This window comes from Ruditapes philippinarum, unplaced genomic scaffold (genome assembly GCF_026571515.1).
Source record: "Ruditapes philippinarum isolate M1 unplaced genomic scaffold, ASM2657151v2 ctg1346_1_1_1_1, whole genome shotgun sequence".
NCBI classification, from domain to species: Eukaryota; Metazoa; Mollusca; class Bivalvia; order Venerida; family Veneridae; genus Ruditapes; species Ruditapes philippinarum.
Genome location: NW_026861213.1, coordinates 58,633 through 130,220, shown reverse-complemented (window position 1 = coordinate 130,220; position 71,588 = coordinate 58,633). Strand labels below are relative to the sequence as shown.

The following is a 71,588-nucleotide window of genomic DNA, read 5'->3' as shown; positions in this document are numbered from 1 at the left end:
AACATATTTTGGTTGTCTTGACACCAAAATGAAATCTGGAGTCGATATAAAACCCAATTTATTAATAAAATGTCGCCATTTCTGTTTTTATGAAATTTATTTAATGTAGCTTTAAAGTTACATTAAATAAATATGTAAAAATATGTTGCCGTTGGCCTAAAAACAAGCATTATACAGGTTCATAAACCTTTTTAACAGTTATGTTGTAAATCTCATCAAATATTGTTCATAAATTAGGATTTTAAACGGAAAACCCCACGGTAACACTAAAGTTCGTATACGAATTTTAACATGCAAATGAAGACAATAATCAGCTCGTGTATGCGCTACGTCACATTGTGTTTTTCTAGTTGCTATCCGGAACACAGTAAATATGAGATTTTCTTGTGCACACACACTTTAACCGTTTAAGCTTCACGGTGCAGTAGGCCTGTGAATCAGAAAAAAAGTAATCATCTTATAAAAAGGATTAAATTTGTATGAAAACATCCGTTACAATGCGGAAATATACCGTTAGATTAGAACTGCTGCACATAGTCATGTTTGTTGATTTAATATTGATGTACGGATGAACCGAGTCATTTTTGAATATATTATGTGGAGCCATCTTTATATAAGGTCAAAATAACAATATATGATGTCAATCTGCCCTTATATGATGTCAGTCTGTCATTATATGATGTGAAGTTATGAATATATTATGTGGAATAATTCTTATATAGAGTCAACATTATATGATGTCAACGCATCCTTATATGATGTCATTCTATCATTATACGATGTGCATTTTTCAGTATATTATGTAAAACCATTCTTATATAGAGTGAACGTAACAATATATGATGTCAACACGTCCTTATATGATGTCAATCTTTCATTATACGATGTGCATTTTTCAATATATTATGTGAAACCACCTTATATAGAGTCACCTTAACAATATATGATGTGAATATGTCCTTATATGATGTCAGTCTTTCATTATATGATGTGCAATTACGAATATATTATGTGGAACCATTCTTATATAGAGTCAAAACAACATTATATTATGTAGAACCGTCTTTATATAGAGTCAACTTAACTATATATGATGTCAACACGTCCTTATATGATGTCAGTCTTTCATTATATGATGTGCAATTGCGAATATATTATGTGGAACCATTCTTATATAGAGTCAAAACAACACTTTAGTATGTAGACTTGTCTTTATAACTATAGAGTCAGCTTTAACACTATATGATATAATTTACTATGAGTTTTCCCGCTGTTGCCACGAACGGTGCATAGTGAGATATTACCCGGTAAATTTAACCCCATCAGTATAATGACAGAAGCACACCATATAATGATGTTTGCACTTCATATAAAGCATCGGTCGTATAACAATAGATGCACGTCGTATAATGAAAGATTGACATAATATATTGATAAGTTGACTGTATATAATGATTCTACCACATCATATATTCATAAATGCACATCGTATAATGATTGGTAGACATCATATAAAGATACATTGACATCATATATTGTTCAGTTGAATTCATATAAGGATGCATCTACATAATATATTCAAGAGTGCACAATGTACAAAGAAAGAGTGACACAACAACGTTCATTTTTACAATCATAAGACAGTCAAGGCTTTCCATAAGAAAGCCCTTAACCAGATATTGCACTTCTAGCTTCTCCATATAGTTTGCTTCGTAGATAATTGAACGTTTGAGTATCGTAAATGTTTTTGTTACTGTGAACTGATGTATTAAATGTATCCAAAAACTCACGCCACTTCAACTTATCGCCATTGAATGAACACATATGTCTAACTTTGGTAATTTTTGCAACATATACATCTATTTTTTCAATTAAAGGAATAGGAATGGCTGACATAAAAGCGCTTTTATTTTATTGAAAATATATAAAATAGTAGCTTTAGGATAAAAATGGTATTAAAGTCAATCGTTTATGAGAGAAACGAACGTTTATTTATTGTTTTAGCATAAGGGCGCAGCCATGTTAACGATTTAGTTCTCGCGAGACCGAGAATGTGATGTCACACAGACACTTCCCTATGAAAAATAACAACAACAAATCGGCTCGGCTAGATTTTTCCCATTTATTTCACTGTGAAATAATCATTGACGAAAAATTGTGTTAACTGATAGCTCGGAAAGTGTGTATCTAATGTGTAGCTATGTTTAAGTCAAGATTTGTGACAGGATCGCCTGTGTTTCGAAAGTAAATATCCCGCTGTGCCAGGCTTAATTGTGTGAACAAATCGACTCTGCTGGATTTTTTCCCATTTATTTCACTGTGATATAATCATTGCGAAAAATTCTTGGACAGTGTGTATCGATTGTGTAGCTATAATTTAAGTCAAGATATGTGACAGGATTACCTGTGTTTCGAAAGTTAAAAATGCCGCAGTGCCAGGCTTTTAATTGTTTAAACAAAAGTGGATGTGGGAAAATGTTTTTCCCTATTCCGGCAGATCCTCTTAAATCATACGATCATAGGAAATTGTGCAAGAAATGGATTGAAAACCTTCACAACAAGAAATTAAATCTGCAAACATTCAAAGCTCATCGTCAAAAGGTTGTGTGCGAGGACCACTTTACAGATGATTGTTTTGAGGGTGCATATACAAGTAAAGTGGCACAATCTCTGAATTTTAAATGTAAGAGAAAGAGACCGTTCCGACCATTGTTAATGTAAACAATTACAAGTACAAAAGAACCATAACTCTGTTAAGCCTCTTTTTTTAATATTTCCCCTTTTAAATCAACATGAAACTTTGTAGGTAGATATATCTCAATAAGTAGATATGCAGTTCACAAGAATCATAACTCTGCCTTGCCTAATTTTGGGGTTACTGCCCTTTGTGTTTTTGTTTTACTTTTTGAACCTTGTCTGCGGACATTACGCTAAAATTATAAGAGATATCCACACGAAACTGTTGGTGGATAGATCTCATTGAGTAAAAGTGCAGTACAAAAAAAACATAACTCTGTTTTGCCCAATTTGTGAATTATCTCCCCTTTTAAAAAAAATCTTGTCCGGGAAATAACTCTAAAACTACAGAGATATCAACATGAAACTTTGTAGGTAGATAGATCTCAATGGGTAGATGTGCAGTGCACAAGAACTTGAACTCCCCCTTGCCAAATTTTGTTGTTATTGCCCTTTGTTCATTTTTACATTTTGAACTTTGTCCGGGACATAACTCGAAAACCATATGAGGTATCAACAAGAAACTTTGTACGTTGATAGATCACATTGATTAGAAGTGCAGTGCAAATAACAATTACTCTGCCTTGCCTAATTTTGGAATTATTGCACTTTGAACCTTTTCCAGGGACATAACGCTAAATCTACAAGAGGTGTACTTTCCTGTGTCCAAAACCTATTCACCCGGCTCAAACCGGGCTCTTGTTTTATTGGTTGTCTCCCGGGTTCCGGCGCCGCTCAATGTCATGAATTTCCTTTTAATTTTATTTCATAATCCAAGACATTTGAAGAAAGAACACATTTCCTTCTTGAATATTAATTTATTTTATAACACAACAAGTTTTAATTCATTTAACCTATTTTATTTAATAATCAAAAATATAATCCAATTATTTGACTTAAACAATTTCATTAAATGATCACAAATATAATACAATTATTTGATTTAACACCCTTTATTAACACATCAGCGTTGTTTGTGCCGTGTGGAGGCTGTAAAAAGTCGTCCGTACATTCAATTAGGGATGTTATATTTCCGATCCTTAAAGATCGTTCAGCACGACATTATTGTTGTGCTTGTGGTATTTTAGTTCTATCTATTCGGCATCTTTCTTGTTGGGTGGTTCCAGGATTCCTCACTTGAATACTGTTGAATCATCCTTAGGATATGAGGCCTGCTTTTTAAATTTGTCTTTTGACGTTATATCTGTGATATGCAGGCTTCATAACCTCAGATCCCCTTTCAAAATTCCATTTTATTTAGTTCCGCCCATTGTTTTCTCGTTTAGGGCACACGCATTTTTTATACCCCCGCACAACAAAGTTTTAAGGGGGGTATACTGGAATCAGCTTGTCCGTCCGTCCGTCCGTCCGGCTGTCCGGCCGTCCGTCGGTTTTTTCTTGTCCGCCCAATAACTTAAGATTCCTTTGACCCTTAGTCTTCATGTTTGGCATGGAGGTTAGTCATGATTAGTAGATGACCCCTATTGATTTTGAGGTCACTAGGTCAAAGGTCAAGGTCACAGGGGCCTTGACTTCAAAAAGTTTGTCCGCCCAATAACTTAAGATTCCTTTGACCTACAGTCTTCATATTTGGCATGGAGGTAAGTCATGATTAGTAGATGACCCCTTTTGATTTTGAGGTCACCAGGTCAAAGGTCAAGGTCACAGGGGCCTTGACTTCAAAAAGCTTGTCCGCCCAATAACTTAAGATTCCTTTGACCTTTAGTCTTCATATTTGGCATGGAGGTTAGTCATGATTAGAAGATGACCCCTATTGATTTTGAGGTCACGAGGTCAAAGGTCAAGGTCACAGGGGCCTTGACTTCAAAAAGCTTGTCTGCCCAATAACTTAAGATTCCTTTGACCCTTAACCTTCATATTTGGCATGGAGGCAAGTCATGATTAGAAGATGACCCCTATTGATTTTGAGGTCACTAGGTGAAAGGTCAAGGTCACAGGGGCCTTGAGTTCAAAAAGCTTGTCCGCCCAATAACTTAAGATTCCTTTGACCTACAGTCTTCATATTTGGCATGGAGGTAAGTCATGATTAGTAGATAACCCCTAGTGATTTTGAGGTCACCAGGTCAAAGGTCAAGGTCACAGGGGCCTTGACTTCAAAAAGCTTGTCCGCCCAATAACTTAAGATTCCTTTGACCCACAGTCTTCATATTTGGCATTGAGGTTAGTCATCATTAGTAAATGACCCCTGTTCATTTTGAGGTCACCAGGTCAAAGGTCAAGGTCACAGGGGCCTTGACTTCAAAAAGCTTTTCCGCCCAATAACTTAAGATTCCTTTGACCCACAGTCTTCATATTTGGCATTGAGGTTAGTCATGATAAGTAGATGACCCCTATTGATTTTAAGGTCATCAGGTCAAAGGTCAAGGTCACAGGGGTCTTGACTTCAAAAAGCTTGTCCGCCCAATAACTTAAGATTCCTTTGACCCACAGTCTTCATATTTGGCATGGAGGTTAGTCATGATTAGTAGATGACCCCTATTGATTTTGAGGTCACCAGGTCAAAGGTCAAGGTCACATGGGCCTTGACTTCAAAAAGCTTGTCCGCCCAATAACTTAAGATTCCTTTGACCCACAGTCTTCATATTTGGCATGGAGGTTAGTCATGATAAGTAGATGACCCCTATTGATTTTGAGGTCGCCAGGTCAAAAGTCAAGGTCACAGGGACTTTGACTTCAAAAAGTTTGTCTGCCCAATAACTTTAGATTCCTTTGACCCACAGTCTTCATATTTGGCATGGATGTTGATCGTGACTATAAGGTGACCCCTATTGATTTTGAGGTCACTGGGTCAAAGGTCAAGGTCACAGGGACCTTGACAAAAAAAAGCTTTTCTTCTCAATTGCTAAAGAATGTCCTGTCCGCAATGTATTGAGTTTGACAATTTCACATTTGAAGCATGTAGAATACATAACTTAGCAATGCACTGGCTTAGTTACCTCAGATTTGGCAGGGAGGTTGTCCTTGAGCTCTAAATGGCCACTGTTGATTCTGACAAAGTGGTATGCGGGGGTATTCACGCCATGATAGTGGCAGTTTTAGTTTACTTGGGGACCATATGCCGCTTTTCATGGAATGGCACTAACGTGTCACATTGAAGGTTCCATGATAACCACCATATGAACACATCTGCGGATGTTTCAAAATTCTAAATTTTACCAGTTCATGTTAAATGTTGAATTCTGCTAAAGCCGGTGCTAGGGGCGTGGACGGTAGTTTGCACTTGAGAGTACCGTCCATGAACAGGCTCAATCAAACCGAGCCTGCAACATTTTCAATTTTGCCGCGTTGGGGTTTCTTTAGGGATTCTTATTTCACTCCATTCTTTTACTTATTTTATTTCACCCACACTTTACTTATAAAATGTCCCTATATATATATATAGCAAAGCTTTCCCGCCTTTACAATTAAGCATGGCAAGAAAAGCATGTAAAACATGAAAACATAAATATCTCGTGCACAATAATTCACCGTCGGGGAACTAAAACAATAGATTTACTAAATGCACGTGAAAAACATTGAAGTGGCTGATAAAACACGTGCAAAATGCTACTACATCTTCACCATCGGATAACTTAACAATAGAACTTTAAAGGCACGGTGATATATGATGTAACTTACTAAGAAAATCTTTCTTAATAAAAAAAAGTAGTATATTTAGATACATGTATATCGCAATATCTGCGACAGGTTTTACGCCATACCAACAACAGTTCCAGTGAATGAAGCTTAATGTATGTTCATGAGGTATAAGACAGTATAAAACTACGACGTGAAACAATGAAAAACTGTACACTTCAATTCCAAATTAAATTTCAATAATAAATTGAATTTATCTGGTTGATTTGTTTAGAAATATAATTATGTTACTTTGTCGACGATATAACAGTGAATGATTCAGTGAGGAATGGGAAAGCATCATAACATATAAACATTTTAAATATATAACCAGGTGGTATAGTTTTACGTCACTACAACAGTTTTAGTGAATAACGTTTTCAAAATGAAGCTTAATGTATATTAATGTGGAATTAGACAGAATAATATGATGACGTGAAACAAGCGAAAACGTACGCTTCCATTCCAAATTAGATTCCAACAATTAATTTATCTGGTATTTTTTTTTTTAAAGTATGAACATGTACATGTGTTATTGTGTCAATGATATCACAATGAATGATTTTCCGGCAGATGCTGTCACAAACAACAACATTATTTTTTTTTATTGATTCATTGTAATATATGATTATTTGTTGTTTGTTGGATTGTTTGTCTGGGTATTAAAGGCACATATACACATAACTGGCCATACCGCCCCGAACACCATTATTGTTAACATAAGAATATTAAATAGATTGAGATAGAGTTAAAGGCTTTTTAGGGTGGGTATCACGTTACCTTACGATCGACCTGAGGCCATTTTTCACCTTTAACACACTTTCTGAAATAAAAATAAGTGTTTGGGGACTAAATACAGCTTTTGTAACTATTTGAGGCCTCAAAAGGGGAGGAATAGGCGTTAAACGACGGCCATGAAGTGTACAGTTTCAAATCCTTTAACTAACTAATTTACATTATCTTTAAAATATGATGTATGTTAGCCATACTGTCTGTTGATCTTTCCATTTTCTATCATTGTCAAGTATAAGCTACACTAACATTGTCCAAAGAGCATAACTCGTAATGTATTTTGCAACAGTGAATAATATCTCATAAATGTTTATGCTTTACCGCCTCCGTGGTCGAGGGGTTAGAGTCGATGACTTCTAATCCAGTTACCTCTCTGGCGTGGGTTCGATCCCCGGGAGATGCTTTGGTAGTTTAGCGCGGAGGAAGGTTGTCTAGTACTGGTGTAACTCTCCAGGAACGATGGTTAGGAAACTACCCGCCTATATGACTGAAATACTGTTGGAAAAAGGCGTAAAATGAAACAAACAAACAAACAGTTTACGCTTAACGCGGTGCTATGGAGTCATAGTTGTGTAAAGGTAACAATAGATCATTAATTAATAAGGTCGATGTGTGAGACTTTTTTTTTAAATAAGAGAAATATTGAATCTGTTAGTAACGCACAAAACGACAAAATGGAAAATGGTGCAGGCTCGGTTTGATTGAGCTTGTTGGAAAGTGCAAGTTACTGTCAACGCCCCTATACACCGGTTTAAGCAGTATTTAACATTTTAGATATTTGAGAAGTATTACTGTGCGTCCGGTCCATGGCATCACAGCATGCCAACAACAACTATAAATCAACTGAATAACGTTAGGCCTCATAGTCGATTGTGTTTGTTTGGTTGGTTTTACGGCACACCAACAACAGTTCTATTGAATAACGTTTTCAAAATGAAGCTTAATGTATGTTCATGAGGTATAAATCTATGACGTGAAACAATGAAAAACTGTACACCTCAATTCCAAATTAAATTCCAATAATTAATTTATCTGGTCTATTTGTTTCGAAAAAGTTTATTATTGTGTTATTTTGTCGACGATGTAACGATGAATGATTCAGTAAGGAATGGGAAAGCATCATAACCTAATGTAAACATTTTGTTTAGCAATTTAATATACACTTTTTAATCATGGCATACAAATTAACATATAATTCAAAAAAGCGTTCGACACACATGTTAGAGATTCCTTATGGGTAAAGCTTTTAAAACTAGGTGTCAGCTGTAAAATGATTAATATTGTTAAGTCTATATATGCAAATGTTAAATCTTGTGTGCAAGTGCCTGCTTTGAATTTTCCAGATTTTTTTTAACGTGTCTATAGGTTTAAAACAAGGGGAACCACTCTCGCCATTATTATTTATTCTTTTCGTTAATGACATTAATGAAAATATTGATTTTAACCTATTAACTGAAAATGACTTTAATCGGTTGAATATGTATATGCTTCTTTTTGCTGGTGATATTGCTTTATTCACAACTAACCCTGAATCTTTGCAAGCTCAGTTAGATATTGTTAATAACTTTTCTATTAAATGGAGCCTTAAAATAAATGTAAATAAAACAAAAGTATGTATTTTTGAGAAAAGAAAACAAGTAAATAATTTTGTTTGGAAAATAAATGATGAACAAATTGAGGTATTATATAATCTTTATCAATTGGACTTGTGAATAGTATGTTTTGAATAACAATCCAAATTAATTTAATAAACAATAAAATCCGTATCCAGTCATATTAGTTTGGCATCCAAAATAACATAAACAAAATGTTTTACTTTATTACTTATTGTTGATTTTGGCCTGTCCTGATGTAATGAAAAACTTCACTTATGATAAAATATATAGCCAGGTGGAATGGTTTTACGGCACTACAACACAGTTCTAGTGAATAACGTTTTCAAAATGAAGCTTAATGTATGTTCATCTGGAATTAGACAGAATAAAATGATGACGTGAAACAAGCGAAAACGTACGCTTCCATTTCAAATTAGATTCCAACAATTAATTTAACTGGTAACTTTCTTTTAAACAGTATGAAAATGTATGTGTTATTTTGTCAGTGATATCACAGTGAATGATTTTCTGGCAGATGCTGTCACAAACAACAGCATTACATTTATTAATTGATTCATTTAATATATGATTGTTTTTTGTTTGTTTGATTGTTTGTTTCTGCTTTAAAGGCACATATTCTGCAGTACACATAACTGGCCATACTGCGCCGAACACTATTATTGTTAACATGAGAATATTAAATGGATTGAGAGAGCAAAAGGCTTTTCAGCGTTGGTTACATTATATCTAAATGAATGATTCAGTGAGGAATGGGAAAGCATCATAAAATAATGTAAACATTTTGTATAGCAATTTAATATACACTTTATTAATCATGGCATACAAATTAACATATAATTCATTTTTGTCCATACCTTTATCAATTGGACTTGTAAATATGTTTTGAAAAACAATAAATCAAATTAAATTTAATAAACAATAAAATCCATACCCATTCATATTAGTTTAGCATCCAAGATAACATAAACAACGTGTTTCACTTTATAACTTATTTTCCGTCAAACGTAGTTGATTTGGGCCTGTCATGATGTAATGAAATACTTCACTTAAAATGAAATATATAGCCAGGTGGAATGGTTTTACGGCACACTAACACAGTTCTAGTGAATAACGTTTTCAAAATGAAGCTTAATGTATGTTCATGTGGATTTATACAGAGTAAAAGGCTTCAGCGTTGGTTACATGATATCACAATGAATTATTCAGTGAGGAATGGGAAAGCATCATAGCATAATTTAAACATTTTGTATAGCAATTAAATATACACAATAAATCAAAACAAGAGCGGTTGAACCGGGTGATGCTCACCGAATAGGTTTTGGACACAGCAAGGTCCTCTTGTAGTGTCAGAGTTATGTTACAGAGAAAGTTCAAAGTGTAAAAACAACCCAAATGTTGTGCAAGACACATTGTCTCAATATGGTGATCCTTTCTGTGAAATACTTGTCAAATCCGACTTAAAATAACGAAGTTATGGGATGGACACGATTTTGCTGAAAGGTCATGCTGTGACCTTGACCTTCAAGGTAGCGAACCAAATTTGCTGCGACACGTCGATTAAATATGGTGATCATCTTTGTGAAATAGTTGTTAAATCAAACTTAAAGTAACGAAGTTATGGGCTGGACACGATTTTGCTGCAAGGTCATGCTGTGACCTTGACCTTCAAGGTAGTGAACCAAATATTGCGCGCGACACATCGTCTCAATATGGTGATCATTCCTGTGAAATAGTTTTAAAATCCAACTTCAAATAACGAAGCTGTGGGCCGGACACGATTTTGCTGCGAGGTCATGCTGTGATCTTGACCTTCCAGCTAGCGATCCAAATGTTGCCCGCGACACGTCGTCTCAATATGGTGATGATTTCTGTGAAACAGTTTTAAAATCCGACTTCAAATAAAGAAGTTATAGGCCGGACACGATTTTGCTGCAAGGTCATGCTGTGAACTTGACCTTCAAGGTAGCGACCAAAATGTTACGCGCGACACGTCGACTCAATATGGTGATCATTTCTGTGAAATAGTTTTAAAATCCGACTTGAAATAACGAAGTTATGGGCCGGACACAATTTTGCCGCAAGGTCATGCTGTGACCTTGACATTCAAGGTATCGACCCAAATGTTGCACGTGACACGTCGATTCAATATGGTGATGATTTCTGTGAAATAGTTTTGTAATCCGACTTCAAATAACGAAGTTATGGGCCGAACACGATTTTGCTGCAAGGCCATGCTTTGACCTTGACCTTCAAGGTAGCGACCCAAATGTTGCGCGCGACACGTCGTCTCAATATGGTGATCATTTCTGTGAAATAATTTTAAAATCCAACTTCAATTAACGGAAGTTGTTGGCCGGACACGATTTTGCTGCAAGGTCATGCTGTGAACTTGACCTTCAAGGTAGCGACCAAAATGTTACGCGCGACACGTCGACTCAATATGGTGATGATTTCTGTGAAAATGTTTTGTAATCCGACTTCAAATAACGAAGTTATGGGCCGAACACGATTTTGCTGCAAGGCCATGATGTGAACTTGACCTTTAAGGTAGAGACCTAAATGTTGCGCGCGACACATCATCTCAATATGGTGACCAGTTCTGTGAAATAGTTTTAAAATCCGACTTCAAATAACGAAGTTATGAGCCGGACACGAATTCGGGACGGACGGACAACCCGACGACTATATGCTCCCCCGAAATTTTTCGGGGAGCATAATAAATTAAAAAAACAACAATAAAATCCGGATATCAATGTTGACGTTAGTGTCGAAGACATCAGTTAATGGTATTGTAATTAATTTGTAGAAGTAGCAATGCCAATGACCTGAATGGTCCTTTCTGTGCAGCGTAAATAATATATGGTACAAGATATAAAAAGAGTGACATGTTTAATAAAAATTGATTTAACGGATCGGGTATATTTGTTCCATGGATAATTTGCTGAAAACCATTGCCGTTTCTAAAATCATTTTCATTTAAATCTATGATTATCACTTATTATATCATTATTTCTTTTCACGGGAAGAAAATAAATAACATTTATGTGTCTACAAACAAACAAACATTTATCAGCATCAAAGGGAAATAACACTTATAATGTATTGTTTGAATGCGTAACACATTAATTACCCTTAGACGATATCTTAGTTGATTTATGGTTACATGTACATGTTTTTATTAATTCCACTTATAAATTCATATTTGTATCATTAAATGCATTAGATTATATTTCATGAAATTCTTTATTCTCTATATTTTGACTATTTTCTATAAATGCAGAAAGGCTGGCGGTGCTAGACAGGTTTTTGTAGTATTTACGCTCTTCATACATTCATATATGTATAATAGCATGATGCAAACATTCCGGATTGAAAGAGTTGTGATCAAAAACGCATCAGCGGTATTTCTCATTTCTTTATTGATCCCCATTTCTACAGCTAAATGTTGAATTGATAGGGGATGTGGATGGGGTACCTTCATGCCGTTCAGACTCTGCAACATTTTGGAATTTTATAACTAATTCATAACAACATTTTCTATTCCCGTCATTTTTTTATTTGGGTAATTGATAATATTTGAAGATCTTTAAGTGTTTTAGGTGAAAGAATAATTTTAATGCAATAAATCGTGTTTTGAACTATCACTTAAGAACGTAACTATCGGTGTTGATGAAAAAGAATTTACTGTTATAGGTATAAAGTAATAAGTTTGCTATTCAATAAAGCAAGCAGTTCTTTATGTCCACGAAACACTTATTATTCTAAAGACAGTTTAAAGTATATACGCATTTATCTTTACTTTTAAATTATTTCTTAAAAAATGACAAACTTTCCTTCCATCTTCCGAACTAAAACGCAATCTAGCAGTTTGTATTCATGACATCAAACTTTATTTCATACATTTAATAATTTTGATTTTCATTTTGACCTCCTGGGCAGTTTTTCTTGTCACATGCAGGACATAATGTTATGCCGTCGCTTCCGATGGTAAATTGCTTCTCAACGCAATTGGCCGGTATAGGGGGTTGAGTTGGACATTTTATCTTCGGGCATACTATCTTCGGATCTCCTGAAATAATAATAGTTTATATAAATTTGCTACCATTCTAATAGTTTTAAATGAAAGAAATACACTAAGGCCACATCAAATTGATTGCTTGTTTTAAGGATGTTTTTGGACGAAATAGCAGAGTGAGCGAGAAGATAAACACATTTCGAACATTTATAGTTCTTAGGAGCGAATGGAGAATTTCTCTTTGGTTAGTTCTTAGGTGCGAGCGGGGGAAAAAAGAATAAATGTTGTTGTTTTTTGTATAACAAAAAATGTTTACGTACAATTTAGGTCTTTGTTATGTAAAAATATGGGAGTTGCCATAAAATTTACAAATGTATGAAAACATAATACATTTAAGTATCATATTTATGTTGTGATCTCACCTGTTTTGTTCCTTGCTTACCACGCTGGGTGTCTAATCGGTGGTAGTGTTTGGGACTGCGCTCAGTGAACATTGATCACCTTTATTGATCTTTATTGTTTTATTTATACAAACATGTCTAAGAGACACAATAAAGATCATGATTTACTAGAAAACTAATCTCTCTTTTCAATACCCTGATGAATGTTGAAAAGATTAGCTCCTTCTAATTGTCAATCAATTCTATTGTAAGTATTTCAAAATCCTTTTATTCGGCTTATTAGGATGCAAATTTTGCGTCGATGTTAATCGATTTAGAAAAATATGAGAAAAATAATAATACCAGTTTCAAGGTAACGAAATATGAAACATCAAAGATTCTGTTCGAGTTTTTTTGAGTGAATGACGATTTTCAGTGGTGGGAGGCTGATACATTCACTGGTCTGGGATATGTTTTCAAGTGCGCTCAGAAGAGAAAATTCAAAATATTGTTTTTAAATTAAATTAAACATCATATTAAATTTTGTTATATGTTATATTTATACTTTATATTTTTAATCAAAGGATACTGCGCAATCTTTAAATGCTATCTCGATACTGTCGTCATCATCAAGTTTAAAATTGTCATCTACGTTGAAAATGTTGATTTCCGCTAGAGACTTGATAAATGTATGCTTGGCCATAAAAATGTTTAATAAAAAAAGGCCTGCAAGACTTTTTAATTTAAAGGTAACGAAATAATTACCACAAGCATTCGAGTCACACATGCGACATTTTGTAATTCCGTCCAGTCCAATTACAAAACTAGGCTTTCGGCATTCTTTTGTAATATTTAGATCTGGACAGCTTGCTAGTGGACAACCACCCGGATCTGAAATTACGGAGAGAAATAAATTAGAGTTTATGTCCTTGTTTTCAAGAGTTAGTTAGTGTTAATTAAAATATGAAACAAACGCAACTAATAAGCCTGTAATAAAACGATAGGGATTAAATGAAATGCACATGAAGAAGTGACGTTGTACTACTTTGTCTACAATTTGAGTTATTCATAAGAAGCAAGTTTGATTCTTACTTCGTTTAGGACCATTTTATTTCATAAAGCACCACTACTGATAAGTTCGACGAAGTAGACTCGAACATCAAATTGTTAACCTAATACACAAATCAATTAGAAATATCTCCAAGAGCTGTCTAAAAATTGAGACAGATTTGTGCTACCATATCATCAGCTCGTGCATGTACGTCAAAGGGAATGAATTGTCATTTTAAACTTTCTCTATCGAGTTAGTATTAGTATATATGCTGATGATTTATTTTTATATTTCACTGATTTCAAGATCATTTATTTCATTACTTTTTGAGGATTAATTGATTTCCATTTAAGCCAATTGAGGAGGCATGAGACATATTGCACCTTTGGCTGTCTATATTTCTACATGCATTTTGTAACATGATGCATAAATGTAATGGTATTTCCTAGCTTTAACTTTGGAATATTCCATTCACAATTAAAGATGTCTTAAAGGGACACCACTGAGGTATTTTACATGACGGAAGGTTTAATATTTTCCCGGGATTTAATGTAGGTCTGGAACCAATAAATTGTGTACAAATATTTATATAATACCCTTACCCTGTTTTTCCCGGAATAATCATTTTTATTGTGCAAAATGGCCCAAAAATGAATAATGTCACACAGTGAATCGCACTAACAATCGATAGTCAGTTTATTCAGACAATACTTCTTTTTTATGTTGTGCAGAATTTTATCAAATTAAGTGCTTTACTTAATTTATGTAAGGAATTCATTTTTATGTTGTAAGCCATTTGGACTGAGTGGCCTGAGCGGAGATCCTTTATTATCAAAATATGACAAGTTTATAAAGCATAGTCATTCTACAGGGATGTTCAGGTTGGCCTGCCGTTTTACCTTTTGCACAAAGGGGCTACTCACTTTCGATTACATTAAGAATAAATGTTAATGGTTATGTTTTCTTTAGTCTTAAACTTATAATAAAAGTAGCATTAACATGTTGTCGACGATACCAAAACACCTTTCTTTTCCTTGCTATAAAATCATGTGGCATCTTCTTCCATAATATATGTTGCATCATATTTTTTTAAGAAATAAATGAATATTACAAAGAAAATTTTATATAATAAGTATACAAAAATGTCACTTTAAGAAAACTTCAGTTATTAATTGTAGTGTAACATTTAATTTTGATGCCTTTAATCTTTAACATAAAAAAGTATATATCATAAAGATATATTCCTTACATTTTTCAACTACACCTTTCAGTTATGAGATTAAAATTAATCATATAAATTGTAAAAACTTAAACTGCTTGAATGAAACGTGATAAAACTTTCCCACTGGAAGTCTGTACTGCGTGTCGGTAATTCATTTTTGTATTTTGATAACGAAATCCAACGACTGCTGGACAAATCCTAAAGTTAATTGTTATGCGGGGTTATATACTTACCACAAAAGCTAGCATCGCATGTTCGACACCTGGTTTTGCCATCTGATCCGATTGTGAATTGATTCTTCCTGCAGTCAGGTGGTATATATGGTTTATTTTGGCATTGTGCCTCTGGACAACCATCCATGCCATATAAATCTACTAAAATAAATGATATACAATAACAATATTCTTGCAACCCTAACTTCTGTACTCAATATTTACATCTATATCACTATAAACATTTCTTGTTTTAAAAGAAAATAGTTCAAACAAATGTCGAATTGTTATTTTGTTTGCATTTTGACCTGTACACTAAACGAAATAAAAATATTTATCCTTCGTAAACAATAACATTTGAATTATCTATTAGGTTCATATATAACAAAAAAAGCTAAAGCAACGAAAGTTTATATTTTCAGGTCTCCACGAATTTTACAAATATCTGGAAAGAAGTGATTCCTAGGAAGCATCAAAACAGCAAAATTAAATGAAAATTGCAGACCGTTTTGATCGAGTATGTACATGAGGAATAATGATGAAGTGAACAATGTCGTTAAAATCTTCTTTAAGTTGTAAGAATTTAAAGAACATACCTTGTCCAAAGCAAAGCGCAAAACTTAAAACGAACACTGGTAAAATCCACAACAAACTGGCCATTTTAAGTTTTGATATACTTCTTTCTAGATTCTTTGTATTAACTGAGTTAAGGTGATATTTTCAAGCAGATATAATTTTCATGTTTTATATTCAAAGATGACACGTTATTATTTACACAAAGTGTCAAAAATAAACAGATATGCATGGCTCTCCGAGACATATTGTCAAATTGTCGTGACAATGTTTAGTGACATAAAGTTAAAAAACATTTCTATTGCATGCCGCGTTTGTCGAACATCACTTATTCATAAAACCTTTTCCAATTTTGCTTCAGGGTAATATGAACGTAAACAGTCGACTTTATCGACACTTTAAGTATTTAACATTAGTATTTCTTTTACCGGTGCTAATGGCCTGAAATGTAATGCACGTTTTATTGTCTCTTATGAAAAGATTTATTCAAACATTCTCTTTCTTTGCTTTAAAGGGAGTTTCCTTACATAGAATTGTAAACGTGAACCTAATTTGTTTTAAAAAATGGAAGTTTGCCTTGATTCGAGACATTTGCCATTTATCTAGTTACCGAAAACAAAAGACAGTGTCTTTATATTAACATGTTGTGTCACTTTTGCTCCAAAACAAAATTAATATTTACACACAAAATGCAATTAATATTCACATAAACATAATAAACAAAGAATAATTTAGATTGGTGAAATATTATCATAATAAAGTAAGTTTTGTAAGTTTTAGTTCCTTAAATTTTAAGTATGCGCTAACTTGAAATACGTTGGTATATCAAAGGATGCCCCTTTTTCAGTGACTGCCATGTTTCAGTGATCTTTTGGACCAAATACTGTCATTTAATAAAGCTGTTTATATTAATATAATACCTAAAGAGGAAGAAGAAGAAGCTTTGAAGAAAATTATCAGAACATATCTCGTGTGTAAAAGTTTACCATTTCCCCTGAAAAGCCCTCTTTTATGCATTTTCCACAATATATTTTTTGTACAAACGGAATATAATCTTAAGTAATGTAATGTTTTACTATACATGTATAATGTTGAAGAATACCAATTAATAATAGAAAATATAAGATTTAAATAGATCTTGTGTATTTCATACAATTTCCTGTTGTGTAGCAATCTTAACTAACGTGTTCTGTGTGTTGTTTTTACATTTTGCTTTACTTTAGTTTTCTCGATTTTTTATATGCAGACCATATCATCATGCCTTGCAAATTGCTGGCTAATGTCTCTGTATTACAAATTGTATGTATGAGATCACTGTTATGGAGTCCATTTAACATCTATCAATGCAATAAATGATGCTTTTGGATATACATTAAATATATTTTTGCTCTCCGACGTACTGAGAAAAATATTTTTGCTGATATCCTAAGTATATCTAGATCTCTTTCAAATTTTTAATCATTGTAGTATATACATTCTTAGCGTCACAGAAACTGGTACTTTTTTACGATATGAAATATTCCAATCTGTTTGAATGCAAGTCTTATTAAACTAAAAGGTTAAAAAACGAAATGTACATATTCCTTAAATTATCTGGAGTGAGTTACGAACAGCACTTTATACCTTTACTTGCATGTTGCATACATCTTTCTTAAAACAAATCAACTTTTCATTGAAATAAAAATATTTACATTTCACCAGGTAATTTAAAACTTTTTGAAATATTAACCTTTAGTCATCACAGCATTATTTTAGGGACAAGATGATAACCGAGTCCCCGACGTTCAATAAGATATCTGGATAGCTTCATTACATGGAGGAATCATAATTCGCTTGTGGGAGTGTAACCCACAGCGGTGAGGAGCAAGTGGTTTGAGGTCAACGACCTTAACCACTTGACCACGGACGCTTCTGTTCCTGATTCAAGATTCTAACATAAATACACATATGTTTCAGTAATTATTTGCCTTTTTCAATAAAAAGTTTTTAAAAAATCATTCATCCTGAATTAAATTGGCGAAGGACATGTACATGCTATATGCAAGTTAAATCTTTGTCCACGAGGACAGCAATCACATGATATATGACAAGACATTATAGAACATGCATTTTTATAATAATAATAATAATAATGATGATGATGATAATCATAAAAATATGAGATACATTTATACGAATAATTGTTTATTCACTCATTTTGCGCAAAAAGATGGCCACGATATAAAGTTAAATAAAATACATTTGTACATTAAACAATAGGTTCGATGTTATACTGGGTACCTTGTGTAGAAACGTAATAATAAATGTTCCCGATTTGAAATTTCAACGAATCATTCTAGTTTAGTTTGAGTAAAAGTTATTCAAAGTCATCTTACAAGGAAAAAAACAAATTGTTATTTATATTGCCGGCGTAAAACATGATAATTTAAGAATTCATTGAAATCACAACAAATACCTTTGGTCCTTATAAAGTGAAGGGGTTTTGTCGTTCTTACAAAAGTCAAGACCAACAAACTAGATATAGGAGAGCACGGCCATATTAATGGTAAGACCTTGTTTGCATAAAGAAATTGAACATCGACACATCTTGCCACGACAGATGCAGAAAAGCACAATGGATAATAGTTAAAGGGATAAACAAAAGTCATATCTAAGGAAATATACTTAAGGACAATGAAAATGCACGCCCACTCTATGCATTTTATTACATGAAAACAAAACACTAACGACTCCATTAGATATATATCATAACTTTAATACAAAACGGAAACTTAACATTTGAAAATCATTCCAAATGTTTGAAATTAAATGTACACAAGTAAAGTGAAGAACCTTAGGCGAAAATCCCAAAATCACACTTTTTCATCACGGTAATGCAAACTTAACAAAGGCAAAACCAAAATGAAAATCCAAAACAAAGTCACTCATAAATGTCTATTCGTAATGTCACCGTTGGGATCTTTAAAAACGACAATGTCCTCTGTCAGCGTCTCTTACTGATGTACATCATCGCCTCATAGACCTTACGGTGCGGATAGTCGCCTGTGGAATCTGACACCATTCGGCCTGTAGTGTAGTGCGAAAACGTTGGTGAAGCCGAGAAATTGTAGACCGATGGACACCAAAACGGTTGGCGCTTTGTTTGTAAGACAGACCAGACTGAATCTGTCCTAGAACCATTGCATACAGATTGCTAGCAAGTCTTCAGTAGTGTTTGAAATTTAGCATCTTTTATAGAGGAAAAGTGTATATATGCAATTTCCATGTGAGCTTTTACGATATCTTAAACAGACCATTGACATAGTTTAATATTCATTTTCATAAATATTTTAATTGCTCATTTGTGTTTAACATTTCTAGAAAGGTTTGAAAAACAAGTTAATAATTAACAGTTTAAAAATAAATAATTTCATTTCATAAATTAACCATATATTGGTTCAATCTGTTTTTCTGTTGTGATCTTATCACAATTAGCCAAAAGTGTTACTTTTGATTTTTCGGGTACTGTTTTTATTATGCAATAACTTCATTAAAATACAACAATTTTTCATAATTTTGGTATCTAATGACCGGAATGCGTTCGGTTTTATGAAACTATGAAAAAATATTCAAAAGAAATAACTTTTCCTTGTTAAAATGCAATTATCCCGACCGTGCGTTTTCATTGTCCTTAGGTATATTTTTATAAAATTCATAAACAACAAAACTCTACTGTTTACCTAACATTATGGTCATTGTTTGAATGAGTTGTAATATAAAATGTCTCTCTTGTTTTTATACGCATACAAAAGAATAAAATAATTTAACAATATATTATGTTGCTATTTAAAGTAGAATATACTATGCTCATCCTTGCGTAAAATATTTTATTCATAGAAATTTATTAAAATCTATTAAATTCTTACTCAATATATCTAATTTGATAGAAATAATGAATAGACAATGTATATGAAGTCGCGTTTCCTACTTCAGGTCATTTAAAGTTAGTCTTTTCCTAAAACAACTGCCAGTTTAATTGACACTATATATTCATATTGTGACCACGTATAGTTTGTAGAATTTTTAACATAATATATTTAATTTGTGTGAATTCAAAGCATGTTTATTTAATATTTACAAAATGAATTTGTAGCAATTATCAATATATTCTAATATAAAATTTGAGCATAGTATAATTGTAAGCATTAATTGACCTGAATGAACCATGCATGTATTTTTGAAGTATTCGTTTTCAAACTTATTACAAACTTTAGGAAGAAAATTCATAACTGTACACACTTTAACTCTTATTCATATCAACATAATATACATGCGAGGTTTAACACGCGCTTAAAATGGCTGAAAAGGAATGGTCAGCAGTGTACTGCATACCTTTAGAAGAACCGAATAAAATGCTGCCTGGGCGAATGTCTGTTAAGATCTGCGCAGTTGTTGAAATCATAGAGAAAGCGTCACGAAAATTCCATTACGTCTTTACTAGTGGTACTTGTTTCATACAGTGACAGAACGGGTACGCTTCAGTCGATGTCGTAATGTGCCAGGATTCCGGCACCATGTGTCTTATTTATATTCAAACAGTGTTGCTCGTAATTGTTTATCATAATGCCTTGGACCTTATTTAATTATATCCCGATTGAATGATATATAATTCAATAAGAAAATGACCAACGATAAAACATCAAATTTGAGAATAAATATAGTATATAAGACATTAAAGGCATCATACCCGTTCCCAAATCTAACCAAAATAAAACAGCCCACGTGTAGCCTACCATAAAAATGGCGGCTATTACCAGAAATATGCCCGCCCACACAGCACTATCCAGATCATCTCAAAAGAAAAATACAAAACTTCTTCGAAACTAACTTGTTTCTTAGTTTATAAAAGTGTACAAATGGATATATTGAAAAATTCAGATGTTTCTGAAAGTGCGATGCAAAAGCTCTTTACCGATGTGTTTTGTCCAAATGCGAAACAGTTTCCCTTAGGTTGAAATAACGTGTTTTTATTTAAGCCTGTGTCAACAATATTAAATCTCGGTAAACTACAGACAGTTGCACAGTCAATTTTTTGTATACAGAGATAAAAAAACATTGTCTTTCCATTTAAAGACAATGTAAATTAAAATGTTTTGCAACAAAGCCAGAAATTTATAATTGGTCATGAAGTGTAAAGCTGATGTTTGGTTTATACAGAATTTATTTTAGTTCGATTGTGGAAGAAGCTATAAGCTTATAGACACACTTTCGAATCCGTTCCTGGAACCAACCAGTACTGAGCTATGAGTGTAAAGTGTCTTGCTCGAGGAAATAACGACTTGCCCCTGACGGGGTTTGAACCCATGCAGCTCGCGATCATTAGATTACTAGTTCGACGCGTTAACCACTCGGCCATGCCGCAAATATTTTATAAAGGTGATGTTTGCGAATGTTGTGTTTTTATTTACGACTCGCAAAATGAATCGTGTCAATCAGCAGTAAATCATGCGTCTTACTCAAAATCATATAAGACTCGGCAGCTTTGCAGCAAATAAATAAAGGTGTAAAAAACACATAGAAATGATTTACACAGCAAATAAAAATGCATTTACATGTAACACTAATCTTCAAGTCGAAAATAAAGAACAAATAAGTACGGATGCAGAAACTGTGGGAAATAACTCTGGTTATGTACTATTTTATATGTGTAACACAGTAATTTTCATTCGATGACAATTAAGTTGATTTATTAAGAAACAACTCAGTTGCGGGTTGGTATTGACTCAACATGGATTTATCTTATAAGATTGATAAGCGTGTATTTAACATTTTGATGATTTCATTTGCATTTTATAAAGATTCGATTTTTAATATATTGCATATTTCCTAGAAAAACGGTGAAAGATCGGTTACTAGTATTATTATAACCCCTATAAACGAAGTTGGGTTATATAGGAGTGAGCGTGTCGGTCGGTCGGTTACTCTGTTCGTCCGTCGGGCGTTCCGCTTCATGGTTGTCGGGGGATATCATCAAACTTGGTTTATCTCAAGTTAATGTGGAGATCTTGTTTGGTATCGCTTAAGGACTAAGGCTCCCACGTTTACAATATTTTGTAAACGTTTACACGATTGCTATGAACCGAAACGATACCGTTTAAACGGTGGTACTCTCATGTACTATACTACCCTATGTATTCAAGTCGCCAAATGATGACTTACTTTCTATTTTAATACATGTACAAATAATTAATGTTAGGGCTCATCACGTTTGTGTCGGCACATATTTTGTGCACTGTATCCCCATTACGCTCTTTTGAAAGATTAAAGGAAAATCAATTTTACAAACAATCTACTATGTAACGAGCAATTATTGCACAGTAATGATGTGGTGGTGGTTGTAAACACCAATTTTCCGTTTTTAAATTTGGAATAAACCAATCAGAATTGATAAAATCCATGATAACGGGCAATGATTAAGATATTTTGTAAGACAATATGGTCATTTCGTTTAAAAGGAAAACATTATCGGAAACGTTTACGAATGAAAATCGAAACGAATCCGTTTTAAAGTGTAACCGTGGGGACCTTATTAAGGACATCCTAGGGTTAAGGTTAAGGTTACTTGAACTATTAATAGAAAAATGGCTTCTGGGCAATAACTTACGTTACGGGTGAGATGTAATGAAAAGTTGCGATAAATTTTCATATTAAGCAAGCCTGTGTAGTGACCTTTCTCGACATTGCTTTTGGGCCTCCTAGGGTAAAGGTCAAGGTCAATTAAGGTCACTGTAAGATGACAAGATGATAACCGGGGCAATTCAGTTATTCTTAGACAAATTAAATAATACGCATTTATTCTTACAATCAAGTTATCTAAGAATGGCATACTGTACATCTATGACATATTTTACTTCTGTTTACCAAACTAAATATGTATATGACCGTCTTTATTCATGTCATCGAACAAACGTGCACACATTTAATAATTTTCATTTTCTTTGTGACTTTGTGAGCAGTCTTTCTTATCACATGCTGGACATAATGTTATGCCGTCGCCACCGATTGTAAATTGCTTCACAACGCAATGTGTAGGTATAGGCGGTTTAGAAGGACATTTAATCTTCGGACATACTATTTTCGGGTCTCCTGGAATGATATTAATATTTTATATAGACATAGTACTATTATCATTTCATTGTATATCTGGTAAATGTATGTTCACAAAAAAGGAAATAAACTTAATCAAATTAATTTACTTCTAACTTTATATAATATTTGTTATACTTTAAATTCTTAGTAAAATTAAATCAATTAGTTATCTTTTATATGTTTTTCAGATAAAGTCATCAAGTTTCAGAAGGTTTGAATTTCACTCGGGATTTTCATATAAGGTATGCCTTAGGTAGTCCATACGAAAGGTCCGATAAAAATCGGACCTGCAGCTTTTCCAAGTTTAAACATATAGTGAAAATACTACCACAAGCATTCACGTCACACATTCGACATTTTGTTATCCCGTCACCTCCAATCTCAAAGGTAGGCTGTCGGCATTCCTTGAGAATATTTTGCTGCCCTGAACAGTTTTTTGTTGGACAACTATTCGGATCTGAAGTTTATGAAGCGCGAAAAAAAGACATATATGAGAGTGTGTGTCTAGTAACGATTTACAAGTGTTAATAAAAACAACACTATACATACATATATACACTTTTGTATGAACATATTTGGCCTCACTCACATAACAAGTAAATTGCAATAGTATTGTCACAAATATTCTGGGCATTATTTTTTGAAGTATATTGTTTTTTCATGAAGGAATAAACAAAAATGTCTGTTATATATACATGTAACTTGGTTATAAAGTAAATTGTTATTAGCTATAGAATATATTTTACCAGTATCATCATGTTTTTATATGTCTCTTATAAATCTATCGAGATTGGTCCAACATGTTTTTAATATGATTGAACATTGTGATGTATTGTATATATGACATGTTTGGAATGAGACAATAAACTATTAAACTATACATATACACGAAATTACTTCTATTGTTAATGATAAAGATCAACGTAAATGCAAATAAAGATGTATTGTAGTTAAAATCCTGCCTTTAAATCAACGGATCATTAGTCTGAGTCATTCTTGGATCATTACCATGTTTCTTATTAAAATGTTCGATAATGCGGACTCAAAGGTTCAAATGAGCCTCTTACTTTCTACACAATCCAGACAGCATTGAGCGACATCTTGTGTGATATAAGAGTACATTGAAAAATCTAGTGTGTTAGTATGCAATCCGGTATAAACATTATCAAAACTAAAAAGGAATAAATTAAAATGTTGTGTTGCTATTTTAGCTTCTCTCCGAAATAATATTGGTTTGAATGCTACTAGTTTGATGTTGACTAGTAGTTTTTTAAAAAGCAAAAACTATTTAACGACCTGTTTTTCCAGTGCCAAGAAGAACCTGTTGAAAATTGCTCACTTTTTCTTTACTATTCATTATGACATTTATTTGTATATTCATAACGTAAACAATAAAATACACAAACAACAAAATTAACGAAAGTGTAGCCTTAAGAATAAAACATAAATAAAACAGAGAATTTAAATGAGCTTTGACATAAAAATAACAGCATATTATATTTTCTACATTTCTATAACTGACACTTTAAATTGCTTTTAATTTAATATACAATTCATCATATAAACTGTCAAATTAATGTAACATTCTTACCACAAAAGCTAGCATCGCATGTTCGACACCTGGTTTTGCCATCTGATCCGATAATAAATTGATTCTTCCTGCAGTCTGGTGGTATAAATGGTTTGTTTTGGCATTGTGCTTCTTGACAACCATCGGTGCCATATACGTCTAAACAATTGCAATAATTAGTGCAATTAAACATTAGATGTAATTAGATATGCATATATTTTGCATTTTCTTTACATGTGATTGTAGAATGCATTTTACATTATAAATGTCCCTTTTAATGAAATTATTTCGAAGAAATAACAAGATTATCACTAATGTAATATCGTTTTGTTATTAATATATTAAAAGCAATTCAGAGCAAGGTAACGCAGCAAAAAGTCCAAGGACTTACAAATTACTTGATGATAATAAAATCGGCTGTATAGTACCATCATCTTTTAATTTCCAAGATTTTAAATCATACACCTTGGACAAAACAAATGAGCAAAACGAACACTGATGAAATCCACAAGAGGCTACCTATAAATAATTTTGATATCGTCCTACGTTTGTATGAAATAAGTTTATGTGTTATTTTTAAGCAGGGACAGCTTAAATGTTTTATATATTTAACGATGTCACTCTATTATATATACAAAGCAGGAAAACAAATAAATACGGTTCTGCGACACATTCTGCCATGTGTTCGTGACATTGGTAAATACATAAAGCTTTAACATTTCCATTTTATGCTACGATGTTAACATCATCTAACCTTTAAACGACATTTTTTCCAAATTTTGCTTCAACATTTCTTAAACAGAAATAGAATAAATTCAATATTTTTATGAACCTTAATATATTTGAATCTATTGAAAAATGAATCCTGCTGTCATCGGTGCTATGGACGCGAGAGATAACGAGCGTTTGTTATCATTTTTCATGTACACATTCATTGATAATCAGTGTGCATTTCCCACGTTTTTTCCTTTAACTGTTTCTTTCTCTAGAATTTTTAGAGTAAACATAATTTAATATTTTACCATAAAATATACCAGGTTGTCTGTCGCTTACCGTGTAACCATGAACCAAAATAAAACTGTCATAATATATTATCCTGTTATGTAACTCTTGCTCCATAACAGATTAATCTAAACACATAACGTAATTATATTCACAAAAATATGATAGACAATAATTCATTTAGATTTATGACATACAATCATAATAAATCATAGTAACGACGGCATCTTCTGCTGTTTCAAGTTTGCAGCTGTGCTGAAAGGCTTGCGTTCATTCCTTGTTGATCTTGTTTATCATATTGTACAATGGACATATTGGTTTAAAAAATTAATTTTATACAGTATTGTAAGCATGCAAGTATTATTCAACCGATCGTTCTATTTATAAACTTAACATGGAGATGCAAAGTGCATATTATATTTCAACTTACATTTACTATTATGCCGCTTAAGGGATATGGTGAACTACTGGTAATGGTGTCTTTCTCTCAACACAAGGATTATGTCTTCGAGCCTTTTTGGGTCCAAGACCCGTTTTAATATGCTTTTATCTAAATTACATATTCCATTTACCTCTGTTTGTCAGTCTTAAAAAGGAATCCTACTAAATCATATTAAGTCATTCTTAAAATATTTTGCTGGCGTACAATTTTGATAAATAACCCAGCTAATTCAACTGTTAAAAGTAATTATGGTCTAATACGTTCATTGTAAATACGTACAAGAAGAAAACAGATTTGATAATTATTAGCCACAATTTAGGTAGGATAATTAACTTAGGTACAAGGTAAGAAGTTGATTTGTTATATAAAATTATTGAATCGTCTTCAATATCTATTTGAACTGACAGTATTGTATCGTTTTTCTTTTCGAAAATGTATCTAATTAAGAATGTTCAATTAAGGATGTCAAATACATGTGTTCCGTATTTAAAAAGCAATTGTGAAACTGACTGAAAACGTATTAAATGAAATGAGCAGTCCTGAAACTAAGAAAACGTACTTCATTCAAATGATCGGGTAAAGGTGATAAAACATAGTTTTGAATTTGACACCGCAAAAATGACAGAGGGGTTGTTTTGTTGTTGTTTGTTCTGTTTAGTTTTTATTTGTTTGGGTCGTCAGACCAAACAAATAATGGTAGCGAAATTTCAGACTCTAATGCTGTTAATTGCAAGTGCCGAAAGTAGTCCGCTTTTTTGAAGCGGTTACTTCCCTTTATATGTAACACTTAGGCCGAAAAATTTAGGGGAGATCACTGCGTAAATATGGTCACATGACAGGCGGATTAATTTTCAAGCAAAATAATTCCCGAATGGTCGAAGATTTCTAATATTGTTTTATTCTTTATAGATATACATGCTTATAGTAAGCGCCATGATTATTTACACAAGTGTTAAACAACAGTTAGCGTCGTTACAAACCCTAACTAGAATAATATGGTTTTCTTCAGGCCGTTAACATGTAAATTCACCGTGGCCGAAGGATTTGCGTGCTCGCTTAGGAAGCGAGAGGTCTGAAGTTCAAATTCCAGTGAAGGCAACTCTTTTTTTTCAAATTGTTTAAGTCAAATAAACATTGGATCGAATATCAGTGTTGCAATAAGTCTTATAGCCAATTACAATTAAAACGCTGGAAAGCATTGGTGGCACTATACAAAAACAAATTGTTTTATAATCTCACAACCTTCACCTTTCTGACATTCTGAGACCCAAACAAATTCAGCGCCTTCTGTGCTTTGAATTATTTTGTTTTTTGTTGGTTTGTTTTTTTCCCGGTCTTTAAAACTCTGTTCATTTCAATAAAGTTATTCAGCTAATAATTACGTTATTTTTTAGTTCTATAAAGAAATTAAACATACATAAAGTTCTCTCGATAAATTGGAAACAACAGACACAGGTGTAAAAAACACCTGGCATTGCTGTATTGTTAATACTTCAATTTCATTTAAACCTGCGTTTTTACTGATGTTACATAAATGTTACATAAATATCAACAGAAATAACTTAACAAAACTTAACCATTTTGATTTCCTGTACAATTGCTCTTGTCACAAGCAGGACATACTGTTATACCATCGGTTCCAATTGTGAACTGCTTAACTTGACATTTCTTTGGAACTGGTTGGCATGAAATCTTTGGGCATATTATATTTGGATCACCTGAAACAGAAAATGGACCAACGAAATAATTAAAATGCAGTTCCAACGTAAATTATTGCAAGTTAAGTTAAACAAAAAATATGCTCACTTCTTAAAAGAACACACACCATTTGTACACCTCCTGTGCATTATTTTTGCATTCAGCCTAACATAAAAGCTGTGTACCAGTCTATAAAACTTACTAACTATATTTTACATTTACTTTAAGTTTGTATTAACAACAAGTATGATTCAGCTGCATGATAAGAGGTAAATTTTAATTTAATGTTTGATATTAAGCGTAATTATAGATATGTTTCAGACATAGCGGAATTCAAGCTAAGAACCCTCCGCGCATAAGGTACTTATTCCATTTTATTTTCTAAGTATAAATGTATCATTTTCAGTTGAAGTTACCGTTCAAACTGTAATAGAAACATGCTAAAATGTAAATATAAAACGAAAGGTTTACTTAAAATAAGTATTTTAATCTTAATCTGTATTACCACAACTTTTTACAGGACATATGTAACATTTTGTTATTTTGTCGCTGCCAATAACATACGTATCCCTTTGACATTCTACAGGAACAAATACTGGTTCAAACCATATCGGACAATCTGCCAGTGGACAAACGTCTTGCTCTGGGCCTGAAAATGTATGAAATGTTAAAAATGTCAGTACCTGTATTTTATAACAGATTTTTAAAACAGAGGCGTGGGAAAATAAAGGTTCTTGTTCGATGTAACACAGTTGTAAGGAGCTCCTTCTGTGACGTGTGACAATTTTGAACATGTTAGATAAATGAAAATAAACTGAAAGGTGGAAAGAGCAAAAACAAACTCCTCGAGATATATGCAAGTTATGTGGAACTCAGTACATTGTATTTACAGAGAGGGTGGAGAGAGAGAAGAGGAAGGATAGACAGGAGAGAGAGCTTTGCCATGCTTTTTAAATACCAAACAGAAATATCACTATCAACATTTTACTATGCAGGCTAAACACTTTACTTTCAAAATTGGTGTATATTGTCTTGGCATATTTACATAAATCTCAGTTTCTAAATATCTAACGCTTATAGTTGTTGGCCTAACAAAGAAACGATCTTACCACAAAAGCTAGCGTCACATGCTGGACATCTTGTTTTGTTGTCTAACCCAATAGTGAATTGATTTTTTCGGCAGTCGGGTGGAATATGAGGTTTACCCTCACATTGTGGTTGTGGACAAACCCCGTTACCATATAACTCTTAAAAATATAAAGAAAAATAATATAAACTGAAAGAATGAGAAGAATACGCAATATTTTAGTTGTAAACAAATTGTTTTATTTCGTAAAGTTAAGAATTTCCATTCTTAAATACTAACAATAAGTTAAAAATTCGTAATAGAACAAACTGTTGAGATAGATTTAATATTACTTTTGTAGGAAATGAAGAACGTACCTTGACCATAACAATTGCTGAAACGGACTACAAGCACTAATATAATCCACACGAAGCTTGTCATTTTCAAGTTGTTAGTTTTAAGAAAAATATTCACATATAATAATGCAAGTGAAAATAACTTCACATGTCACGATTTAAGAAAATAAAACATTAAATGTAAGAGATGACAAATAGCTTTACATTTAATATACGTATGCATTGTGTCGGACAACTGGAACATTAAACCTTAAACAGCTAGCATGAACATAGAATATCACGGTATAGCCATTTATCATGCATTTTGTACACTTCTGTAATTTATATTTACGTTTTATCTGGTATAGGTCTTTTCTAACATTTTATTAGTTTCTGTTTCGTTAATACGTAACAATTTATAAGCATACATTTTGCTTAAACAAAATAATAATATGATAATTTCAAATGAAACTACATCTGTTTGCCTTTTTGTGCGGAAGGCACTTTATGTATTACTGAAACATAATAACAAATACACATGAAGACGTATTTTAAAATTTTGACATTTAATAACAACTTATGAATATATATTATAGACAATACAGGTATATATATCGCCGAAAATATTTGTGAACATTTTTTCATTATTATTTTACTAGTTTATCTTTCATAACGAACGCCAATGTTTTATATCTGATGTTGCCTAAAATTATTTTAATAAATTACACTGCACATACCTTTCACTGCTAGTCTGGAATTAATTTATTTTTAAAAATAAATCTTTATATAATTACATATATACACCTATGTGCTAAGAACAATAATTCAAAATGATTTATGAATTATACTCACGTAACTCTATCAACAATATGTTTTTGATTTGTTTAAAAAAACGTACATCTTTGAAAAGGCACACTTTTTGCAAAGGTAAGATTACAAAGAAAACAATTATTTTCTATATTCATGCACATTAGTTTTGACCGATATATTCCAGTTTTCTAGACATTATATAAATTATTGCATTGTAAATTACTGTGATCCAAAACTAAAATCAGAGGTAGGGCTTTTGGCGTTCATTACTCTTGAATTAATTGCAACTATTAACATAAAAAACACACAAAAACAAGTAAGCTCTCCGCATTGAAGTTTGTTTGTTTGTTTGTTTCACCCAACAGTATTTCAGTCATATAGGGGGTAGTTTCCTAACCATCGTTCCGGGAGAGTTACACCAATACTAGACTACCTGGTCGAACACACGCCAGAGAGGTAATTGGATTAGACGTCATCGACGCTAGCCCCTCGACCACGGAGGCGGTCTCCGCATTGAAGATTCACACATGAAAATGTGTTTTCCTAATTCAACATTAAGTGACACCCGGACTGAATCAATATTGAACCTAGGGAAATGATTTATACGAGAAGTTTTCAAAATATATCCAAGTCAACTTAAAAAGAAAACAAACTTTACAGACATTATTGTACCCGTTTTGGATATAAGCATTTCTATTATTTACAAAACTAAAGTGAATAAAGACATTTTTTATCTTAATGTTGTTTACCTTCCATAGTTAGATGAAGATGTACCTCATGAAAAATCATCTGGAGTATACATTTCTCGGTTAATTGGATTTGCTAGTAGATGATTTTAATTTATTTATTCCTGGCAAACCTCTTAAACAAGGCTATCGCTTTCTCCAAATACGTGAATACTTCACTTAGTTCGAAAAAAAGTAATTCAGATTTAATTTTAAAAAATCGATTGTCCTTCAAAAACTGTATTAGCACACCTAAATTCTGTAGAGATGTGGTTCAGGGATCATACTAACTTTTCTGCTGTCTTCACCGAAATTTCCGAACATTTTATGAAAATTGACCATTGATTTAAGACTTACTGCATGATTGGTGTAAACCTTTTTATAGCTAAGCTTTCCTCTTTTGATTGTATCTGAAGGACCAATTGGAAGACTTTTTGATGGCTGTTGTTAAAACAAATCTCATTCAAAACTGAACATAAAATTATGGGTCACACAATAAGGTCTTAGAAAGAGTCAGAAACCTTGTAAAATTTGTGCTATGAGTCAATGGCCAGGTCGGTAATTCAAAAGTCCAGTGGTCGGTTTAAATTTACTTTACAGGAAAAGAAAGTACCTCAATCTTATACTAAACGACATTAAACTTCAAGTCTCCTCTCTTGTTCATTGTCATTTGGACTATGCTATTGTTGCTTGGTTTAATAGTTTGACTCGTGCTTTGAAAAATCAGTTACAGGTTACCCAAAACAAATTGATTTTGTTTCTTCTGGTTCTTGATCAAAGATCACATACAGGTCATGACCAGTTTTTGAAGGTTAGATGGTTACCAGTTATTAAGAGGGTTAACCAACTTATTCTTCCTCTTGTCTTTAAAATCCAATCTAGCAATGCCCCTCAGTATCTAGGTGAACAGTTCACTCGAGTGAGTAATGTTCACAAATTCCCTCACTTGGTTCAGGTTTAAAGTTTGTACCTCAGTTGATGGTAGAGAAAAAACATTTGAAGATAGCTAGAGATTCACTGTTCCTGTGGTTAAAAGATTTGGAGTTACAATGATTGCTGTATATTGAACACTCAGAATGTAAGGGAGTTGCATTTCATTTCCTGTTTTAAGCTTAGTACAGTTTAAATGTTTTATTTAAGTTTGTCTTTCTTAACTACCATATACCATGTTCATTTATGTGCCCACGTGGCATTTAGATTTGCCCTTGTCCGTTCATTCGTTTTGCGTTCTCATGTTGTGTCACATGTGTTGTTGCCCTAGACTTAGTAATGGATTTGCAATTTTTCACTCGGGTTATGCATAGCCCAAAAGATATTTGACCTAGAGTCAGTAGATTGACAAAACATTAGAGTATGGGGGCGACCGTGTCTTATGGACACATTTCTAATTATTCATTTTGTTTATTTGTATATTTTTTCTTTAGTAAATGTAGTTATTATATTTCTATTTCTAATGTAATCCTTTTTCTGCTTTTGAATTTTATGCTGTAATTCAACATTAAAATTGTATAATTTAATTGTTGTTTTTTTTTCTATAAACTGTGATAATGATTGAAATTTTATTGTGCTTATAATAAAGTAAAGGAACCTCTTATACTCAGTATATACACCATTTTATGCATTCAACAACATCTGTGATGTTTCTTTCATCAGTAATGTAGTGATTGTTATTAAATCTTTGACCTGACTTATTATTACTTATTTATTTTACTGTGATACATTAATATTCATAACTTATAATCTTCCTCTGTAAAGATGCTATAATTTAAGGACCACAATGGAAATAAGAGTCACAATGACTCTTTTTTCTGATACCCTAAACATATAATGTTGATTGACATGGCTTTCTGTATTAATACATGTTTGTCAATAGTTTTCTGTATGTTTTAAAATATGTCGTTGCCATGTTGATTTACATTCTATGTTGACATAAATCTTACTATCGTCTGTAAGGGAGCCCACCGCTTATGGTTTATCAACTGATACTGACTACGGTTAAAACTGTTTATAGCGCAAATGCTGATAGATTTATGTTGGTTCTGTGATGTGCTATCTTTTCGTCAGCGGTAAGTATAAAACATCCGTTTCACCCCCTCATTTCCCATTTTGTGTCGTGTCCCGTTTTCTTTCATTCAACCATTGTCCCTTTTATACCCGTATCAGTCCGTTTGTTTTATTATTTCCTTTATTACATATGAGAATTACACCTCTGTGCAATATCCCATTTTTGATATGCCCTACCAGTTTCACTAGATATATCAGGGGCTATGTTGTGTGACCATTGCCTGTTATACTATACACGAAGAGGCAATTCTGGCTTAAGGATGTCTTGATTTTAAAACAAAAACCAAATACAATACTGCCACCCAAATATTTAACCTTTCAGCATCACCAATTCTTAAAAGATAACGCAAATTATCATCCTAAAGTAATAAATTCCAGCAGATTTACATAATTTTGTAGAGAACGGCAAGATGATGCTACACAGCAAGTATTTAAGATTAACCCCGTGTTCTACTTATCTTTTAAACTAAACATAACATATATAACATGTATATAACATTTAAAAAGGGTCATTTTAGGATTATCCTGTGAAGTTTGGGCAAAATCCACAAATGATTGGAACACCGTAGAACAAAGTGCAATGCTCAGATGAACTAAAAACGAATGACAGAACAACATTTAAAAGAATTCCTCCCAAGTTATGTTGGTTTTAGTTAGCTTTTGGGGAATCCTTGGTCGAGTGGTTAAGGTCGTTGATTCAAACTACTTGCCCCTAACCATTGTTTGTTCGAATCGTGACAGGTACTCTCGATTCTTTGATGTGACGATGCTATCCAGCCAGCTTACAGAACGTCGGTGGTTCTAATCAGGTGCCAGTTGTGAATGAATTGAAATAATGCATAGAGGGGCAATTGAAGTCTTCCTTCACCAGTTAAGCTGGGAAGTCGCCTTATGACCTCTACTGCGTTGGTTCTACGTAAAACCCAACCCAAAAAAATCAAAAGAACCTATTTCTGAAACAACTGATGTAGTCAATTCAGCACTGTCGATAATGGCTGAAAATGATAAAGACTAACATGTCACAGTTTTTACAAGATTAAGATTTTTTAAAGCGCAGTTTTCAAAACAAAATCTTCATAACAATAATTATGATGAAGGACATGGTACATTTTCAGCGTACATAGCATAAATATTTCCTCGTGGGGTATAGTTGATAACCACAAAGCTTTCTGATTTACCAACACCAATCTTTTTTAATCTCTCCAAACGATTTGAGTATAATGATCTATAATTGTAAAGAAAAATATATTTTGATTTTTTTATAGGAAGAAAACATTCAAACATAACATTTAATCTATACATCAAATAACACCTTAGAAAATATATATTTTGTTGACTTTTCAACGTATTGCCTGAAAATATAACTGCATTTTATTTGAAAAAAAGTCACGCAAAACTTTAAAAACTATAATTGGTTAATTTGTTTTAATCATACAGAACTTGTAATAAATCAATTTTCAAATAATGTTTACCGAATTCCGATCTGTGAAGTTCTTTTCCACAAAATCCATTGTCTGCATACAACTTTGCTTCTTCCTTAAACAAATTGTCTACCTGTTGTGATCCTGTAGATGCAAAAATATGCTCAATAAACCAGTGTTTTATAGTTATCATGATTAATAATGAAATACAGATATACGAAACATATACATTGATTTCAAAATAAGTGCTATACATAATCTGAATGCTCTTAAATTTGTTATTATAAAACTTTTGACAGATTTGATTTTGCCGTGTTGCGCTTTCTAAGAGATTCTTATTTTCTCTATTTTTTTATGTCTCATTCACAGTGGGTGTTAACTTATAAACTTCCAAACAACCATGTTCACGCACGCACGCTCACGTAAACAGGACCTCGTACAAGAACATAACCAAATAACGTGTAAATCAACGAATGCTCAACGAAGGATACAAAATGGGTGCAATTTAATGAAAGACTTGGCACTTTTTACAAGCGGAACATTAAGTTACACCTATGAAACGCTTGTAAATTCAGTAACATTTGAAAAAAGTTTGCTTGAATTTCTTTCATTGTATATTGAGTATGTCGAAAAAAAATTGGTGCGATTGAATTTTTCTCAATGTATTCACAAAATCATCGCATGGATCGCGAACCCATTTCAAACAGTTCTCTTTGTGGTTTCCACGAGTTATGCAAGGAGGTGATATAAGGTTTAAACAGATTCCTTTCCCATATCAGCAAAATTCCTAAAAGGGTTGACAAGCTAAAGCCATTAAAACAAAACAAATTTTCTCGCTTGAACCAAGTGTGCAACCACTTCACGTCCTGCCCCTTGTTGTACTTCAAAATAAGCTTTTTAGGGAATGATTATATGGGACACAAAAAGGGTGCAATTTATTGAAAAGCTTATGATATGTTACAAGAATAACTCTCAGTAACGTCACTTCCTTTGTTTCGTTTGTATCTATTTGTAATTGTAATAAATGCCGCTGAAGAAGACGGAAAACTTCGACGGATTAAATTCGCGGCGTTTTAATAAAAACATAGAAAATGACTTCAAATGAAATTAACTATTTAATATTGATCAATCTACGAAACATTTTTCGTCTATAAGGCTTATCAGTGTGTATATAATTTTATTAGTCTGTCCGTAAGTCCGTCCGTCTCTCCGTCCGTCAGTCCGTCCGTCCACAAAACTGGATCCCGCGATAACACAAAAAGTACTGAAAATATTTTAATGAAACTTGGTATATGGATAGATGGCAGTATGAAGATTATGCACGTCTTTTTCTTTTTTTCCTATGCTGAAAATTCTGGTTGCTATGGCAACAAATAGACTGAAAATATGGCAGATTTTACACATAACCTGGATCCAGTGATAACGCAAAAAGTATTGAAAATATTTTTATGAAACTTAACATATTGGTAGATGGCAGTATGGAAATTATGCACAGCCTTTTCTTATCTTCTTGTGTTGAAAATTCTGGTTGCTATGGCAACAAATAGACTGAATTTCAAGATTTTTGATTCTAGTTTTTAAGTTTTTTCACTATAAGTTCTTTATTTCTTAAGGTATTTTCTTCAAACTTTAAAAATAAGTTGCTAGTCATCAACCACATCATATGTGACAAAGTTTACAACTCTAGCACAAAATTTATCAGAATTACCTCCCTTGAACTTAAAATTTTCATGAAAAAAAAACATTGTTTTTTTTAATAACTTCTTTTTTTCTGAACGTATCTACTTCAAACTTCATATAAATGTTTCTTATTATCACTCAACATTTGTGAGTGTTCAATACTCTAGCAAGACTATTTCCAGAATTATGCCCCTTTTGAACTTAGACTTGTTTTTGAGAAATTGGTAATTTTTACTCCAACTTCTTCAATCATGATAGAATTTTTTTCAAACTCCCACATCATTATAATATGACAAGGTTTATAAATCTAGCATCCATATTTCCAGAATTATCTCCTCCTTAAACTTTTAATTTTTCCTATTTGTTCTTTTAACTTTCATTTACTTCAATTTCAAAATAAATATTCAATATTCATACCTTCATTACTAATTGTTCTTTGTTACACTCACATCATGTATGACATCGTTATCTCCTTTTTTTTAAATTTTGCTTTTAAAATGTTATATTTTGATAACAGGGATGTTTAAAAAATAACTTTAGACTGTCCTTCAGTCCGTCTGTCTGTCTGTTCACTGTGATCACTTTTTAAGAACTTTTTCAACAAATTTACTTAAAATAGAAACATAAGTGAATGGCCAATGGCCCTTCAGAATGTTGCTTGGGCACTTACCGGTAGGGGACTTATGGATTGCTTGCAATACTATGATAATTGCTTGTTGTTTCCTTGTGATAAAATCCGTATCGCCCACCGTATATAATCAGCATGTCTGTCCCGATCTACATTTTAACTTTTATAATTACCTACATTAATTAATTTACATAAAAGTTAAATGTTGCGATTTGTTCTATATATACCATTTGCAGAAGACGGCATCCATAATACATTTTCTCCATAATTCACTTCTCTGTTGTCGGGATTAGTTTTGAAACTGTTGGTGGATGCTAAATATGTTGCCCATTGTTGTGCATATGAATTCATATTAGCATCATCTTTGACATCGGGAACCTGGATAAAGATTAATAAATTCATCATCATTCTGTTGAATTCTGGTTTTTATAGTTACAAATACACCGATATTTTTGCTCATTTATCTTTAGAACAATTCATAAGTATTTATTTCAGTTTTACCCGATGTTTGTGCATGAATGTATTTCATAGTTTAGTTTCAACAAAAATCAAAGTGTATAAAATATTTATGGAATTATCTGAATTGGATGATCTACCGAAAGCAAAGAAAGCAACACATTACATGAAAATTGCAGACACGGTTTCATTGAGTCTTTTCATTAGAAATAATGGAAAAGTGCAACATTGCTCATGCCCCTTGGTTTTGTTGTAAGGCCAAAGTGCTTGAAATGACAACTATACAACAAGTGACATAACTCTTTACGACGTCTTGTCCTGGAAGCTCGCAAATTATTTTTTTCATTTTCATTAGCAAAGTGTTTGGTTGAAAACTAAAAAGAAAGGTAATGAAGAAACCTTCTTGATCACATTTAGTAAATTTATTTTGGCATATATGGAACGCTGACTTGTATATTCAGATCTCGAGCTCAAGAAAGCTCTATATATATTAGAGATTTCCCGAGAAACAAGGTATTGTACGAACATCATTTTAACTAATGTACATTAGTCGCGTGATTGGTTTACTTTTGTTTTGAAACTTAACTGAAAGGATACATCCAAAAAGGAATGGATTATCCGAAACGTAACTAAACATAGAAAAATGTTTGTGTATAAATGACACGAGAGATTCATGAACATAGCATGTTGACCATACTACGTGTCTGGCCTATAATCATCGGGTTAATTTCCTAACTCACATAACTCGCTATCGCAGACATTGATGATACGTGGTACTTTCACGTTAACTATTCTTACATGTAAAATAATGACGAAAACGTTATAACGTACTTAAATTAACAAGGAATAAAATAGTTCATAATATTTGAAATACATTGTATGTGAAAATGAAAAAATTACCTCATAAATCCATATCTTTTGATGTGTTTAGAACTGTCCAACATGTGTTTTAAATATTTTGATAGTGAATTTAGGTCATGTTAGATGTTTAACAACTGAAAACAATAGCACTGAACGTGCAGTAATGTGTCGTAAAGGAAACAAAATGTAAACAAGCTAGTATTTCAATTTCCATTCAAAATACTAATTCACATAATTAAACAAAAATGTATACCAATTGCTAACAGAATAACATAAGCAAAAGGTTGATCATCTGTATGGCAAATGAGTAATTTTTTGGAAACTGTAAGAAGATACCAAGTATAAAATGTTTTAATGATATTAAAATGATAGCTTATCTGAGGCATAATGGGTCTTTAAAATATAATTTGGAAATTCTACTTTCTGTTTTAATTATAATTTGAGCCTTGCCATGGCAAAACCAACATAATGGGATTGCGACCAGCATGGATCCAAACCAGCCTGCGCATCTGCGCAGTCTGATCAGGATCCATGCTGTTCGCTATCAGTTGCTCTACTTGTTATAGGGTTTGTAAGCGAACATCATGGATCTTGATCAGACTGCGCGGATGCGCAGGCAGGTCTGGATTCATGCTGGTCGCAAACCCATTATGTTGGTTTTTTCATGACGCGGCTCATTTAATTTTCAAAGTCAGTACGATTTGAAAGACTTACTCCATGAAGAGCTCTATAAACATTGTGCTGTTTCACGACGTCGGCAATAAACGTTGTACTTGCTTGCTGTAAAAATGATATAAGGAAAATTCAGACGACATGGAAATAGCAGGCCTAGATAATAATAAAAAAACAATGATCGACATAGTTTAATACCTGAGGGAGTTTCTGTATGTATAAGGAAGGATGTAAATTGCAAGGAAAATATTAAATGCATACAAAATTGTATGAATGAGAAAAGGCACCATACATTGTAATGCTTAAACATGTTTTTCTTTGTTGATTCAAATCTCAGTAGTTTCGACCTATTATTTTTCATAACAGGATACATTTCATTCACGCAGAAACCCATTCGGATACTTAACTATTTTTGTGAAAATACATTTTAGAATTTCACAATAAAATGTAGATCAACTGAACATTTTTCAGATTTGTAAGATATATCATACCGTTGTGGTACTTCTCTTAAATACACTTTTAAAGAATATCACGTGTGTAAAAATTAGTTGATTGAAATTTATAAATTTAGTTACACATGTTTAGGCACTTATGTTATAAACTTTAACATTGATAATAAAAAATTAGAATTAATTTGTTATCATAAAAACATAATTTCTAATTCATTGTAACGTTGTCTGTGTTGCGCAAAAATAAACATCAATTGTCAAAATAATGAACCACGTAATCTGAGGAACAAATGTACAAATGAAGAAATAAATAAATTGAGAAATATAAATAAATAAATAAATAAATAAATAAATAAATAAATAAATAAATAAATAAATAAATAAATAAATAAATAAATGAATAAATAAATGAATGAATGAAGAACGAACGAACGAACAAATAAATAAATAAACAAACAAATAAATAAAATATATAATTAAATTAAATTCATTAAATTAGATTAAAGTTTACATACCGCATTTGCAGCAGCAACCATACAAAGAATTAACAAATATTTCCGCATGCTGACGTTGTATATTACTACAGATCCTTCTTCCACGTGGTTAGATTATCCTTGCTACTGTGTAAATTCGACAAATAAATGTTATTTATAAACATGATTTGTTATACATCCCATTATCTGCTAATCTGATTGCCTAATCTTTAATAAATTGTATTATTTGAAGTCATGTAAAGATAAAAGCAATATGTTGTATTTGTCTGATTGTTGAATTTCAGGCTCCCCTTGAGGTATCAACTTTATATTTTATTTTACAGTGGCTATATCAATGTAAAGAGTAAAACAAATACAATGTATAACAAATTATTATAAATGAGAATGCAAACGCTCTCTTACACATTACACATTACATATATAGTTTTGTTCAAATGATTTAAAAGAACGTATTTAGTGCACTCACCGCAAAGTAATCTCCTACTACTGAAAAAATGAGAAACTAGCGTGTCACACTGGTATACTTTAAACTAGCGTGTCACAGTGGTATACCTTAAACTAGCGTGTCACAATAGTATACTTTAAACTAGCGTGTCACAACTGTATACTTCAAACTAGCGTGTCACAATGGTTAACTTTAAAACTAGCATGTCACACTGATATACTTAAAACTACCATGTAACACTGGTATACTTTAAACTATCATGTACTTTAAACAACGTTACACACTGGTATAGTTTAAACTACGTGTCAAACTGGTATGCTTTAAACTAGAATGTCACAATGGTATACTTTAAACAGGCATGTCACACTGGTATACTTTAAACTAGCATGTCACACTGGTATACTTTAAACTGTTATGTCACACTGGTATACTTTAAACTAGCATGTCACACTGGTATACTTTAAACTAGCATGTCACACTGATATACTTTAAACAAGCATGCCACACTGGTTTACTTTAAACAAGCATGTCACACTGGTATATTTTAAACAATCATGTCACACTGGTATACTTTAACCTAGCTTGTCACACTGGTAACTTAACAAGCATGTCCCCACGGGAAACCCTTTAAAAGCGTGTCAACTGGTATAACTTTAAACTAGCGTGCCACACAGTATATTAAACTAGCGTGTGAATGGTAACGCAACAAACGGTCACAATGGTAACTTTAAAGAAGCGGTCAACTGATACACTTTAACAGCTAATTTTCCCACGGGTATCTTTAATAGTGTCCCACGGGTATACTTAAAACAGCATGTCCCATAAACACTGGTATACTTTAACTAGAATGTCACACTGGTATACTTTTAACTGGCATGTCACACTGGTATACTTTAATCTAGTATGTCACACTGGTATACTTTAAACAAGCATGTCACATTGGCTTACTTTAAACAAGCATGTCACACTGATATACTTTAAACAAGCATGTGAGACTGGTATACTTTAAAAATAGCGTGTCACATTAGTATACTTAAACTAGCGTGTCACACTGGTATACTTTAAACTAGCGTTTCACAATGGTATACTTCAAAGAAGCGTGTCACACTGATATACTTTAAACTACGTGTCAGACTGGTATACTTTAAACTAGCATGTCACACCGAACTGGTATACTTTAAACTTGCATGTCACCAGGTATACTTGAAACTAGCATGTCACACATTATTTTTTTAAACTAGCATGTCACACTGCTATACTTTAAACTAGCATGTCACACTGGTATACTTTAAACAAGCATGTCACACTGGTATACTTTAAACTGTTATGTCACACTGGTATACTTTAAACTGTTATGTCACACTGGTATACTTTAAACTGTTATGTCAGACTGGTATACTTTAAACTGTTATGTCAGACTGGTATACTTTAAACTGTTATGTCACACTGGTATACTTTAAACTGTTATGTCAGACTGGTATACTTTAAACTGTTATGTCAGACTGGTATACATTAAACTGTTATGTCAGACTGGTATACTTTAAACTAGTATGTCACACTGGTATACTCTAAACCAGCATGTCACATTAGTATACTTTAAACTAGCATGTCACACTGCTTTACCTTAAAGAAGCATGTCACACTGGTTTACTTTAAACAAGCACGTCACACTTGTATGCTTTAAACTAGCATGTCAAGACATTATGAGGTTCATCTCTTGTAGGAAAATAATGCATCATGTCTACAGTTTGAAAAAAAGACGTACATATCACTGATTAAACATAAAATATATGTTTGCTGTATTCTTTAAACGTATCAAATATTGGAATATTAACATATTCGGCATTACTTTGTGTTCGGAGAGATATTAAAATCAGTCTGTGTCCGTCCTCATCAGATGATAAAGTTTTTTATATTGCATTTCGTAATATATCTATCTATCCTCTTTAATACTTTATTTTATATTTATTATTATCATATAATTTTCAACTTTATCTCCGTCTTCACTCACTAGGTTTTTAATGTTACCTTCATCAAATATGACAAGTTCACTCATTTTCATTATTATCTGATTTTATGGAATATTTCATTTGATATGATTATTCATAAAAAGTTGTAATTTATGACTTGATCTATCATTTCCTACATGATATACTTCCAACTTTACATATGAGCCGCGTCACGACAAAACCAACATAATGGGTTTGCGACCAGAATGGATCCAGACCAGCCTGCGCATCCGCGCAGTCTGATCAGGATCCATGCTGTTCGCGTACAAATCCTATTACAAGTAGAGAAACTGACAGCGAACAGCATGGATCCTGATCAGACTGCGCGGATGCGTAGGATGGTCTGGATCCATGCTGGTCGCAAACCCATTATGTTGGTTTTGTCATGACGCGGCTCTTATCTGTTCTTTATCGCCGCCGTCACCACAGATAACAGTATTGATAAAATAGTGAAAAACAGAATCCCCAAAGGCCTCAACAGACGGTAGGATTTTGAAGTACAACACCAATTAAAACTAAGATGTACAGACAAATCTTAATGTGTGAAGGCTACTTTTTCTTGATTTCGGAAACCTTAAGTCTAGATGTAAGGGATAGGACATGTTCTATTTTGAAAATATTGTCGTACAGATTTTTACTGACCTCTCACAATGACAAGTAACAGATAACCAAATTATCTCCTGATAATGTGTGTAATGAATGAAATTCCAGAACAATTAGGACTAAAAGGTAAACATAGTAGTAAGATGGAGTAAAAATGATGTTGAAAAACTCTTCAGGAGACCCAAAGTTGTGTTATGTTCGAATCCCAAATTATTCCGAAAATGATTATGTCACGGTATTGAATTGTTCTCTAAATAGGGGAGGGGAGGCAGTTTGTAGGCGGCCAGATAGCTTAGTCAGTAGAGCCGGTATTCCGAGGGTCCCAGGTTTGAGTCTCGGTCAGGCTTCACATAAAAAAAAATATATATATATATTTTTTTTAATGGAGGTGTTTCAATCATTACTCATGGCGAAAAAAAGTATTTAGTGAGAAATGTATGTAAAGGATCAATGTAAAGGGGTCCTTTTTAGGGGAAACCTCAGATGATTCTTACAGTGTAGAATTACCGTCTGAATGCAAGTGTTGTAAAGCTTTGAAAAGTGTACATCTTATCTTAGTGCTGCACAACTAAATCCTACCGTCTGTTGAGGCCTTAAAGAAAACCCAACACTTGCACCTATTAGAAACTATGACACGTTTGAATAAACTTACTATTATTTACCTTAATATATTGTATTTTCCCTCTTAAATTCATTATGCAAAGAAGAAAGACTTAATATTTTATGTGCATGAAACAAATAATATAACGGGTGTTATGTCTTAGTTAAATTCTATTTTTATCACGCAAACTCCATCCGTATTTTAGTAAACTATTAAAATGACATACTGGTCAGAATTTATAATTTCTTAAATACTGCCAAAATAATAAATCACTCACTGTAAGGTGGTATTTATTAGACGTCGCGTGCACGCGGCGGCTTCTAGATATGCATGCGTCCATTTAGCAATGGGGAAAATAGTCTTACTTTTGTTAAACTTTTTGTTTTAACAAAATTACACTGTTTTCAGAATCCTGAATAAAAATAGCTTTACTGATGAACAACATTACAACGAGCTTTAAGGGATTAAATTAACGTTTAACTTAAGTGATAGTATTTGAATATCATATTCTTTTTATTTTTGTTATTTTTATTTACCAAATAAATAATGTGTCAATGAGCCAGTCTATATTCTAATGACGGGAACCAAATTTGGACAGGGAACCAGGGGTATGACTAAAATACACAACGGAGATTTTTGGGCGAAAGGCGCATCAGACATTTTCTTTTTGCAAAGCAGACACAACTTAGTTAAATGATATTATTTTGATATTGTTGTTCTTTTGAAGACGATATGGCCATTCTAGGCAACTCACCTGAGGAAATAAACAATAATTTAGTTGCATTACACAGTTATAGTACAAAGTGGAGTCTAGAGGTAAATGTAGATAAAACTAAAGTTATGTTTTTTAAGAAGAGAGGTGGTTTGTTGCACTCTGATTTTTTTGTCTAATGACACACACCTAGATCATGTAAATGATTTCAATTATTCAATTAATTAAGGTAATTATTCTGGTAATTTTGCATTAAACCAGGAACAGCTTGTTGGTAAAACTTTGAAAGCGTTAAATGTATTACTGATAAACTGTAATGAATATAAACTGAAACCGAAGTTATTATGTCAGTTATTTGACTCTTTTGTTGGACCAATCTTAAAGTACGCAGCTGAGATTTTGGGCCACAATAAGTCTAAAGAAATTAAAAGTATACATCTAAAGTTTTGTAAAAGAATACTAAATGTAAATATATGAAGTTCAAATGCATCTGTTGTTATTGTTGTTGTTCTTGTTTTTGTGCTATTTAGGTGAAATAATATCAAAGAATGTTACGAATTATAGTTACTTTATTAACATTTTATCCTTTGTGCCTGATGTCATTTTTGTATGTGTTAAAGATAAAAGACATAGTCAGGATCTCTGTAAATCAGTCAAACTTAAATCAAAATGAGTTCATTCATTGTATGATACCATTCGATCAAATGCCAGGCATTGTGTGGTAATTTTTCACTTAAATACAGCTACATCATGTGAAACAATTAGTAACAACCTAGCCTTTGACGTCACACAATATACATACAAATTAAATGTATCGACAAATGATGTAAACAGCCACATGTAATAACACAATCAGCGATAACATTTGTTCTCTATTACAGTTGAATATCCGAAGCACTAATCAATTTTTCTTGGTATGTGCTCGTTGTTTAATAAGTTGCATATTTTTGTGAAAAAGGTAGAACCTAAAGCATTTTTTCACAAAATAATTTCATGTCTGAAGTTCTGAGTCAACTAATGTTTGTCCGTTGCGATAAAGATTGAAAGGTCTCCTCGAAGCAAACTACATTGGAAAAATTGCTTTTAAAAAAAAATAAAATTTCACCAGACAAAATGTAAAACCCCCCGACTGAGGCAAAAATTAGACGTTTAAACCCTAGATTTAAAATTTTAAAAATAAATCCTTTTTATTTTAAAAAATGTACTTGTGCATTCAGATTTTTTCTATCAAATACTCTTTAATAAGGAAAGCAAAATCGATTAAAAAAATCATTCCGATCCCGTAATTAAAAGAATTGCGATGAATTATACCCTTATCCCTGGTTCCCTGTCCAAATTTTGTTCCCGTCATTAGACTATAGACTGGCTCATTGACACGTTATTAAAAAGGATAAAAAGAAAAAGAATATGATATTCAGACATGACACTATCACTAACATTAAACGTTTATTTCAATTCCTTAAAGCTCTGTGATGTGTTGAACATCAGAAAAAACTGTTTTTATTAGTATAATATCTAAGAGAATCTGAACACAGTGTAATCGTGTAAAGAAAAAATGCAAGAATAGGCGAATGCATATTTACTAGCCGCCGCGTGCACGCGGCGTCTAATAACCGCAAATTATCAAATACATTCACCTAATATAAAACCATTTTACAAACAAAAACTGACAACAGTGAGAATTATACACAGATCACATGTCATTGATATATTTTACGAAATCAAATACTCAAAGCCTTTTGGCAATAGACCATCTGTGTTTGTTTTCGCATATGTTGCTACAAATGATGATACATTGCAATAACGTATGTCCATCCTCCGCGTACTTTTGTGAATAAAAGGCACACCACGTTTTGCTTATTCTGTTTGTGAAATTACACCGTCTTCAAAACATCTAAATTGCGAGAGGGATATTTAGTGACCCCAAAATTGGTTTTCAGTGTAATAATTGTACACGCCCCAAAAAAGGGGAAATCATTGATTTTTTTTATAAAACCGAAAAAAAAATTACCAATTTTTAAAAAAAATTGGGTTTAAATTAAAATTTTTTTTGAAAGTTTTAAAACCCGGTAATAATTTTTAAAAGATATTTAATTCAAAAGAAAATTAAAACCTTTTTTCAAAATCGAAAATAAGGCAATTGCGGTCCCCCTTCCAGCCAATGGTCAATCTTCAAAGAAAAAAAAATTTTTTAAAGTTAAAATTTATGTTTGATGAATTTTAAAAAGGTTATTTGTGGTTTAAAAAGGGAAATAAAAAATGGTTTTAGAAATTTTGGGAAAAATTTTTTTGGGGGGTTTTATTTCTGTTTAAAAATAGACGATTTAAAAGCGATATTGTCTTTTTAATTTTTTTCCCTCGAGTAAACTGGTTTTAGAAACACGTTATTTTTAAAAGATATTTATTACATTTTATACTGTACATGAATTAATTTTGTTGACAAAAAAAATTCTTACACCATTCCTATCTAAATGATTAGTCAATCTTAAAATGTTATAATGTGTGATTTAAACATCTAATCCGTGGTGTAAATAAATTTTTACCGTTATAGCTTCAGGTTAAATTAAGTGAAGCCCCTGTTGTGTTGTTACAAAAATTTTTTTAATGAAAAGTTTTCCCCGGATTGCCGGGAAAAAACCCTTTGTCAATTTTTTCCCGAGTTTTCCCCTTTCCCCACTATTTTCTTTCAGGACGCAAAACTGATTAGCCCCAATGTTTTTTTGCCCCCATTAGCAGTCGGGGTGTTAGAAGCAAATTGCCGCAGGCCACATTATATGATAGGAACAGATGGCATCACAAGGTGCAAGGTGTGCGACACAAACGCTTGCGGTTTGTATTCATTCTTTCATTCATTCATTCATTCATTTTTTCATGATATAGTTAGATAATATGAAAATGACAGGCTCGGTATGATTCCATGGATTCTGTGTGTGAGTTTGTTAATGGTAGTTGATAATAATACCTCTATAACACTGATTTAAATAGCACATTATGCATAATTGTCAAAGCTAGAATAGGAGGATTGTAAGTGTGATTTGATCAACTTTTAAGACTTTAGTGCACGTTTCTTTCCTTAGCATTCAATAAACAGTATTTTCCCAACAAATTCAAAATGGCATAATATCCTCTTTATGTTATCTTAAAGTTTAACATATAATATCGATCAACTTTTTTGTGTTTTTACATTGCTTATGTTATCCAGATTTAATTATTGTTGTCTTTATATATGTGGCCTGCTTTTTTAATTTTGACTTTTGGCGTATCATCTGTGATATGGTTCCATGATAACCGCCGTATGTGCACATCTGCGGATGTTTCAAACTTCATGTTAAATGTTGAATTCTGCTTAAGCCGGTGCTAGGTGGCGTGGACGGTAGTTTGCACTTGACAGTTCCGTCCATGAACAGGCTCAATCAAACCGAGTCTGCAATATTTTCAATTTTGCCATGTTGGGCTTTCTTTAGGGATTCTTATTTTCTCTATTTTATCGCCACATCAGCGGTGTTTGTGCCGTGTGGAGGCTGTAAAAAGTCGTCCCGTGCATTCAATCAGAGATGTTATATTTCCGATCCTTAAAGATCGTTCAGCACGACATTTTTGTTTTGCTTGTAATTTAGTTCATTCTATTCGGCTATTTTCTTGTTGGGTGGTTCCAGTATTCCTCACTTGAATACTGTTGAATCACCCTTCGATTATGTGGCCTGCTTTTTAAATTTGTCTTTTGACGTATTATCTGTGATATGCAGGTTTCATCACCTCTGATCCCCTTTCAAAATTCCATTTTATTAACTTCCGCCCATTGTTTTCTCGTTTTGGGCACACGCATATTTTTACTCGGTTTTCATGGAATGGCACTTACGTGTCACATTGAAGGTTCCATGATAACCGCAATATGAACATATCTGTGGGGTGGGTGCGGGGGATGGGGCGCTCTTCTTTCATCCGTATGTCTGAAAAATCTTTGATACTGGAAATCATACTAGATCTGAAATGTCTGTTAGCACTTTTAAACTTCTTTTTGACCAGGGTTATTGTCTATGTGTATTTTTAAGCATTAACATCTGCATACACAGTTTATACATTTGTTTCATGTTCCTGTTAATAGCATTTTGAAGCTTTCTTACACCTTCTTAGAAAAATGATATCGCTTAAATTATGTTTGCCTGTAAAAGAGAATATTTAGCACACTGATTGATAGTATATTTTACGTTAATAATTAGGATATATTAAGAGTTTTTATAAAATGTCAAAAGAGTAAACATGTTCATTTCCAAATCATTTTTATATATATTTTATATGCAAGAATTTATAAACAATGTATACATTTATGCATACAATTATTGTCTTTTTTACCAAATGGGACTGTATACGCCGCTTTTCGTGTAATGGCACGAACGTGACACATTACATTTCCATGATTACTGACGTATGAGCACATCTACCGATAAAATTTAAAAGTTGACCCTTTTCATGTTAAGTGTTGAATCTCTGCTGTACTAGGGGCATGTACGGTATTTTGAAATTACCACTTGATCAGACTCAATCAAACCGAACCAGCAACATGTTTTAATTTTGCTATTCTTTTGGGATTTTTTTCCGAGGAGGATTAAAACGGTATACATCTTAGCTCTTACAGAGCTCTACAAAAATAGATGTCTTAACATATCAATGTTTTGAAGCAATTTTTTCTAAGGGTTGCTTTTTAACGGATTTAAAACAGAGAAAATGATAACCCCTAAAGAAAGCCCAACATTGCTGCAGTATTGGTTTGATTGAGCCTGTTCGTGGGCGGTACTGAATAGTGCAAGTTACCGTCCACGCCCACCAACACCGGCTTAAGTAGAATTCAACATTTAAAATGAACTGGTAAAATTTTGATGTGTTCATATGGCGGTTATCATAGAACCTTCAATGTGACGCGTCTATGAAAAGCGGCATATGGCCCAAGTAAAAATGCATGTGCCTAAAAGAGAAAACGATGGGTGAAACTAAATAAAATGGAATATTGAAAGAGAATCAGAGGTTATGAAGTCTGCATATCACAGATAAGTTGTCAAAAGACAAAATTAAAAAGCAGCAACATATGCTGAGGGATAATATCAAATTTGAAAAAAACTAAAGGTACCAAAAACATGCCTTCACAACAATAATGTCGTGCTGAACGATCTTCAAGGATGGAAAATACAACATCTTATATTAAATGTACGGGGAGACGTTTAGAGTTCCCACACGGGGCAAATAACACTAATGTGACAATAAGATAGAGAAAATAAGAATCCCTAAAGAAAGATCAACACGGCAAAATTGTAAATGTCGCAGGCTCGGTTTGATTGAGCTCCAGTCCATCTATAAATTGTGCAGTATCGTGAAGTTTAAAGAAAATATTAAGAATTTTGGACTGTCGAATTATGTGAATGTGTACGTATATTTTGATTGTCCCTTTAAAGTTTTTGTTGAAAATTGTCATTACGGCGTTATATAGTGTTATATCCAACCTAATATTTATACCATTTCTTAATTAACGATGCTTTCACGTTTATTTCAGGGGACAAAAAAGATGTTTGCCCTTCGAACTATTGTCCTAATGATGACAAGATTTTAGATAAATGCCGTATCAAACAGTATACTATAGGTCGTGACGGGATCACGGTATGTCCAGTATGTGACAAAGACGCGTGTAGAAAAACACATAGTCACGGACATGAAGTTATTGTAGCATAATTATGACATAAATGTAATAAACCACTATGAAGTTTACTTGCATTGTTTCTATTTGTTTGGGTCGTCAGACCAAACATATAATGGTAGCGAAATTTCAGACCCTGATGCTGTTAATTGCAAATGCCGAAAGTAGTCCGCTTTTTTGAAGCGGTTTCTTCCCTTTATATGTACACTAACACCGAAAAATTCAGGGGAGATCACTGCGTAGAGAATGTCAAATGACAGGCGCATTAATTTTCAAGCAAAATAGTTTCCGAATGGTCGAAGATTTCTAATATTGTTTTATTCTTTATAGATATACATGCTAATATAGTAAGCTCCATGATTATTTACATCTGTGTTAAACAACAGTTAACTTTAGCGTCGAAATAATAAAGTGTTACATATCATAATTTAGGATTTCTTCAGGCCGTTATCATATAACTTCACCGTTTGCGCGCTCGCTTAGAAAGCGAGAGGTTTGGAGTTCAAATCCCAGTTAAGGCAACTCATTTTTTTTTCAAATTGTTTAAGTCAAATAAACATTAAATTGAATATATGTGTTGCAATTAGTCTTATAGACAATTTACTACAATTAAAACGCTGGAAAGCATTGGTGGCTCTATACAAAAACAAATTGGTTTATAATCTCACAACCTTTACCTTTCTGACATTCTGAGACTTAAACAAATTCAGCGCCTTCTGTGCTTTGATTACTTTTGTTGTTTACGTTTACCGCTTGCTGAGTTTTTTGTGTTTGTTTGCGTCAGTTGTGTGCGGTTCAGTTAAAGTACATTCCCGGAATGACATGTATTGAAAGGCAGTCTAAATGAATTAAAAGTGTTGAGAACTCATTGCATTTACGCAACAAATCCTGATAATACAATATCTAATCGTATTTAATGTTTAATAATAGCATACATAAATATAATCCATTCATGATTATGAGCCTAAAGTTATGAGAAGCGAAAATATGAAAACATTAATTTACTGGTTTGTACATGGGTCTCTGTAATGTTGCATTAGTTCAGAGCATAGATTAGAAAGACATTATTAACGCGTAACCCCTCTATAGCAGCCAGTCTTTCCAGGATCCAGCTTAAAGGGTAATTTGTGCTATAGGGATTTTACTGAGGATAAAGAACTTTTTCCATTTAACGACAACGTGAAAATACTTTTAAGCATTTATAACGTACTGCTTTGCTCATAACAGCAGCAATATATCGAAAAAAGAGGGATCCTCTTTAAGTGGTAATAAAAATATAAATAATAAATGTTCATTGCAGCTGTTGTATTTTGTTTCATAAAAATAATGAATTGATAAACAATGCTTTTTCGATTTGAGTCTGTTAAAAAATCGATATAGCAACGTTACTTGTGTTCCCTTTTCCCGATTGAAGGGGTATCGTGTCGTAGGGTCTAGACGGGAATTAATGATGAAAATTATACAGCTATTTTTTCGGAAAAGAATGTAGCTGGACGTATTGCATATAGAGTAGTTTACGCATAAATATCTGGAAAAAAGTGACCCTTTAGGAAGCATTTAAATCAGCGAAATTACATGAAAATTGCAGACCCGGTTTGATTGATTGTGTACAGGAGTGATAATGAAAAAAGTGCAACATCACTCACCCCCCTGGCACCGGCTTGAGTGGTATTCCATTTTCAATACTTAAAAGTGCTGGAATCAATGATTACAAAGGACCAGAAAAATGTAACAACACTTGTGAAGTACGTGGCAACTTTTAACGGCTGCCACACTGCACTTAACACCTGCTGTTGTGATGTATAAATATCTGGAAAAAAGTGATCGCAAGTATTAAAATCAGCACAAAATAAACAAATGAAAATTGCAGACCCGGTTTGATTGAGTCTGTGCATGATGGATAATGAAAAAGTGCAACATCCCCCCCCCCCCTCCAGCACCAGCTTGAGCGGTACTCAATTTGCTGGAATCAATGATTCGGAAGGACCAGAAAAAATATAACAGCACTGAAATGAAGTACAGGGCAACTTTTTACGGCTGCCACACGTCATTTAACGTGATGAATTGATGTATAAATATTTAGTAAAAAAAATTATCTCTCGAATTAAGACTAATATGAATACTTTCGAAAAATGTTAAGCAGTCGTGGGTTTTAAAGACTTATTATCTAATCGTCTTCTATAATTTTCTTGTCGGTTTCTGTTATTTCCTATTTTGTATTTAATTTATTTAAATTAACACCCCGTCCGTGCTTTGCCTTGTGTTCTATGGTGTCCTGCTGGGCTCCTTTCCAGTAGTCTTATGTTGCTGGGTCGTGTGGGGGATACATTCATTGAATGCTACCCTTCCTTATTGATCATCTTTTACATTATAGTATTTACATGGGCGTTTATGTTATTGTATCAAATAATATATATAAGAATATTTAATATCAATAACCCTGGCATTTGAACCTGTCTCCAAAATACACGCATTGATTTGGAGTAATTTCAAAAATACAGATTTTATTAAGAAACAAAACAAAAGATAGCCTACGTGGCTGATATAAGATGACATAAATAGCTAGACCACTAAGTGTCATTGATCGGCTCTGGTAATTGTTGTAATTATATGAGAATTAATCTACTGGCACCGCATGAGGAACCTGGTATAGGATGACAGAAGGTTATACCTTACTTTAGATCAAACATTCCGCAGGATACAGATTTAATTGATTTGGATCACGATAAACAAGTATATATAGATTATTGCATTGAGAAATTGAGAAATGGGGAATAAAATATTTGTTTTCTCGTTCAAACAGCAATCATGTTTCTGATCTTTTTTATCTTATTTAACTTTATGCTTATCATTCATAAAACAATAGCCAAATGAATTGTTAAATTTTGTTTCAGTTATTGACGTAATCGTGCTTAATTTCCAGCAGAGCAAATCGTTACAGTAAAGAAAAATCCAAGTACGTATCATGAAAAACGTATTCATGAGTGGCTAAAGCAACTTTAATCATAAAATTGTCATCAAGTATTTTTTGTATTAAAGTCAGAGATATATATTCATATTCTTTTTAGTTAACATTTTCCTTTCAGAACAAAACATTAAGTAGCCCGGACTTCATAAACAACTGCTATTGTACATGTATGTTTTGTTTATTGGGATATAAAATTTTATGAAGATTAGAATACCTATTACTTGCACAGTTATGTCTTAAATTTCTTTCTAAGACGAAGAAAGTGCATCGCATACCTGTTCTCATGTTGGACACGCTCTTAAAGTTCATCCTGTAAACTGTATTCAGTTCTAGAGAATAGATGAATAGATGTAGTGGTGTTTTACCACAACATATAACACATTTGAAACAACAAAGATTGCCGGGCAAACAATATGCCACATCCGCTTTCTTAAGTGATCGTTGCGCAACATTTATTTAAGCAGGGAATACTGAGTTGAACGGTTTTGTTATTTCCTCTAAAGACTGAAACAGATTAATAATTATTGTGACCTCTTCACAGTTTCATAAAATTCGCCAAATTCAAAAACAAATGATGGTCAGATATACTTACGTATTTGATTAATGTTTAACGAACATGTAAATGGGATAACTGACTAAGGGCATTTTATTTATAACGTGCACTATGTTTTGACACTTTGATACTTCAATAAACTTTAATGTTTGATACAAATAAATTATTGGTGACTCAACTATGTTATAATTGAGCCGCGTCATGACAAAACCAACATAATAGGTTTCCGACCAGCATGGATCCAGACCAGCCTGCGCATCCGCGCAGTCTGATCAGGATTCATGCTGTTCGCTTACAAAGCCTTTTACAAGTAGAGAAACTGATAGCTAACACTATGGATCATGATCAGACTGCGCAGAGGTGCAGGCTGGTCTGGATCCATGCTGGTCGCAAACCCACTATGTTGGTTTTGTCATGACGCGGCTCAATTATTGTTATATATAGTAAGCAAAAACTTACTCTATCTGATGACGTTTTTTTTTTAACTGGCAATCAAAATCAGGCTTTTGTTTATCGTTATTATTTCGGCACGTGTTCTATAACGTCATCCGTTGATATGATCACTGATTTGATTGCATATCATTGATCATTTTCATACGGTTCAATTAAAGCTATTTTGTGATGATTCGGTCTGTAAAATAGACCAATTTTTTATAACTTGTTTATTGGTATAATTACAGTTGATTTATAAAAGTTATAAACCTGTTAAAACGATGCAAATCATGAATAGATTTTAGCTTATTGTACCATACTTGTTTTATACAATAAACTTTGCTAGCAGATTATGATAAATATTGATGATTTAGCTTACATGTTAGTAGGCCTTTTAACAAGTATTCATATAAGTATACTTCATAAAATACTAGCCATTGTGCATTTTATGGGAATTATTCATTGAACTCGCAGTTTAGACGGCCCTCATTTTTGCCCCTGAAGTTGCATAGTGGACTGAAACAAAACGTCATGCTATATGTAAAATTAGAGTATTGCAAATAAATTAAAGTTGAATTGAAATGAAATTGAAAATGACTATGATGCACTTTCTGTTTTGAAGTTATTTATTCATACAACTCATAATAAAATATCTTTTATCTACAATCTACTTTAAGTATCAAGATAATGACGATACAGTTAAGGTACAAATACAAATCATGAAATTGTTCAAATAACTGATATTCTATGTAGTCATAAAGTCTTCGGTTTAAAGTGTACATTATACCGAATAAAAATGCCTTTCAACATCAAAAGATATATGGAAAAAAAAACACAGGAATACGAGTTTCCAAAATACATGCATTTCATAAACTGATTTTATGTATGATCAAAAAGTTCTCGGCCCGATATACTTCTAGCTATTACACTGACATTTACACACAATGCGTCGAAAGCCGATATCTTATTGAAGATTTTTACACAGATTAAGTAACACAAAACTTTGATCAGTAGAAGTAGACTTCCCCTTCCTATATCACTGTGAAAAAAATGGGCTGCTAAATTTAAGAGGGGCAGGGAGAGCATTTGAGATGATCGGGTGTGGGGGGGGGGGCAAAGAGGCCACCAACGATGAAACTGCCGAAACTGTACACGATCTGGTCATGTGCGACTGCGAAGCATTGCATAAGCTTTGGTTCAGTTCAGGTATTTTTGACTAATGTCTATGTTATGTCAAAAGTTTCCGCTAGATTGGTCCCCAGACAGTTGACTGACGACCAGAAACAGATCAGGCGTGACATTTTTAGATATCTTTTGTCTCGCTACGAGGTTGAACCTGATTTTATCTACCGGATCTTAACTCAGGATGAAACATTGGTCCATCACTTCAATCCAGAATAAAAAAAACAGAGCATGCAGTGGAAGCACCTTGAATCATGCCCTCCGAAGAAATTCAAGAGGGTGCCATCAGCAGAGAAGATGGCTTCATTTTTTTGGGATAGTCAGTCAGGGGATAATCAGTATTAACTATCTTGTGAAAGGCCGTACCATAAACGGTTTGTACTATGCAGACGAATTGAAACGTCTGCGTCAAGAAAATCGCACTTAAAAGGCGGTGCAAACTGACTCATGGCGTTCTGCCCCTGCACGACAATGCGCCAGCTCACAAATCCAAAAAAAATTATAGAAAATCAGAATCCCTAAAGAAAGCCCAACACGACAAAATTGAAAAAAAGTTGCAGGCTCGGTTTCATTAAGCCTGTTCGTGGACGGTTATGAAAATTGCATGTTATCGTCTACGCCCCCTAGCATCGGCTTAAGCAGAATTCATCATTTAAACAAGTTGCGATGGCTGCTGCAGCTGACTGGCTTTGAAATTCTTCCCCGTCCCCCATATTCTCCGGACTTGGCGCCCTCTGACTGCTTCCGAAACAAAAAACCAAGCTTCGTGGTAGACGTTTTGGAAGCAATGAAGGTGTCATGGAGGCGGTAAATGAGTTCTTTGAGGACCACAATAGAGAGTTTTATTTTGAAGGGTTAAACAAGTTGGAGCGCAGGTAGGCAAAGTGCATTGATGTACAGGGCGATTTTATTGAAAAGTAAAACCATTAGTTGGGTTCAAGGACTTTTTGATCAACCCTCGTATATTTTGATAAAAAGTTATATCTTTTAAAAGCTTGGTGATGAAACCCGCAATAAAAGTTTACTGGCATTGTCGGGTGCAAAATAAGATTTTAAACATACATATAGGAATAACATACAACTACTTAACTGATTTGATTTTCATACTCACTTTTTTGGTATAAGAACACATTTCTCGGGGACTTGTATTTTCAAATTAAATCATAATTTTACACATCTCAATTCCAAGGACAAATGAATATGACTTTAATTAAAATAATTTATTCATACTTTGTGTAATTTTGAAAACATGTTTGCCCATCACGTGTATGCATTTATGTGCGTGCGTGTGTATGAAGGTAAACTTGATCACATATATTTGTTTAAGATTAATTCAGTTTAAAATAAAAATGATATTCATAAACGTCGCCTATCGCTTGATCAACAAAAGTAAAAGTTTACTTTTTTGTAAATGACATATAAAACAGCAAAAATCTTCAAAAGTGGTAAATAGAGCCCTGCTTTAAGTCGGATACCCATATGTCTTGTACCAAATGCAAGCAACATAAAAATCTCAGCATGGGCGGTGTTATGGGGTATTTATAGTTTGATACACAGTATGGTATGAGGATAAAGTGTTTATATCAATCCAACATGTAAATTAATGTAAAATCATTTCAAAATCATTTCTTAACAAGATTTATTCAAATTAAGTAACTTTATGCTGACAACATATAATTAAATAGTTTGATTTAACGACACGATAATATCTAAAATATCAAATTTAGAAATTTTGATGCAAATCTTATTGAATACATGCAAATTGAATCTCTTCAACAATTATCAGAAAATGCAAATGTGACAGGTAAAAACTTGAGCAAAATAACTATTGAATAAATTTCATAATAAACTATATTTGTTAATTAAATATTTTAATCTAAAAGAGTATGGCATTGATAATTTTGTCAGTAATGTGGACACTAATTTATACAAAACAATTCAATCACATAAATGATTATAAAGATGAACTGCTGTGTACTATTTGTTATTAAACATCTGTTTGGGTTGGTAATGGTTGCAAACAAAGACTAGTTAATATTTAAAAAAAAGAATACAGCAATAAAACATGTGCAGTCCCGAATTCACGTTGTTGCGTTGCGTGCTATATGTACATTTATACATTTATTTCGAATGAAATGTTGACAAAAATCACAAATAACAATAAATGGTTGAACAGTTAATAGGTTAAACAACGCTTAAACCCGATGTGTGTTTTGCAATATATAAAAAAACGTTATGCTTTAATCATATGGCACAGATCAGAACAGAAAAGAATGTAATTACAGTTATAAACGAGTATAGTAATTATCAATTGTCTATATTAAACAGCCTTTTGTACACTACATAATTATCATTTCGAAAGCTGCACAAAAAATGTATTGTTATAATTACACGTATCAAATTATCTCTCAATATTTCAATATATTACAATAATTACAAACAATTATGAGTTGTTATAATAAGAATTCTAAGGTGTATTTAGTGTTCTGCGACATAGATTCACCTTTTAACTAAAATAAAATACTTATTTGAAAATATGACAGTTCCACTTCAGATATAGACTGGCGTAATTTGTTTTCCATGTTTTGTCTTTCTTTCAGAAGCGCTCGCTTTATTTTTAGATGATTTTCCGTTATGTTTCCCGGTGGACTTTTGATTTTTATCATTGATAGTACTATTTTCAGATGAATTTTCATGTCTAAGCGTCAAACTAGAAGAACTAGAACTTGCATAACCTTCACTTTTTTCACTTTGGTTTCTTGATTTGCGTTTGTTTTCAGAACGCTTGGAACGCTCTGTGTGAACGAGATTGTCGTTATTTGGTCCATCTAAGTCCGAATATCTCCCTGAGTCATGACTACCAGCCGTGCTTTTTAGACTTTTGACGTCATCAAAGCCGGTACAGCTATCTAAACTAAATGTGTTCAATGCATTGCAAGCTCCGGCAAGATTTGAGCAATCGTGTGAACTATTAAAATCCGTTTCATACAGAACAACAAGATTTCCGTCAGGGTCGCGTGTTGTGTAAACATTTCCGCCGACGTGTTCGACTTCATTGTCAGATACTAATTCAACCACTTTAATGTTTTTAATGTTGAAACTAACATAGGCAGATTCCACAGGAATAGGGTAAATATACTGAGATCGTTTGAGAGACAATTGAATGTCTAATCCAGGCTGTCGATATAACTCGAATACGCAAAACTCGGGTTTATTCGTTTCAATCTCAGTATCTGTTATCGTCCGATAGAATTCAACCATTGCGGGAAAGTTATGTACATAAAGATTGACACGCAAGTGTTCGTTTTCATTAAGAACTGGGCAAGCAGCAAATAAGGGCAAGTCGTCGGCAAGCTTGTAAAACTCCTGTTTCGCCAGAGGTGTTCGAGGTACGTTCTTGTTATGTAGTTCTACTTTGTGATGGAACTGCCACGGTGACTTTTTTAGAACTTTTTCAACATCATCCAAGCACATTCTTCCTGTCTCCCGAACAAACAGCATAACACTTATTGCAGGTGTAATCAGGCAACCGTCTATACTCTTTTCGTGCTTTGTCTGTTTTCTTTTATCCTCTTCGGGTGGCATTTCGTCAACATCAACAATTTGTTTAGCTGGGTCTATCCAGTCAGTAAGGGACGACAAAATTCGATCTAGCGCCGTTCCGCGTCCTTCAGGTGCCAAAAGAGTCAGCCTTAGTCCGTATGCATTTCCGCTTTCACTTTCCATGGGATTTTCAGACATATTTAATATGAAATACTCAAGTATTCACGTCTCTATATTTTGTAGTGATACTAATGTTCTTTCAACATAATGAGTTTGACTCATTCCATTTTAACTGATAAAGTATAATATATATTTATATCATTTTAAGTACGTGTTATTACTCCCAAATGAACTCAGGTCCTATATGTACATAAAATATGTCAGATATTACACATAAAACTAGATTTTATGGTCCATTTTTTCTTAATCCAAAACATGGTATGTCACTACAATGCTTCGTCATCTTTGTCAACAGAGTTTTAATTCTTTGAGTCAATTTCGTATCATTTCGTTCGTTTCTTCCAATTCTTTATATCCGTGCAAACAAAACTTTGATGTAAAACATTATTGTTAAGTTAATTTAACAATATATCTGTACAAACAAAACACGTTCATAAACCTTGTTTTAGTTTCAATACATCGGTTTTGGTTTCAAATTTGATGTCATCGGCTTTGAATTCCTTTCAAAATATTATATCCATATTCTATATTCTAATTAAAGTCGACTTATTTACGATCATTTATACATATTTACATAAAAAACATGTTTTTGTACCGAGGTTCGCAAGTTATTGTACAACATGAAGAAAAGATAATCCAATTAATTAGTGTGCGACAGTATGTGACGTTATCACAGGACATATCTTCGACGTGTCGTAAAGTCCCAATAATTCATACAAATAACAAACAAATTGTCACAAAAGTACACGCACACCTCCTTTTTATACCTTTATTGTTGTATAAAAATGTAAGGAATGAAATTCGCATGTACACAATATAAACTATTATTTAATTTATATTTAAATCTCATCTAAAAGCCGTTAATATGTTGCCCTTTTTATGACTATATAAACCATTTAAGTAAAGATATAGAATTCAACTTGCCAACAAAGTCTTTGAAATTTGAAACCTGCTTTTCATAGTACGTTTTCATATGTAACCGATGTTATACATTTTATGTTCTTTTTATATCACCTGTTTATGTATAAGTAATTTATTTGCTCGACGTGTTTAAACATCTCATTATGTTTTGATTGTCATTTTATAATTCCAATTTATCTGCTTTTATGAAATACGTCTTCTTTCATAAATCATAACACTACTTTCCCATCAGAAATAACTGAAGGCGCAAGTTTTACATACATATATAGCTGTACACAATTTTAGTCTATTACTTTCTTCCCATTGAATTCTGAATGTATCCCCTTCTTAACCTTATTTCACATCTATGAGTTCAAATTTCTTAAAAAGCAATTTATTTTAAAAATATTTCCTCTAGCTGATGGTTAATCCTCCCTTTTTAACTTGTCTTTCATGTGTGGCAGCGAGACATCAAGATTAATTCAGCGTGTCTTAATTGTTACAATAGCGTTCACGGATTTTGTTACCGTATCATTTACATCGTCCTGTTTAAAAATCGCTCGTTTCTCTCCCAGTATCAGTCCGTGTACCACCTACAAAATCGCTATCTGTCAACAATCATGTTCTTTGTATTATCTTAAAACTTAACTTCAAATCAGTTTGAAAAACTTCCGTCATCTTACATTTGTATAATACAACTATGCCAAATATAAAAGTCTAATATATTTCACGAAAACCAGCATTTTTCCCATATTTCTTTTACTATAAAAAACAATGTCTTTTGAATGAGGATTTTAATCCGACCTGCTTTAAATGTTTGGTCTATTTCGTTATCTGGTAATTATTTCCTCACATCGTTACTGTAACATAACCACTGTATAATTAACTAAGTCAGTAGAAGATTGTGTGCATGGTTAGAGCTGATTGAAGATAAACTTTAAGCTATCCGACAGTAGTTCAATAAGATCGCAAATTACAACCAATCAATGAGCATCAATTATTTATTTCAAGATTTAGTAAACAATTAGTAAAGCGGTCGATCAATTTTGAAATCGTTTACAAGCTTTTGTTTTAAAGTATTTATTTTTATACAATTTATAATGAGATAAAATGATATACTAAACTAATGTAAGTCCTCAGTAAAGTTTATCTTAGATCTATTTATTCATCTTCTCCAACTTCAAATCTAACATACAATAGTTAGTAGATCTCTCGATGTAACAAAATTGATATTGGTTTATTAACACTGAGACATCCGTTCAGACGAAATAACAATTAACGCATATGACATTTTTCTTTCATTCTTTCTTGATATAAAGTTTTTTTTATCAAATTTTAGATACGTTTTGAGGCTAAATGATGTAAGATTTGAATGAAAACATGTTAGAAATAACAAAATATGCCTGTATAATAGTGCCAGTAATTATGGTTATATTATTTACATTGTCTATACTGTCTACAATGTAAAATGCCCTACAGATCATGGACTTTATTAAAATGTAATTTTCTTTCCCAGTGTGAATTTGTTCTTTACAGCAATAACATATCACACAATTTTAATACAAAATGCTTAAAAGGCATACTGCATGCAATAGCATAGCATAACTAGCATAGCTATAAGCATAGTACAGCTATAAGCATATCATAGCTATAAGTATATCAAAAGCGTAGTTTAGTGTAGTTATACCATAGCATAGCGTGAAATCGTCTTCTCCACTTTGCGTATAGTTTAGTGTATTTTACCGTCATTGAATGATGGTTTATGCATTGTTATAATGTATTGATCATTTTCTATAGTAAGTTTTACAACAGTGTTGTTTAAAACAATTTAAACAATGCATTATTTATCACAATCCTAAATAGTTTTCTTTATCTAGTTGTAATCTAAGATAGTGGTCATGGTCTCAGGGTAGTTTTATGAAGTAATATTTCACGTTTAAATGGATGAAAATACTGTGTCTAACGATTTACGACTCAAATTTGTGATATATATACATATTATTATATACTATGTTTACATTTAACATCAATAATTATTGTTGTCTGAATTATCAGTTAGGTAAGAGACATTGTACGGCCATTAAATTGTTGCATTCATTGTCAGTAACGTTTAGAGACATTGCAGGGTGGTAAGATTGTTGCCTACATTTCCAGCAAGGTTAAGAGACTTTGCAGGGTGGTCCGATTGTTGCCTATATTGTCAGTAAGTTTAGAGACATTACAGGATTGTTAGATTGTTGCCTGTAATGTAAGTAAGTTATAAACATTTCAGGGTGGGCAGATTGTTGCCTGTATTGTCAGTAAGTTTAGAGACATTACAGGGTGGTTAGAATGTTGCCTGTAATGTAAGTAAGTTATAGACATTTCAGGGTGGGCAGATTGTTGCCTGTATTGTCAGTAAGTTTAGAGACATTACAGGTTGGTTAGAATGTTGCCTGTAATGTAAGTAAGTTAATGACATTTCAGGGTGGGCAGTTTGTTGCCTGTATTGTCAGTAAGTTTAGAGACATTACAGGATTGTTAGAATGTTGCCTGTAATGTAAGTAGTTATAGACATTTCAGGATGGGCAGATTGTTGCCTGTATTGTCAGTAAGTTTAGAGACATTACAGGATTGTTAGAATGTTGCCTGTAATGTAAGTAAGTTATAGACATTTCAGGGTGGGCAGATTGTTGCCTGTATTGTCAGTAATGTTAGAGACATTACAGGGTGGTTAGAATGTTGCCTGTAATGTAAGTAAGTTATAGACATTTCAGGGTGGGCAGATTGTTGCCTATATTGTCAGTAAGTTTAGAGACATTATACAGGGTGGTTAGATCTTGCCTGTAATGTAAGTAAGTTATAGACATTTCAGGGTGGGCAGATTGTTGCCTGTATTGTCAGTAAGTTTAGAGACATTACAGGATTGTTAGAATGTTGCCTTTAATGTAAGTAAGTTATAGACATTGCAGGATGGGCAGATTGTTGCCTGTATTGTCAGTAAGTTTAGAGACATTACAGGATTGTTAGATTGTTGCCTGTAATGTAAGTAAGTTATAGACATTTCAGGGTGGGCAGATTGTTGCCTGTATTGTCAGTATTGTTAGAGACATTACAGGGTGGTTAGAATGTTGCCTGTAATGTAAGTAAGTTATAGACATTTCAGGGTGGGCAGATTGTTGCCTGTATTTTTAGTAAGTTTAGAGACATTACAGGATTGTTAGATTGTTGCCTGTAATGTAAGTAAGTTATAGACATTTCAGGGTGGGCAGATTGTTGCCTGTGTTGTCAGTAAGTTTAGAGACATTACAGGATTGTTAGATTGTTGCCTGTAATGTAAGTAAGTTATAGACATTTCAGGGTGGGCAGATTGTTGCCTGTATTGTCAGTAATGTTAGAGACATCACAGGGTGGTTAGAATGTTGCCTGTAATGTAAGTAAGTTATAGACATTTCAGGGTGGGCAGATTGTTGCCTGTATTTTTAGTAAGTTTAGAGACATTACAGGATTGTTAGATTGTTGCCTGTAATGTAAGTAAGTTATAGACATTTCAGGGTGGGCAGATTGTTGCCTTTATTGTCAGTAAGTTTAGAGACATTACAGGATTGTTAGATTGTTGCCTGTAATGTAAGTAAGTTATAGACATTTCAGGGTGGGCAGATTGTTGCCTGTATTGTCAGTAATGTTAGAGACATTACAGGGTGGGCAGATTGTTGCCTGTATTTTCAGTAAGTTTAGAGACATTATACAGGGAGGTTAGAATGTTGCCTGTAATGTAAGTAAGTTATAGACATTTCAGGGTGGGCAGATTGTTGCCTGTATTTTCAGTAAGTTTAGAGACATTACAGTGGTTAGAGTGTTGCCTATAATGTAAGTAAGTTAAAGACATTTAAGGGTGGGCAGACTGTTGCCTGTTTTGTCAGTAATGTTAGAGACATTACAGAGTGGTTAGAATGTTGCCTGTAATGTAAGTAAGTTATAGACATTTAAGGGTGGGCATATTGTTGCCTGTATTTTCAGTAAGTTTAGAGACATTACAGGATTGTTAGATTGTTGCCTGCAATGTAAGTAAGTTATAGACATTTCAGGGTGGGCAGATTGTTGCCTGTATTTTTAGTAAGTTTAGAGACATAACAGGGTGGTTAGATTGCTGCCAGTATTATCAGTTAGGTAAGAGACATTACACAGTCATTGAATTGTTGCATTCATTGTCAGTAAGGTTTAGAGACATTGCAGGGTGGTAATATTGTTGCCTACATTTCCAGCAAGGTTAAGAGACTTTGCAAGGTGGTTCGATTGTTGCCTGTATTGTCAGTAATGTTAGAGACATTTCATGGTGGGCAGATTGTTGCCTGTATTATCAGTTAGGTAAGAGACATTGCACGGTCATTAAATTGTTGCATTCATTGTCAGTAAGTTTAGAGACATTGCAGGGTGGTAAGAGTGTTACCTGTATTGTTAGTAACGTAATATTCGTTACAGAGTGTTTAGTTGTAGCCTGTTTTGTCAGTTAGTTTAGAGAAACTGCACGTTGGTTAGATTTTTGCCTGTATTGTTAGTAAGGATATTTACATTCCAGGCCGGTATTGCAGGGTGGTAAGATTGTTGCCTGTTTTGTTAGTAAGGACATGGGTAATAATATCTTAATTAAAAAAATATGTACAATAATACATCAGATATGTTTCAATTCAATTTACTTGAAAGCTGTGTAGCAGAAGTGACAAAAAGAAAGTCGTTATTTTTGCAGATGGCTACAGATTGAGTTTTAAATGTTTATTTACAATTAGTCATTTTATGATATAGCATCATATGCTAATTAAAATACTGAAAGAAAAAAACTATAATAAAAATAAATTAAAAGATATTTCACTATGAATAAGGAATCGTTATATTGAATATATACATTCTTTTGATTCATTACTAATTATACCATTTAAATATACCAGTTAAACATAAATCATCATTCAACTTTACGATGTGCAGGTGCGCTATTATACAGACTGGCATACCGGTGTCACATCTTATTTGAATTAAAAATTATAGTTTCATTTTTTTTCTGATATATTTTACGGCCTTTTGAACAAAAGCGTTCATTTTTCATTAATACAATAATATGTACATATAATAGAATACTTTCACAACTGAATTTATTAATTAAGCACACTATTACTCGACCTGATATCGGAGGTTCTTCTGTGGATTATTTGAGACTGGATGAAACGAGTACAGTCCTTAATATTGGATGACAGTTAAATAGTTTTACAGATATTTAAAAAAAGGTTTAAACACGTTTTACTCTGTAGACGTTTTCAATGCATTTGTAAATAAATAAGATGACAACATTCATAATGTGCATTAGCAGAGTTCAACATGTGTGAAAATTATTATCAAAAAAGATAATGATCAACTATTAACATGTTTTGCCGTATCGCGGCAAAATACACAAAAAAGCAGCCGACAAACTAAATGACAAATGACGCTCATTTTATATCTCTGCATGAAGATGTTTCCCCTTGTTATGTGAAATAGGAAAAGTTAAATGGTATAATTTTGATGAATCAAAATGCGATAAAATATGACAATAAAAGGCAATCGATTTGTGACGCCCATGTCACTATTTGTAAACACTTTTATTGACATTTTACGGCGTTAGCAATTTGCATTAGAAATTTCATAATGACTTGAGAATTTTGACAAGTTGAATATAAATGGTAACATTCCTCTATTTAATGTTAGGCTATTGTTAAAATCATAAACTGTTCATGAACAAAGGAAAAATGTAAACATCATTGCTATTGTCGAAGAAAACTACAATGTTTTACAGGATTGGCCGTAAAAAATGAAATGCTTTACCAAATAAACCTTCAACACTTTTCTATATAGATGAAGACAAGTTTAAAATTGACAGTTAACACAAAAGGGCTAAGCAATAGATTATCCGAAGAGGCGAATAGAGAAAAATGCATTTTAACTATGACGTCATATATATTATTTTCTATATTAATGAAAAGTTGATGTTGACATAGTTGTCAGTTTAAATGGGTTAACGTTCGTACATACGAGATGAAGACTTTGGTATTGTAATATCATGTTTCAGTGAAAATGTTTAAAAAATAATCCGTCATTCAGTTCTTAAGTTGCGAATGACTTACGGTTGACACAAACAACAATAGAAATGTCACAAATTTACGTTCATTGAATGAATGTTGATGCGGTCGAGCACTATTTGAGCAAATCATTTAAAAGTATGAAAAATGTGAAGTATGGTCATAAAATAATTCATATTTCACGACTTCGTTTGGCCACTGACCCGTTTTGTACTTCTGAGCAGAGCTTTGTTTAATGCCTTAACTCAGTTTCACAAAAACAAACCATCGATCAACTTTATCCATCACCCAGCTAGCTAACTAACTTACTCATTAACTTTAAGTCATTTTCTCTCTCACTCATCAAAACACACACGTACGCACGCACGCACACACACGCACGCACGCACGCACGCACGCACACACACACACACATGTTTTAAGCTGAAACGTGGTTTAAAGCAGTTAACTTAAGAAACATCTTTATTATTTTCACAATGTAGCAACCCATTCGGTTAATATGACAATCTAGTTTACATTATTCCCACCTGTTAATGTTTTACCTTGTTTCCAAATCAGTGATCTTTTGTCCCAATTATGATCTAATTAATCATTTGAATAGACATCAGTAATATTTATAACACACTCATTGTAAAACACATAAAGAAATTGCATGTTTAGTTAAGATAAATTGTACCATGTAGAGACAAACTCAGTAAATGATATACATAATTATGTATGTTAAATATGAAAGGGTCATTCTCATGGTGCTGTATTATATAAATGAGGCGTTAATCATACCGACACCAGAGACTGTTATAACTGAATAAATAGCATGCAGACAGTCCTTTGACGTCATTTTAAAACAAGCAGAAACAAATCATTGTTTAAATAGGCTGCATGTACATGTAGTATGTCATATATTTTTGTTATATCAGATGATATCATATTCAGTTAGAAGTTGGACAGAATCTGTTTTAAAGGGACTCTGACAGTTTTTCTGACATGAATTGACCGAAAATATTTTTGAAAGATTTTTGTATAACTTGATGTAGGTCTGGACACGTGTACAAAACTAAATATCATTCGCTCATTCGGCTTCCCAGGGATGAACAATTTTATAGCGCAAATGGACCTAAATTAAAAAGCGTTGTAACGCCTTTCACTCAAATCGGTCCAAATATGACATTAATAGTTGATTATCAATTTAATACTGAGCATATATTACGTAGTTTTCCATTTTAAGTCCCCATTCGATTTATGAAGAAATTTCAAATTCAATTATTTTAAGCTATTATACTTCAGTGGAGTTTTTTTTTAGACGCACGTTAAAGCCCGTCCCCCACAAAACACGGTTGGGCACACGGTTCCCATACGGTATACTAGGTTATACACGGATTGACTGGTACGAGTATTTAGCTCCAACCGTGCCTGGGGATTAGTTGGCACGAGTTAGACTCGAATGTAGCACGAGCATGAGAACCGTGTGCCCAACCGTGTTCTGCGTGAGACGGGCTTTAACACATTTAAATTTTTAAGTTTTTTTTCTCACATAATTGCAGTCAATCAACAAAGGATTCCGTTTGACAGAGACGTAAAATACATATGATTATAAGAAAATATGGAAGGCGATAGAGCTACCTCGGTAATTCGCTCTATCGCTACATCTAACCTAATGTATGTCGCTAAAATCAGGTGTCAAAAAGCTAAAGTGTTGTATTTTTTTATATATTTTGTAAATTCTACATCAAATATCGAAATTCAAAGAATGCTACACCATGTAAATTTGATTTAAGTTTCCAGGAAACGTTAAGTTGATAGATAGATAGATACTTTATTTCCTTCAATGTACATGAAGAGCTGAACATATATACAAACATATAACTACAAAAATTAACAAAACAGTTTAACTGACAATAATAACATGTAGTCAAATATATAACTGTAAACATAAAGCAATATCAATTTACAGAAAACAGCAACTCAGAAATCAATATTTACCATATTTCTAGAAGCATACTCATATTTAAGGTAAATAGATAAATACGTAAGCTAACAGACAAATAAATAATTATTGATTGATTGAATAAACCATAGAAATGTATCACAATGTCAGCTCTGTATTACAGCTTTAAAGAATTTGTCAGAATGCTTGTAATTATTCTGAGGAGTACAGATAATAATTATCAGTCTTGCTCTTGATTTCATCCAAAAATATATGATATATATTAAGAAAGCATTAAAATTTCGTTCTATATGTGAGACAATCTTGTTCGAAACGAAAGTTAACAAGAATCCTCAACTAGAAATACATTTTCTATTGTACTTTTTAACAGATAATTAAACCTGCAATTTGATTACTGATTCTAATGTTGTACAATATTTATCGGATAGTTTAATGTTTAATTGTATTGATATCAAAACTCATCTTGCCGAAAACATACAGACTCGAAATACAAGATCAGAAATATCTTTGTTCATTGTAGTGAGATGAAGTATAATTTATTTATATAAAGGTTTGGCTTACAATAAGTACGTATATATACATACATATTACTATGAGTTAGTTTACAATATAGAACAATCTTATGCAACAGGAATGGGGAAAAACAACAAGCAAACAAACATATAAATAATAACGACTCATACGTGTGTGCACATACATAAATTGAAGGTTAAAACGCCGTAACAATATGATTGTTTCATTTCTTACGTCATTGAATAATTAAAGTATACATTGTACTCATTCAATATACATTTGTATCATTAGTTCTACACAATTGTGTCAATCCTGTGTGTTACCTATACTGAATGACATTCAGTTTCTTTCAAACACATATTTATAATGCATTATTTTAACAAATAAAACTATTGATTATATTTAAAGACATCTTTAAACAGTAAATACATAACTCTAAGTGGGATGAACTGCCCATCTCTCGCATTTTCTAGTGTTATAGTGAGGATTTCGTCAAGTTGGCACTCGCGTGTCAACATTATCCACCTAATATAAAAGTAAATTCCGCGAGAATTTATGATATAGTTCCACATGGATGTACGCGGTGTAAGTAATTCCAGGCAAAAGTTCATAATATGATCAAGTAAATTTTCACATAATATTGAGCACAATGGGCAAAGTTCAGTATATCTCCTGGAGACTGTTTTCCCTATACTACATAGCACATGGGACGTAACTCTGCTGCACTTATGATAATTGACCATAGTTTAGATGTATTACAATGTGTTGGTAAGTAATTCACTGCGCCCTGTCTTTGGTGCAATAAAGTCTCTGTCCTACCTTGTTTCGATGCTATAAGTACTTTTTATGTTACATGTTTTTCCAAACATTCTTTGACGGAAATTCACCAGTTCTTACGAAGTTGTTTAACACAGTCAGGAGGTTATATTTTTTTAACAAGTTGTAGGAATCCGGTATAAAGCCAACGTATTGCCTGTCATTGTTTAGAAAACTAAATAACCGATTGAGGAATACTTTTTTGCCCAGTATCTACATGGAAGGCGGCAAATGTAGTTGTGGCGGCGTTTCATTCAAACAGCGATCCAGATTAAAAACGAACACGTTTCAAGTAAATATTTATTAGATATAGAATGTAAATAAGATTTTATCGGAACAAAACAATAGTTATTAAAGAAAATATATGATGTTTATTCTGCGAGACAGCTGTGTCGTGACGGTGGTAGTCCTGTCGTTAAGAAGATAGCTCTATGGTTTTTATTTGCCACGTTCTCTGTTTGTATACGAAATATACACGAAAATTATGTGATCTTAAAATTGTGCCCAACATTCATCGTACTTGAAGTCATGTTATAGAAATTATTAATAGTGACATTGCATTTGTATATATTAAAGGAGGGATAGAGCATTATAATATTTCATAGGTTGGGTGGTGAGGGGTCAGATGATTTTAAAATCTTGTGATGAAAAAGATCTTTACGATAAGGTTATAACGGGTATCATTATGTCTTACGAATGAGGAAAGAAAGCAACTGCTTGACTGTTAGGATTCAGATATTTTTTATTTATTTTATAGCAGTTATTCCTGCTTCAGTGTTTATTTACATCATTTTACTGTTATTGTTATAGGTATCAACTTCAAAATGAGTATTAAACAGTTCAAATATAAACAGAAATGTTGGCAGGGTCGGGTTTAAACGTTGACAAATGTCCCATAGTGGGAGGTGGGAGACTTATACAAGGGGGAGAAATACTACAACTTGTAAGTTTACAAAGTTTACAATTTAAACACTGTTGTCTCCCTTTATATATCGGCATATATTTCAAATATTAATAAAACCAAAGGAAATGTATCATTCATTGAAATAAAAATGTTGAAAGGGTTTTAAGTGGTTTAAAATGGACGTTTTGTACTAGAACAAATTATTATCTGCTACATAAGAATATTTCAAATCGGATCATACAGTAACTCGAGAATAAATAAGCCATTGTTGATGTCATTCGGTCATGGCAAATACCTGACCCTACTGATTTTGAAGTCAAAAGTCACAATGAAACTTATTAAATGTGTATATATTCTGTAACAGGTTAGAATAGATGTAAATTCGATACAATACAATAGCAGGCGATAACAGACGCCACGGAGACAAACGACAATTGTCGCATGCGCGGACATTAATACGGAATACCGTTAAAATACAGAGGGCGACAATGCGATACTGCGACAGTGCGATGACGACAATACGACAGTGCGATGACGACAATGCGACAGTGCGATGGCGACAATGCGATAACGCGATAGTACGATGACGACAGAGCGATAGTGTTATCGCACTGTCGCCATCGCATTGTCGCACTGTCGTCATCGCGTTATCGCATTGTCGACTCTCGCCTTCTGGTGGACGGTTCTAAACTGCTGGCGAATAAGCTGACGGTATAGAATATGGGATAATTTTACTTTTGTCAATATTTTTTTTTCTTTTTGTTTTCTTTTTCTTTTTATTATTTATTTGTTTGGTTTTTTCTGTATACTAATAATGTTTAAATGAAATCATAAATTTATAAAAAGAATCATTTTGTATATAAATACTGAAAGAGTTGTACATAGACGGAAAATGTAATAAATTGTGTGAAACTTTGTCGTCATCGCACTGTCGCATTCTCGTCATCGCACTGTCGCATTCTCGTCATCGCATTGTCGCACTATCGCATTGTCGCCCTCTGTATTTTAACGTATAACCACGATGGCCCTAACGGTATTCCGTACATTAAGTATACTTTCTCGCGACCAATTGACGAACAGTGCGCGGCAAAATGAACAATTAACATAACAAATAAATTGACCCGTGACAATGCCACTGTGTCAGGCAGTTGCAAACAGTTGAAGATATTCACTTGAATTGTAATACATGTCTTAAATGACATAGTATCTTGTGCTCATGACATGGTAACTGTGCGCACGACTCAATTGTCTCGTGCGAACGACATATATATCATCTCGTGCGAACGAGATAAATAAAAGCATGTCACCTCTGTGTCACAGTACGTAGTTCGGTGTAATAAATAATTCTAGACACTGCATAATGAAATTGTTTTTAAAACTTTAGTGAGTACATATCTTTGAGCCATTGCTAACCTGACCTGGCGGTCTCTAAAATTCTACTGGTAGTTCTCAGCATGTATATACAAGTAGTCCAATAGAAAATTTATATGAAATTTATTGTAATATAAATTTAATTATATTGTACGTGTATAATTATATAATGCTGAGGACTGACATGCCCAACCCTGCATATCCCAAATATGTCGGGTACTTTGTCAGAAAGAAGCAGTTCTTGTTCTTCAATAAATTTTCTTGTGAAAATATTATTTTTTCGTTCCAAATTATTGATTTAATCATTATATTTTCTCATGAAATATAGAAATGATTATGATACTTAATTAATTATATTGTACGTGTATAATTATATAATGCTGAGGACTGACATGCCCAACCCTG

General features: G+C 33.0%; 3 protein-coding genes and 2 long non-coding RNA genes across 5 annotated transcripts; 1 reads left to right on the top strand and 4 right to left on the bottom strand.

Annotated features, from left to right (window-relative positions):
- Nucleotides 1-12,636: 12,636 nt before the first annotated feature.
- On the bottom strand, nucleotides 12,637-16,414 carry LOC132714899 (uncharacterized). The gene is made up of 4 exons (XM_060697817.1): nucleotides 16,257-16,414; nucleotides 15,682-15,819; nucleotides 13,941-14,066; nucleotides 12,637-12,849 (listed from the first exon to the last, which is right to left on the bottom strand). Exons 1-4 carry the CDS (start codon nucleotides 16,318-16,320, stop codon nucleotides 12,683-12,685), a joined length of 495 nt encoding a protein of 164 aa, XP_060553800.1. The 5' UTR covers nucleotides 16,321-16,414; the 3' UTR covers nucleotides 12,637-12,682.
- A 6,635-nt stretch (nucleotides 16,415-23,049) lies between these two features.
- On the bottom strand, nucleotides 23,050-29,719 carry LOC132714898 (uncharacterized). The gene is made up of 7 exons (XM_060697816.1): nucleotides 29,517-29,719; nucleotides 29,183-29,320; nucleotides 28,579-28,722; nucleotides 27,953-28,093; nucleotides 24,953-25,090; nucleotides 23,690-23,818; nucleotides 23,050-23,358 (listed from the first exon to the last, which is right to left on the bottom strand). Exons 1-7 carry the CDS (start codon nucleotides 29,578-29,580, stop codon nucleotides 23,192-23,194), a joined length of 921 nt encoding a protein of 306 aa, XP_060553799.1. The 5' UTR covers nucleotides 29,581-29,719; the 3' UTR covers nucleotides 23,050-23,191.
- Nucleotides 29,720-34,095: 4,376 nt separating this feature from the next.
- LOC132714903 (uncharacterized) lies at nucleotides 34,096-34,641 on the bottom strand. Its single transcript, XR_009623626.1, has 2 exons — nucleotides 34,546-34,641; nucleotides 34,096-34,298 (listed from the first exon to the last, which is right to left on the bottom strand). It is a non-coding gene; the product is annotated as an uncharacterized LOC132714903 (long non-coding RNA).
- Nucleotides 34,642-46,832: 12,191 nt separating this feature from the next.
- LOC132714902 (uncharacterized) lies at nucleotides 46,833-49,861 on the top strand. Its single transcript, XR_009623625.1, has 2 exons — nucleotides 46,833-46,933; nucleotides 49,650-49,861. It is a non-coding gene; the product is annotated as an uncharacterized LOC132714902 (long non-coding RNA).
- Nucleotides 49,862-56,547: 6,686 nt separating this feature from the next.
- LOC132714897 (protein FAM124A-like) lies at nucleotides 56,548-58,674 on the bottom strand. The gene has a single exon (XM_060697815.1). The coding sequence runs from the start codon at nucleotides 58,664-58,666 to the stop codon at nucleotides 57,476-57,478; it is 1,191 nt and encodes a 396-aa protein (XP_060553798.1). The 5' UTR covers nucleotides 58,667-58,674; the 3' UTR covers nucleotides 56,548-57,475.
- Nucleotides 58,675-71,588: the final 12,914 nt, after the last annotated feature.

Bases quoted from the DNA above. Each gene is read 5' to 3' on its own strand.
- LOC132714897 (XM_060697815.1), bottom strand. From the start codon at position 58,666: ATGTCTGAAAATCCCATGGAAAGTGAAAGCGGAAATGCATACGGACTA.
- LOC132714898 (XM_060697816.1), bottom strand. From the start codon at position 29,580: ATGACAAGCTTCGTGTGGATTATATTAGTGCTTGTAGTCCGTTTCAGC. The intron at 28,723-29,182 runs GTAAGATCGTTT...ATACATTTTCAG, and splicing joins ATGTGACGCTAGCTTTTGTG to GCCCAGAGCAAGACGTTTGT. The intron at 23,819-24,952 runs GTAAGAATGTTA...CATAAACTTCAG, and splicing joins ATGCGATGCTAGCTTTTGTG to ATCCGAATAGTTGTCCAACA.
- LOC132714899 (XM_060697817.1), bottom strand. From the start codon at position 16,320: ATGGCCAGTTTGTTGTGGATTTTACCAGTGTTCGTTTTAAGTTTTGCG. The intron at 15,820-16,256 runs GTATGTTCTTTA...TTATTTTAGTAG, and splicing joins TGCGCTTTGCTTTGGACAAG to ATTTATATGGCATGGATGGT. The intron at 12,850-13,940 runs GTAATTATTTCG...TTATTATTTCAG, and splicing joins GTGTGACTCGAATGCTTGTG to GAGATCCGAAGATAGTATGC.